The 72,089-nt window shown below is 42.5% G+C and overlaps 2 protein-coding genes and 1 long non-coding RNA gene across 4 annotated transcripts in view; 2 read left to right on the top strand and 1 right to left on the bottom strand.

Moving 5' to 3' along the window:
• Positions 1–13,502: 13,502 nt before the first annotated feature.
• On the bottom strand, positions 13,503–38,000 carry LOC138947668 (homeobox protein MOX-1-like). Its single transcript, XM_070319196.1, has 4 exons — positions 37,493–38,000; positions 33,828–34,828; positions 17,228–17,397; positions 13,503–16,391 (listed from the first exon to the last, which is right to left on the bottom strand). The coding sequence occupies exons 2-4, from the start codon at positions 34,264–34,266 to the stop codon at positions 16,152–16,154; spliced, it is 849 nt and encodes a 282-aa protein (XP_070175297.1). The 5' UTR covers positions 34,267–34,828; positions 37,493–38,000; the 3' UTR covers positions 13,503–16,151.
• On the top strand, positions 35,643–37,052 carry LOC138947667 (uncharacterized). The gene is made up of 2 exons (XR_011449747.1): positions 35,643–36,485; positions 36,992–37,052. It is a non-coding gene; the product is annotated as an uncharacterized lncRNA (long non-coding RNA).
• A 21,425-nt stretch (positions 38,001–59,425) lies between the features above and the next one.
• LOC138947670 (uncharacterized) overlaps positions 59,426–72,089 on the top strand; it is a 15,210-nt gene continuing 2,546 nt past the window's right edge. The window contains exon 1 of one of the 2 annotated variants that reach the window (XM_070319198.1): positions 59,426–60,596. Coding sequence is in view for 1 of the 2 variants with exons in the window: in XM_070319197.1 (XP_070175298.1) it covers positions 67,686–67,712 (27 nt within the window). In the remaining variant the exon portion in view is untranslated. Of the gene's footprint in view, positions 60,597–67,487; positions 67,713–72,089 lie in introns of those variants that run through there. The other variant, XM_070319197.1, reaches the window with a different exon arrangement.

The following is a 72,089-nucleotide window of genomic DNA, read 5'->3' on the forward strand; positions in this document are numbered from 1 at the left end:
TTCACTCCTGTCTCTTCTTGGTCCATCAACGTCACAATAGTGTGAGGTATGAATCCCTTCATTCCTGTCTCGTCTTGGTCCATCGACGTCACAATAGTGTGTGGTATGAATCCCTTCATTCTTGTCTCGTCTTGGTCCATCAACGTCACAATAGTGTGTTGTATGAATCCCTTCACTCCTGTCTCGTCTTGGCCCATCAACATCACAATAGTGTGTTGTATGAATCCATTCATTCCTGTCTCTTCTTGGTCCATCAACGTCACAATAGTGTGTTGTATGAATCCCTTCATTCCTGTCTCGTCTTGGTCCATCAACGTCACAATAGTGTGTTGTATGAATCCCTTCATTCCTGTCTCTTCTTGGTCCATCAACGTCACAATAGTGTGTTGTATGAATCCCTTCATTCCTGTCTCGTCTTGGTCCATCAACGTCGCAATAGTGTGTGGTATGAATCCCTTCACTCCTGTCTCTCTTCTTGGTCCATCAACGTCGCAATAGTGTGAGGTATGAGTCCCTTCATTCCTGTCTCTTCTTGGTCCATCAACGTCGCAATAGTGTGTGGTATGAATCCCTTCATTCCTGTCTCGTCTTGGTCCATCAACGTCACAATAGTGTGTGGTATGAATCCCTTCATTCCTGTCTCTTCTTGGTCCATCAACGTCACAATAGTGTGTGGTATGAATCCCTTCATTCCTGTCTCGTCTTGGTCCATCGACGTCACAATAGTGTGTTGTATGAATCCCTTCATTCCTGTCTCTTCTTGGTCCATCAACGTCACAATAGTGTGAGGTATGAATCCCTTCATTCCTGTCTCGTCTTGGTCCATCAACGTCGCAATGGTGTGTTGTATGAATCCCTTCATTCCTGTCTCTCTTCTTGGTCTATCAACGTCGCAATAGTGTGTTGTATGAATCCCTTTATTCCTGTCTCTTCTTGGTCCATCAACGTCGCAATAGTGTGTGGTATGAATCCCTTCATTCCTGTCTCGTCTTGGTCCATCAACATCGCAATAGTGTGTGGTATGAATCCCTTCATTCCTGTCTCTTCTTGGTCCATCAACGTAACAATAGTGTGTGGTATGAATCCCTTCACCCCTGTCTCGTCTTGGTCCATCAACGTCACAATAGTGTGTGGTATAAATCCCTTCATTTCTGTCTCGTCTTGGTCCATCAACGTCGCAATAGTGTGTGGTACGAATCCCTTCATTCCAGTCTCGTCTTGGTCCATTAACGTCGCAATAGTGTGTGGTATGAATCCCTTCATTCCTGTCTCTCTTCTTGGTCCATCAACGTCACAATAGTGTGTGGTATGAATCCCTTCACTCCTGTCTCATCTTGGTCCATCAACGTCGCAATAGTGTGGTATGAGTCCCTTCATTCCTGTCTCGTCTTGGTCCATCAACGTCGCAATAGTGTGTTGTATGAATCCATTTATTCCTGTCTCGTCTTGGTCCATCAACGTCGCAATGGTGTGTTGTATGAATCCCTTCATTCCTGTCTCGTCTTGGTCCATCAACGTCGCAATAGTGTGTTGTATGAATCCCTTTATTCCTGTCTCTCTTCTTGGTCCATAAACGTCGCAATAGTGTGGTATGAATCCCTTCATTCCTGTCTCGTCTTGGTCCATCAACGTCGCAATAGTGTGGTATGAATCCCTTCATTCCTGTCTCGTCTTGGTCCATCAACGTCGCAATAGTGTGGTATGAATCCCTTCATTCCTGTCTCGTCTTGGTCCATCAACGTCGCAATAGTGTGGTATGAATCCCTTCATTCCTGTCTCGTCTTGGTCCATCAACGTCGCAATAGTGTGTTGTATGAATCCATTTATTCCTGTCTCGTCTTGGTCCATCAACGTCGCAATAGTGTGTTGTATGAATCCATTTATTCCTGTCTCGTCTTGGTCCATCAACGTCGCAATGGTGTGTTGTATGAATCCCTTCATTCCTGTCTCTTCTTGGTCCCTCAACGTCGCAATAGTGTGTTGTATGAATCCCTTCATTCCTGTCTCGTCTTGGTCCATCAACGTCACAACAGTGTGTGGTATGAATCCCTTCACTCCTGTCTCATCTTGGTCCATCAACGTCACAATAGTGTGTTGTATGAATCCCTTCACTCCTGTCTCGTCTTGGCCCATCAACATCACAATAGTGTGTTGTATGAATCCATTCATTCCTGTCTCTTCTTGGTCCATCGACGTCACAATAGTGTGTGGTATGAATCCCTTCATTCTTGTCTCTTCTTGGTCCATCAACGTCGCAATAGTGTGTTGTATGAATCCCTTCATTCCTGTCTCTCTTCTTGGTCTATCAACGTCGCAATAGTGTGTTGTATGAATCCCTTTATTCCTGTCTCTTCTTGGTCCATCAACGTCACAATAGTGTGTGGTATGAATCCCTTCATTCTTGTCTCTTCTTGGTCCATCAACGTCACAATAGTGTGTTGTATGAATCCCTTCATTCCTGTCTCGTCTTGGTCCATCAACGTCACAATAGTGTGTTGTATGAATCCCTTCATTCCTGTCTCTTCTTGGTCCATCAACGTCACAATAGTGTGTTGTATGAATCCCTTCATTCCTGTCTCGTCTTGGTCCATCAACGTCGCAATAGTGTGGTATGAATCCCTTCATTCCTGTCTCTCTTCTTGGTCCATCAACGTCGCAATAGTGTGGTATGAATCCCTTCATTCCTGTCTCTTCTTGGTCCATCAACGTCGCAATAGTGTGGTATGAATCCCTTCATTCCTGTCTCGTCTTGGTCCATCAACGTCGCAATAGTGTGTTGTATGAATCCCTTTATTCCTGTCTCTCTTCTTGGTCCATAAACGTCGCAATAGTGTGGTATGAATCCCTTCATTCCTGTCTCGTCTTGGTCCATCAACGTCGCAATAGTGTGTTGTATGAATCCCTTCATACTTGTCTCGTCTTGGTCCATCAACGTCGCAATATTGTGGTATGAATCCCTTCATTCCTGTCTCGTCTTTGTCCATCAACGTCGCAATAGTGTGTTGTATGAATCCCTTCATTCCTGTCTCGTCTTGGTCCATAAACGTCGCAATAGTGTGGTATGAATCCCTTCATTCCTGTCTCGTCTTGGTCCATCAACGTCGCAATAGTGTGTTGTATGAATCCCTTTATTCCTGTCTCTCTTCTTGGTCCATAAACGTCGCAATAGTGGGATATGAATCCCTTCATTCCTGTCTTTTTTCTTGGTCCATCAACGTCGCAATAGACGATTTTCGGAAATAACTCTGTCTGGTTTGTGTGGGTCCAGAAAGAGTGAATACTCTTGCTATTTTTGAGGCAAACTTTCCCACGTGACATTACAGGCCAGTCACTAGCAAGGGGTCTGTGTACACACGTGTACAAGGCGCACACAAGCTCATGCAGTTTTAAGTTGCTTCTTTGTTGATAAATCCTTTGATAGGTTCTATGCCGTGGACCTGCTGAATTAGTTGCGCTCTTGCTAAAAGAACAACACAAAAACACTTAGGGTCATGTTTATAAAGAGACTTTGATTACTATTTTCAGAAAAATGACTGATGTTTCTAATACTGTATATCCCATCAACGCGACACTTCGTAAGCTCGGTAAGGAAAAAAAATAAAAATTGAATGCCAGTTCACCGCGGGTATAAAGTATAGAGTATATCATGAATTCTGATTAAATACACTTGCCGTTTCTAATCATCTTCTTCTTCTGAAATACAATACAAATGATGATGATGAAAAATAATCAGCAGCAGGCGCAGTAGCAGTCGATTATAAAACGTTGAAATCATGGGTAAAATGACCAGTATATACTTGAAGTACCTCTGAGCTATAATATTTGCTGGAAGTGTGAACGCAGTCCACCGGCTTACTGCTGAAATGCAGCGTTTGTTTGACACCAAAACCCTTCCACACCTTTTTTTCTTCCCGACTGAAAGAATGTTGTACATGTGCATGAGGCACACAGATGACGCAATAGTTTTTTGTGTCAATTAAGTTCATTCTAAAAAATACAGGCTTTGTGAAATATAAGTATTTTCTTCTTTGCATAATCATTATGAAATAAGCTTGTGACTGAGAACTTTGGAAGAGGCAATGTTCGGAAATAAGTGTCGGGTGTGTATGGGTTCAGAAAGAGTAAATATTTGTGCTTTTTCACGGACAAATAAATGCACACGTGCTCCTGTCCACGTGTTTCCGACACACCCCTCGATATATAGTGATTGACCCCTCGATATATAGTGATTGACCCCTCGATATATAGTGATTGACCCCTCGATATATAGTGATTGACCCCTCGATATATAGTGATTGACCCCTCGATATAAAGTGATTGACCCCTCGATATATAGTGATTGACCCCTCGATATATAGTGATTGACCCCTCGATATATAGTGATTGACCCCTCGATATATAGTGATTGACCCCTCGATATATAGTGATTGACCCCCCGATATATAGTGATTGACCCCACGATATATAGTGATTGACCCCTCGATATATAGTGATTGACCCCTCGATATATAGTGATTGACCCCACGATATATAGTGATTGACCCCTCGATATATAGTGATTGACCCCTCGATATATAGTGATTGACCCCTCGATATATAGTGATTGACCCCTCGATATATAGTGATTGACCCCTCCCATGTGTGTCCCCGTAAAAGCAAGGGTATTTATTCTTTCACAACATATTGGTTTAAACAATGTTTTATTAAATCAAACATGGTACAACAATACAACGATAAACAATAGGGACACGAACTCAAGCGAACGCTTATATTACGCGCCCTACGTAGTTACAAATTAACAAAAATATGATGTCGGACAAACATTACTTATAAACTATGGAACTATCTAGGTAAACAGCATAGTTGAAGCAAACCAAAAAGAACAAGAGAAAGCTAGTAGGAGGAAGAGGGGGAGGGTGGAGGTGGGACGAAAGAATGGTAGGTACATATGAAAGATGAAGGTGGTTAGCGCATACAAAAAGAATATACATAGTACACTGTAAACTGTAATCCAGTGGCAAATAAGCAGTAGTTCGCTGAATATATAATTGAAAAATGTATATAGAATACATGGCATGGATATGCGTACTGAGTCAAATTAACAAAAACGACCAGATTTACAGATAAACGATTGGACACTTTCGAAAATAAGCTTGTTGGTGCAAAGAGAAAGGTTTTCGCTACCATTTAACAATATTTCAACATGTCTGTAATGTACAGGTAGTGCATTTATTGTAGATAGGCGAGCGTCTACGTACAGAGGGCACACAACTTATTCAAAGCCGACAGAGTTATTTTGGAATTCGTGTATTGCGATTCTGGTCGAACGTCTGTCGGTCCGTAAATCGATTTACATCCCAGTTCTTCTCCAAATGAAAAAAGGTCATTTAGAAAAATCAACAACAACACAAATCAAAAGTAAGGGAACGAAATCAAGAATAAAATATAAAGAATGATCAATCGATCATTTTTGTGTGTATTCTGTTCTCAGCATTTTAATACATGTATCCTTGAAGGGCAAGTCACAACCTCCACATTCATGCCTTTTATGACCTCGTGTTCGGACCTGAGACGCGTGGGGGGGGGGGGGGGGTGTAGTGTGTGTTGGAGGGGGAGGGTCATTACTGTCCTATAGTATTCGTATGTTTTAGTGAGAGTAAAAGGTATGGTAGCACACTCAAGCCTCCTTCTTCTAGCGCATTATATTATCTTGTTTGGAACGGTGTGGGTGCTGGATATGAAGATGCATGTGTTAGGAATTAAGGCTGGGTGTTGCGCTATGTGTTCCAGCTGTCGCGCTTGTCATGAGCGCTGCTTTTTTTTGACGCAACAGCTCGTAATCAGCGATGACTTGCACAGGTGCGAAGGCGAAAAAAAAAATTGGTTATTTTTCTTCTTCTTTTTACATTTATACTATAGTCAAGGTTTGACTAAAATGTTTTAACATAGACGGGGAATCGAGACGAGGGTGGTGGTGTATGTTTGTGTGTGTGTGTGTGTGTGTGTGTGTGTGTGTGTGTGTGTGTGTGTGTGTGTGTGTGTGTGTGTGTGTGTGTGTGTGTGTGTGTGTGTGTGTGTGTGTGTGTGTGTGTGTGTGTGTAGCGTTTCAGAGAAAACTACTTGACCGATCTTCATAAAACAACGCCGTGTCACCAGAGTTCCAGGCCGCCGCGGTTATCGCGCGCAGTCATTGTTAATTACAGTAAATAGTTAAGAAAAGTTCCAGGCATGAAGAACCGTGAGAAAGACCTCACTTTCACAGAATCCACCGTCAACGAAAGACGTGTTTTATTTTGCTCTGTGCTTCCTGACTAAGGTATGTTGTGGATTATTTCATTTTGTTACTTTTTATCGTTATGCGATTATAAGTGTATGATGTATGAAACAGCGGATATTTTCCTAATGTTATTTTGTAAAAGCATGATGTAATTCTTATACTTGATCTGCAATTTGTGACGCTAGATATTATGGTTCTGCTATCGGAATGTGGATTAAGTATGGCCAATATTTGTTTTGTTTTGAGTCACGTCAGTAGCTAAGCATAGTTAAGAATGATAGTTTTATTGTTAGAAGAACAAAGTAATGCGTTATCTTTCTTGGTGGAGAAAGGCAGGAAAAACTATGTAATGATGCGGCGGAAAGTGTTTGTCCTTTTGTGAGAAATATGTAATGTGTAATATGTACTTGAATGAAAGATTAATACGAGGATCATATTGGTTGTCATGGTTGTAAACTTGAGATCAGAAAAAATGCCATTGAACGATGTACTCGGAAAGTTAGTGATTTATGAAAGAACTAACAGATATATGAGTAAATGAGTCTTTGGGCTCTATGAGGCTTTAATCCTTTTTCGGATAAGTTGTGTCTCATTCTGATGGACAATTACGTTCCATTGTGTGCGAATTGGAATTGATTTAGACTTGTGTTCCTTATGTTTTGGAGCCAATTAATGAAGTCTAATCCATAAGCATATTAACAGAAGATAGCGTATACTCCAAACTGTAAGATTGGCAGTGAGTTCGCTTGTGGTTCTAGTTCATTTGGGCGATGTTCTGATAAAATGTTGTTAACCAGTGGGCAGTGTTTTGATCCGATGACTGTTAATCAAAGTGTGTTGTCAAAATAAGATATTTGTTCTGATGTTCGTTTTGAATGATGTTGGTTATGTTTTCTAGCCGTGTAATTGATTGCATTTGAATGTTTGTTGATTTCAGGATGCACATGCTGGCTAGAGTCCTTTTCTTTTCCTAATTCTTTTCTTTTTCCTTTAGTCCTTTTCCTTTCTTTCCTTATTTCTATATTTTCCTTTTAGTCATTCTTTGTTTAGTCTAGTAACGTGAAAGTTAATGTCAATCCAGTTTTAGAAGAAGAGAATAAACTTCAAAATTACAACCACTGTTTCTTTTACGAGTTTGTGACGGACGAGTCCAACCCCGTTAAACCCAGACTGTGAGAAGGGGTTTACATTTTCATGAGAGTTCCTGAGAATTATATCCCCATACTTTTTTTTTTTTAATAAATGTCTTTGATGACGTCATCACTAGCTTTTTACGGCTTTACTAGCTTGTCACTTTACGCACGCTTATTTCGTGCAGGTGGTCAGCGCTTTCTTGGCGCATGGCCGCGGGGGAAAAAAGCTATAATGTTTTGGTGAGAAAAAAAATGTTTATTTCATTCTGTGAGTTCGACATATTGAATAAATGTAGCAATTTCGCTTCGTGCGACTTGTTTTGGTGGGTGTTTTTTACAGAAAAATGTGTGTTGGAGCTGGTGATGTACAGGGTGACACAAAAAAAACAGAGCTCACTAAAAGTCTTATAACTCCTGAAATTTTATTAAGTTTGAAACAAAAATTCTATGGAATTATGTACAACCTATGTAGCCAACATCTGCAAAGTCTCAATGCTATACAACAAAAAACTCTTTGTTCTACAGCCGCTCAAAGATATGTTCCAGATGCCCGCCCCGGCGCTGCAGGCAGACTTGGATTCGCCTGGCAAAGTTCTCAATGACCCTCCTGCACTCCTCTCTCGGGATGGCTCTGATGGCTGCTGTGATGGCTGCTTTGAGGTCAGGGATGGTCTGGGGGTTGTGCTCATACACCCTGTCCTTGAGGTAACCCCACAGGTAGAAGTCTGGGGGGTTCAGGTCTGGTGAGTGCGGTGACCACTCCGGGTGGCACCTGCGGCTGATGAGTCGGTCCTCGAAGCGCTGCTGCAGCCACTCCAGGGATACATTGGAGGTGTGAGGGGTGGCTCCGTCCTGTTGAAACCACTGGAGGGCTCTGTCAATGCCTCTACGTCGGCCAAGTGCTACCCAGAACTTGCGCAGGACCTGGATGTAGCGCTCCGTGTTCACAGTCAAGGACCGCTCGTCATCGTCCTCAAACCAGAATGGCCCGATAATGCCATGAGTTGAAATGGCCACCCAGGCAGTACACTTGACAGAGTGCAAGGGCCTTTGCAGGCAGTGGTCAGGGGGTGTGCTGCCCCAGAAGATGTTATTCTTAGAGTTAACGTGCCCAGACAGCAGAAAGTGGGCCTCGTCTGAAAACCACATGTTGTCGAGAAAGTCCGGTTCATCGTCAATCCTGTCTGAAAACCACTGGCACATGGTGACTCGCTTCCTCATGTCGTCAGCTGTGAGCTTGTGCTTGATTTGAATCCTGTAGGGATACAGATGGAGATCTGAGATCAAAATTCTTCTTACAGACTCCCGGTTGATGCCAAGCTCTTGACTTCGCCGACGCACAGACTTGCTTGGGCTGTGGACAACAGAGTCTCTGACTGCAGCAACATTGTCTTGTGTCCGTGCTGATTTTGGTCGCCCAGAGTGTGATTGTCTGTTTTTGTCTTTTGCATTGAGGTTATTCACAGCCCCATGGGTTCTGAACTTTTTAACCCATCCGCAGATCACTGAGCTGACAGGAAATTCACGACAATTAAAATGGTCTTTGAATCGCAATTGCGTTTCCCGGAAAGACTTCAGCCGAAAATATGTCTCAACTGCAAATGTCTTTTGCTCTGTAGTCCAAGGCATCTCGAAGCTCACACGTGGTAGACTCTTAGATCAATCCGTCTTCTTAATGAATCTGAAACAAATAACAGAATTACTTGAATATTGCGGAAATTATTCAACTTTTTATGAGCTCTGTTTTTTTTGTGTCACCCTGTATATGACTGCTATAGCATGCAGTGAGTGGGAGTAACCATAGCGTTGACGCGCTATACCGAGTTTCGTACCCAGCAACTTGTTCAATCACATCATCTGACAGGATTTGCTGTTATATACAAAATACACTCTAACGAAGCAGAATATAATGCCGCCTGAAATGACGCAGTTGTGAAGTGATATATCCGAGAAAATCATTCCATCCGGTGGTGTCGTATCATAAAGGAAGCTGGAATCATAATCTGAACTTTGGATTCATTGTATATATCATACGGTTTCGATGCAGTCGTCGTCGTTGTTGTTTTTGTGGTTGTGCCGTTATTTGTCTAAACTGGTTTATTTGTTTCGTTTGTATGTTGTCTTGTTTCGTAATACTGCACCAGATTTAACCAAGCTGCTCTTCTTAAAAGCTTTTCACAATTAAGCGAATAAATACGGTTACCGACAAAAACATAACCAATTAAAGCGCCTGTGAAATGGACCAGTGCCTGTGAAGATGGTGTGAATGGTAGATGAATGGTAGCGGCACACAGCACGTGCAGCAAAGAAAACTGTTTTGTCTGCACAGCCTACCCCACATATGCCTTTTATCTCACACATATGAACACCAATATTCACCAATTCAAGCGCCTCTGAAATTGATCTGTGCCCTTGAAGATGGTGTGAATGCGTTGGAGAATTGGTGAATGGTAGCGGCACATAACACACTAGAATGAATACCCGCTTCGCCGGGTACCCGGCTTCCCCGGAAAGAAGTTGAGCCGAATGATACCCGGCTTCGCCGGGAAGAAGTAGAGCCGAATACCCGGCTTTGCCGGATACCCGGCTTCGCCGGGAAGAAGTAGAGGAATACCCGGCTTCGCCGGGATGAAAGCGTTGTGGACAGTGACCTTCTAAAAATAGTAACGGGAATATCCGGCTTCGCCGGGATGAAAGCGTTGTGGACAGTGACCTTCTAAAAATAGTAACGGGAATATGGATTGACACCACACGAAGGAAGGGAGATAAACGCAAAACACTGGAGAAGATAAGGAAGAGTTACTGGGAATGGATCTGGGAAGATGAACAGAAAAACCAAAATCGGTTCAGCGCTGCGCGCTGAGAGCACGTGTTGAAAATTCTCATCGACCAGGTTGTGTCCGGGGTCTACCTGAATATGCCCACCAAATTTGAAGCAGATCCATCGAGAACTTTGGCCGTGCATCGCGAACACACACACACACACACAGACAGACAGACACACACACGCACACACACACACACACACACACACACACACACACACACACACACACACACACACAGACACAGACACACAGACAGACACAAGTCGTATATATATATAGATACAGCAAAGAGAGCTGTTTTGTCTTCTCAATCCACCACCACCATGCAATATACATGCCTTGTATGCCCTCCAGATGAACACCAATATACACCAATTCAAGCGCCTGTGAAATGGATCTCACCCTGAAAGATGGTGTGAATAGTAGATGAATGGTAGCGGCACACAGCACGTGCAGCAAAGAGAGGTGTTTTGTCTTCACAACCCACCCCCATACATGCCTTTTATGCCCTCCAGATGAACGACAACAGATAAGCCTGCAAGCGCGGCAAGAATGGGTGCTATCTGGGTTTTGACAAACACCGAGTTGTTGAGGGATCGCCTTGTGGCGGGCCTGTAACCCACACCGTCAAGTCTTCCTCCGTCGGCTTCATACATCTGGGCTTGTAATCCTTACACAACTGTGTCAGGACTCTGTTTTTCTGGCCTTAGTGCGAAGTATTTCTTTGTATTGAGATGATGGTGTTTTACAGAAATTTGGAGTGGGGTTGAGGGTTATTATTTTGTGCACATGTGTTTGTATGTGTGTGTTTCTATGGGTATGTGTGTGCGCGCGTGTGTGTGTGTGTGTGTGTGTGTGTGTGTGTGTGTGTGTGCGCGCGCGCGCGTTAGTCTGTGTGTGTGTGTGTGTGTGTGTTAGTGAGTGTGTGTGTGTGTTAGTGAGTTTGTGTGTGTGTGTGGGTGTGTGGGTGTGTGTGTCGGTGTGTGTGTGTGTGTGCATGTGTGTGTGTGTGTGTGTGTGTGTGTGTGTTTGTGTGTGTGTCGTGTGCGCGCGCGCCATCATGTGTGCGAGTTATTGCGTGCTATGTGTGAGTGCGTGCGTGTCTGTCTGCCCGTCTGTTTGCCAGTCTGAGTCTCTGTGTCTGTACTGAGGGTGCACCCTCACAGAACTGTACCGAGGATTAATTGTGATCTAACTTACCTGTCATCACTGTCTTGCGTACAGGTAAAGAAAAAAAAGGCGGTGAGCTCAGTGTGGAGGAGGAGGCTGTTCCGGGAACACAGTCTTCTTGCGGTCCAGAACCCAGCTAAATGACCCTCTGTTAGTTTCAGCCTTCCCTGGCTCTATGGAAGCATGATAACCTGAGCAGATCAACTTCTCAGAGAATTTTTAAGAAGTATTTCCGTAAACCCGATGTCATTTTTTAAACGCAAAATTCCTTAAACTTTTACTTCTTGCATCGAATGCTGCTAGCAGTATAATTATCAAAGTGCTCGCAGCTGTGTGTTCAGTCATCCATATCCGTTGTCCCACCACAAAAGCTTCAAGAGCTGCAGTTCTCGCTTCCCCCCACGACAGGCTGGCATGCAGGGCACGCCTTATGTTCCATTTGGTGGGCTAAGTAACGTGCGTGACATTCCTCAGACAGGCGAGGTGTTGGAGTGACGGGCGTTACGGGGTCACGCTGCATAGTGCTGTCACTTCTCATCTCCAAAACAAGATTATTGGTTTCGCTGAGTAAACGAGGGAAAGGAAGAGAGGAGTACACACACACACAAACACACCGTAGGAGACAATGACAATGTATGGGTTATTTTTCAGAGCTGTGTTCCATTTTGTGACATGCATTTTCAATCCTTTATTTTTATTTTTTTTATTTTTTTTATTTTTTATTTTTTCATTTTCATTACTTTATTGTCCCATCGCTGGGAAATTCGGGTCGCTTCCTCCCAGTGGAAAGCTAGCAGCAACGGAGTCGCGCTACCCAGGTGTCTGCGTGTTTAGGTGTATTCAGCCACCTGCACTTATGGCAGAATGACCAAGGTCTTTTACGTGCCATTGTGTTGACACGGGGGTGGGACATGGCTTCCGTCTCTGGGTCTGCACATAAAGTTGACCCGTGTCCGTCCCGGCCCGAATTCGAACCTGCGACCTTTCGATCACAAGTCCAGTGCTCTACCAACTGAGCTACCGTAACGTGTATTCAATGGCAACTAGAAAGTATTCTCTTTACTTGTTTTCAGTAATACTCCAGTTTGATAATGATACAGACTTGCGACAAGAAACATAGTTTATATATTGGTCTTCTTTTTTTTCATTGTAAGTATTCAAATCCATGTCACAACCTTTGGTTTTCATGTTACGAAGGTGATGTAGGCCTACTTTGAAACCCTTGTAAAATTTACTGAACGCAGAGAAACAAAAAGTGCAAGTATTTCAAATTCTTTCTCTGTCGGCCAAGGATATATATTGCCGCGGAACCAGTATTTAATAATGAAATAAATGTCTCAGTTAAATAAAGAAATATCACCTTCATAACATGGTTTCCATTTGTACACAGCTCTGGAAAATAAACCAAATATGCTGTGGATGAAGTTTCGTTTTGAAGCTTATAGATATCTTACTTCATGTGTAAACGATCATATGAACCAGAGATGGGGTGAGAGGATTGTTCAACCTGGACAGGCACTAAATAGAAACAGTAGGGCTGATTGCTGTGGAGAGTGGCAGTTTAATTACTTAATTGATTTCGCAGATTGGTATATATAGGTGTCAGCTAAATTACAATTCAGCAGAACAGTTTCCGCTCTGCGCAGAAAGCAGCTAAAGACTGTAGATGTTTATAGTGCAGGTGATATATAGGCTGTTCTTATCCCAGCTGAAAGCTCGGGACGGATCTATGGGTATTTTACAAGATGGTCTACGCTAGAAGTAAGGTATCCTTAATGTTTAAATCTTATACACCTAATTCTCAAAATCGTGTAGGGATGTGTGTAAGTCCTCGAGGTCTGAACTGATGAAAGATGCAACTAATCCTCGCGTCATCCAGCGCATGTTCGCATACAACACAATGGTTATGTTCAAACATAAGCAAACAGCTAAACGTTAATATCAGCTATACACAGACCATGTTCACACACACACACACACACACACACACACACACGCACGCGCGCGCGCGCGAACATTCTTAACATAAAATCTCTCATGACAATCATCCAACACATTAGTAATTACCTTGGGGAAAAACACATAAGACAACTGTCGCGTCAGATATTTCTTTATTTCTAGTTAATACTGGCTTTGCCCTCACATTTCCTACCAGGCTTCCCTCTACAGCCAGCTGAACCAAGTATGATACCACACATGTACGAAAAGCAAGAAATAGTGTGACGAGTAGCCTCCCCTCTCTGTTTGAAGTACCTTTTTGACGCACCAACCGCCATTATGAGAGGGGAGATTACTCGCTTACTTTGTTTTGATTATCTCATTTTCGGGAACGTCAAATTTCCTTGTGTTTACGTCTGGCATTTTTGTTCTTCTTATTTCTTGTTTCAATATAGATATTTTTTTAAAGTTTGTGCGGCAAAATAGTATTAAAGCACCTCTCCCTGGGCCACAGTTTGAGCAAGTTCAGTTGTGAACATCATGAAACAAAGTGGAAGGCACACCAACATGAAATGATTTACAAAGAGACAATCAACTGAAACTAAAAGGCACACTCGTAGGTGACAAACCAATCTACAACACTGTGACGTGCCTGTAAGTATAACAAACAAACCCTTTAGTCAATATTGTGAGTATAACACGCCGAAGAGTGCATTGTGTGCATTAGGTAACACCGCGAAAAACAAAGATTAAAGGTGCGTACTGTACAGTCCTTCCTGCATAATACGAATATGTTAGGTTGCCACCGCGCAGATCCTTCCAGGCGTGTACTTGGAATCAGAGCGTCTATCAGCTTGAACCCATACACAAAATCCTGGCTGCTTTCTTCGTAAGGGGGAAATTATTGTTGAGTCAATTTTGTAATTGACAACAGTTTGATGCAGCAAACAATTCCAGTCTACACAGAACGCAGCTAGGCCTACATTCCGCTGTTGGTTCTTGGTATGTGATCAAGTGGGAGGATGCTCTCACTCTGTGTAAAAGCCTGGAGAGATCTGTGCTTGTCGACATGACCGTTTTACACACGAGAAAGGTGGTGCTTGGCAATGCCAAGCGTCTTTAGCAGTCCCTGAGACGCGGAGAAACCCTTGAGCAATTCACTAGCAACTTCACTGCTTTGTGTCATGTCCTCTGGCATTAAAATGCGCACCAAAATTTACAATCAAAGTAGCAACTTCATTACGATGTGTTGTGTCCTTTGGCACAACAATGCACAACCGATGCAGAGATACTCAGAGTAGGAATTTTAGGCTACTTTGTGTCATGTCCTTTGGCATCAATATGCACACCAACATGCATAATCAAAATAGAAACTTCACTATTGTGTTTCCTTTTGCATCAAAATGCACACCCAATTCACACCCAAAAGAGCAACTTCACTACTTTGTGCCATGTTCTTCGGCATCAATATGCACACCAAAAGACATAATCAAAATAACAACTTCACAATGGTGTATCCTCTGGTATTAAAATTCACACCCAAACAAAAAAAGAGGTAAGTGCACTATTAATCAACATCGTAGCATACTCTGACGAAATAATGTTAAAACGACGTTACTGATCGTAAAAATTGTCAATATAATTGCAAACACACACACACACACACACACACACACACACACACACACACACACTACGTAACTGGAAAATTCTCCGCAGTTACTGATCACACACACACACACACACACACACACACACACACACACACACACACACACACACACACACACACACACACCTTTACCCACTCCACGCACACAGCTGCATCCGGTGACAGGAACACTGCAGCAGAAACCCAGGTAGCTAATTACGTCGTCAATCTCGTAATGACAAACTTCACTGATCTCGCTCTTCCTTCCGTTGCACGTGCTGAAATGTGAAGGTCAATGTCGTTACTTCACTGGGTGATGCCTTGACATTGATCTTACCCCCGTGTCTTCCTTCCTACCAGCGTCGTAAGAGTTTCAGGATGTGATGCCGGTTGAACCCAAAAGACCCTGCATCAAGGGGCTTGGGTGCATATTATTAGCTGAGGTGAACAGCCGTCAGAGCTCTTGACATATATGCACAGCTCAGTTGGTGCACACAGATCGATCAATCGCGGACAGTCCGTGAGAGTATCTGATCTGTCCAAAGTGTCACAGACTAAGCACGTGGACTAGTCAACAGACTATTCAAACAAATCGATCCGCACCAGTTGATCAAACCTTGAGGTTTAGAGTCTTTGAATCAGGACGCATCACTCTGCGTAAATGCGTTCGTCAGTGACAATGAGTAGTGGATGCATGCAGTCGTATCTGGACTAGGCGTGTAGGCCAGTCTGTGAACATGCCGACGTGAAGATCCGGATGCACAGATAGAAGACGAGGGTTCGTGATCAGGGGCAGGGCCTGATGATCAGTCCGTCGTCGCAAGTCTTTCGTCCTGAAGACAGTCATGGGCACTATGGTCAAAACTTGAAGGTCATGAATGAAGGCCGAGTCGTGCAACCAGGACTGAAATGATTCAGAACGTGTCGGTCATGATTTGACAGTCAAGCCGTGAAAGTCAGAATAAAAATGGGTCATGACATGTAGGTCGAGGCACAAAGGTCGCGACTCAAATATAAGTCACAGGTGAAGGTCAGGGCAGAAATGGTACACGAGATGAAAATCTGCAATTAATGGTCACGACTCATGTGAAGGTCAAGGCACGAAGATCAGGAAGACGTGTAGGGGTCATGGGGTGAAGGTCACCACGCGAAGGTCAAGACGCGTGCATGGGACTGGAGTGGTCAGAAGGGGAGTCCGGCAGGGCGGTCAGTGACGACGTGTGGTCCGTCATGGAGGGGTGGAAGGGGGCGGCGGGGTCTGCCATGGCGGTGTTGGTGGAGGTGATGGAGTCGCCCATGATGGGCTTCATGACGCCGTCCACCTTGTCCTTGACCAGCTTGGTGCCCTTGACCCGCTTCCACTTCATGCGGCGGTTCTGGAACCACACCTTCACCTGAAATACAGAGTGAATCGTCGTTTTAAGTTCTCTGCACTTTGCGCATAATGATATCACAAATCGAGGAAGTGTTGACCTATTCCAGAGCTAAAAAAAAAAAGAAGGAAAAACAGTTGGAAGTATATGGGAACGAAGAGCCTGGTCGACCAAAAGGCGAACGCGGAAACGGACAGAAGGAGAGACTGCGAGGCAAAAGAGAAAAGAACGTTACATAGTTATGTCACAATAGAATAGATATATATATACAATAGAATGGTGCTATACTGAATGAAAGAGTGTGACATGAAGTTCTTGTACATCATTGTAAAGAGTGTGAATGACGTTTTAGTTTAGATGTCAAGCGCTTAGAGCAAGCCTTTTTAACGAAAGTTTTTGATTTAGCGCTATATAAATGTTCTTATTATTATTATTATTATTATATAATATGATCGTGTCACGGTAACAGATCACATATGGGGGGGGGGAGGGGGGGGACTTTTTTGAAACGTTGGCAGAAGACGCACTTATTGTTGGGATTTTTTCTGACCTCACGAATACATCTCAAGTCTGGCTTGTCCTTTAGAGAAGTCCACGCACAATCTATCCATTTGGAGAAAACAAAATGCATCTGTGATATATATGTAATTAACAAGATAGGTTCAAGCCAGTCATGTTTCGACAAATTGACATCATATCCATCAGTCTGTTGACCTCCAAAGTCTTTGAAAAGACAGCTGGACCAAATCCGCAAGCGTTTTAATCTTATTTGTCTTTTCATTAAATCCACAGACACCGCAGGCCCACAGTTCCCTTGAGAGCGCATTAAAACTAGATCGTCGGTCTGTATGGCTCACCTGTCTCTCCGTGAGGTCGAGGGACACAGCCAGCTCGTAGCGCCGGAGCCGCGTGAGGTAGTTGTGGACGTTGAACTCTTTCTCCAGGTCATTGATCTGCTGTTTGGTGAATGCGGTCCGCTCCTTGCGAGGCTTGACAGACAGGTCCAGCTTGTAGGGGTCCACACCGTCTGTAACACAGAAGAAACCAAGTTTTAGCGTGTGATGGCTGTCGCTACTCTGTGTGTGACAACGTCTGGAGGGATGAAAGTTGAGGATTTTTTCAAGACAGGTGAGGTTAGTTAAAGGTCAATGCCGATTCAGTTGCCCTGCTCTGACTCTCTGATAGGACTTTTCTTACATTTTTGAAGGTCTTAATTTTGTTTGGGGAGTACCACTGCATGAATGAAAGTTTAGAATTGTCGAAAGCGGCAAAAAGGTTGGCCAAAAGTTTAATGTCCAGAGAAAGAGCTAATGGTTACCCTGCAATATTGAAAGTAAATGTAATTGTGCATGGTAAAATGACATCTGGTTTGCAACCATTTTGGAAGCGTCGTTTCTGTCTGTTTATTTGAAGTGGTATAGAGGCTAGCAGAAGATTTACATGTTTTATGTTTGTGAAGTCAGGGTTGCACATTGCTGTCAAGTATACCGACGAGAGTGTTGTTCATGCAAAAACAGCACAAGCGGAAGCGCAGAGTTCACTCGTGTCATTAAGATGTTGTTTTGAATGCTTGATTGCCTTTTTTTTGCGCACAGTTCTAGAAACGCGAACGAGAAGGGATGGGGAGGTGGGAGGGAACTTTTGGCATTGGGGGATGGGGGGGGGTTGACGCGGAGGGGGGGGGGGGGAGTTGCAACAAAAATGTGAGTAGAAACATCAGCTGTTACCCCCTTCCCCAACCTTTACATCCGGACAAGATGGCAATATTTTGTTGAGGGGGGAGATGGAGAGAGAGCGGGGTGCCTATCGCGGTTTGAATAGCGGTGCTTGTTGTTACAGGGGGGAGAAGGAAACGGCGAGGCAAGACTATCAAATTTGTGCAAACACTGCTCTCTGTGTGAAGACCGGAGACCGTGGGCCTGATACAGCAGCTGACACAAACGGCAGAGAGGTGCTGCGTGTTTGCCTCCCTTTGAACACAGGCCTCGCTCTCCCAGCCGCCACCCCGCTAAACGCACCCCTGAGGCTGCGCTAGGGACCCTTTGCTGTCTCTTTGAACGGGCCTTGTCCAGGGACAGGTGGTTGTCCGGCCACAGTCCTGTCTTCCAGTGAGTGTATCAAACTACTAGAGTCGCAGTGTACGTATGGCGGCATTTCGGTGCCAAAAGTAAGATTTCAATAACAACAAATCCACAATGAACGCCTTGAAGGACACTGCTACATTATAAGTTACCAAGATTGCGTCCCTTTGAACGTGTCGTGTCCAGAGACAGGTGGTTGTCCGGCCGGAGTCATGTCCACGATCAAAATGTTTCAAACCGCCATCTATGGGGGCATTTTAGTGCCCGAAGTAAAATGAACAAACACAAATTGCTACATTGGCGGTGAAAGTAGTTGATAATTGTTTTCTGTGGTTTACCAGCCCAAAACATTCAGAATCCAAAAACAAGAATGGTAACTTATTGAAACGTTTAATTTATGACAAAATAAAACGTTAAACTTTAACACGGTATTTTGACTCACTGATTTCAAAAGTGGACACACAAACAAACACCTATGATACAGATGAGGAACTTAGAGATTATATAGGTTACACACTCCGAGTTCTGATTATCTTGCATATTTTCCCGAGGGTCGATTTTCAGGTATTACCGAGCCTTTGGCGAGGTAATACCTGAAAATCTACCCGAGGGACTGAAAATATGCAAGATATTCAGGACGAGTTGTGTAAGCTTTTTATCCCATTACTCCGACGTTTTCATTAAAAACACTAACTTTTTCCACTGAAACCTGCCGGTGCTTGCCAAAAGCCTCCGCAAACGAAATTCATGTCAATGAATTCATGCGCAAAGCCAGTTCCCTTTTGTCTGCATAATGGACGTCGTCATTCGACTTGTATGTGGACATTCAGTCATTCATATTGCTTATAAAAAGGTCTGCTATCTGCTTTTACATTTTGAAAGTCATTTTAAAATATCCCTGTGTATATTTGACATCGGCTTTCGTTATACTCGATTCGGCATACTGGGTTAAATGTTTTACCAGAATTGCGCACGATAACGGCAGCGCAACGAATTCAGTTCGGGCCGTGCTGGTTTGGTCGTTGACCCAAGTCAGTGTTACTGTTAGTCAGTCGGTGATAGAAATTGTGGCTATCATCGCGCTGTTCTGTTTCGGTTTTCACACGTGGGTTACTTACATATATTCAGTCGTCACGTTTGAGGTGAGCCAAAGCTTCAATACTTCGCCTGTTGTAGACGTTAAGCGATAAAGCCTGGAAGTTGTATGTCGGTACTGAGAGCCGGCGCGGTACTTCGCTTTCTACTTTGTCCCGGTCTTGAGTTTGAACACCTAAGGTTGGTTACATCTAACACCTCACATCCTCTTCTCTTTCCATATATATCTTAACTGTATCTCCAACTTCTTTTCGTCTTCTTCTTTTCATTTTAATGCCACTCACTCATTTGTCGCTGAACCCCGCATTGACTGATTCACACAAGCCCGTCTAGCAGACGACAGTTCGAACAGCCTTGAACAGCACGGTTGCAAGCAGATTTAGCTATAAATCGAAGCACTACACTGAAAGCCAAAGCAAATAACCAAATAAGAAAACCCAACGTTTGATTTGACTTCACGGTGACTCTTCTGATAATGTTTTTAGCGTTAGAATGGATCTCAACGGGTTCCCAGCTACGACAACTTTTCCAGAGTTATGCACCGGCATTGAATTGCTCAGGCCTTCGACAGTCGATGTCAGTTTCAGATTGAGTTTTCGAACTACCAGGTGTCTGGGTTGTGTTTTGATTGTGCTCTCTCTCTCTCTGTCTCTGTCTCTGTCTCTCTCTCTCTCTCTCTCTCTCTCTCTCTCTCTCTCTCTCTCTCTCTCTCTCTCCCTACCTCCCTACCTCCTCTCTCTCTCTCCCTACCTCCTCTCCCTCTCTCTCTCTCTCTGTCTCTCTCTCTCCTCTCTCTCCTCCCTCCCTCCCTACCTCCTCTCTCTCTCCCCTCTCTCTCTCTCTCTCTCTCTCACACTCTCTCTCTCTCTCTCTCTCTCTCTCTCTCTCTCTCTCCTCTCTCTCTCTCTCTCTCTCTCTCCTCTCTCTCTCTCTCTCTCTCTCTCTCTCTCTCTCTCTCTCTCGCTCACGGTTCTGTGTTGATGGCTGTCTGTGTCAAAATTAGGGAGTATCGTCCCTTGATCCCACTCGCGATACTCGTTGAACATTTCTTTGACCCATCCTGAACTCAGGTCAAAATGAGTTTGGCTCATTCTCTCCCTGACAAGATGCCTTGAGTTTCCCGATTTTTTTATTTTTTTTTACATATTTAGAGCTTTTTGTAATGTATTATTGATATAAGCAGATTCGCGATCGTCGATAATGATTTTTCATGGTGTTTTGTAATTTTTAAATTACAAAGGAATTGATATGTAAGACAGTTTCAAGCGAGCTATTTTTCGCGGCTGTATTTACTGTGCAAACAACTCTAAATATGGCAAAAGTGTCACGTGATAATCAACCGTTTGGTTTCGGCGCTAACTGGAGCAGACGATTTTTTCTGTAACCAGTTGACAGAGATGAAACCATATATTACGGTCTTCTTCCGGCAGCAGTCCCAAAATTTCGACTTGTTTTGACCTCAGTCGGTAAGATTGTAACATTCTTTTCTACTACTTCTCTGTTAAAGCTGGGTGGGAACAGTTTGATTTTATTCATTGCACAGCTTAATCTTTCTGATTCAATTACTTTTCTTTTATAAATTAGTGATTTAAAAAAAAGGGAGACATTTGTTTCCTTCAGGTGAGATTTTATTCTTCAAAATTAAAATTGATGAACTACTTCCTGCGCGATATCAAATTCGCTGGGAACTTCCTGCGCGATGTCAATTGATATACAGTTCCTAGTTGACCAATGACAACAGCATGTTTTGTCATGTGATTAGTAAAAATGCGATTTTATCTCTTTTATGTCACTCGATTCACGTCAATAATGCAGACACCCGTCATATGCGCGTGTACGCAATGAAAGAAAATGAATGCTTGCTCGAGTGTCTTACCAACTTTTGGGGGCCTTTATCGAGGAACGGAATTGCACTTTTAATAAGCAGTGACCACGGAGATCTAATTTGAATATAATCCAGCTTTAGGTTCATCCCTGTCATTTCCAGTCCCATGATTGATTCAGATATCAAACAGACGGCAAGAGTAGTACTTTCTTTGAGTATATATATATATTTTTTTCAAATTAGCTTTTATGTACTTGCGGATTCCGTTACCAGCGCAGTCTGTGTGATTTTGTTTAATGAGGCCTACTCATGTAAAGTAGAAATCTAAACACACCCGAACCGATCAAAGTTATAAAGAAACAATTGGATTTTCGTAGATTAAAGCGAAATCGAACATTACGTTTAATTCATTTATTTATGTATGTATTTATTTATTCTGTGTTTTTACATTTAGTCAAGTTTTGACTAAATATTTTAACATAGAGGGGGAATCGAGACGAGGGTCGTGGTGTATGTGTGTGTGTGTGTCTGTCTGTCTGTGCGTGTGTGTGTGTAGAGCGATTCAGACCAAACTACTGGACCGATCTTTATGAAATTTTACATGAGAGTTCCTGGGAATGATATCCCCGGACAATTTATTCTTTTTTTTCGATAAATACCTTTGATGATGTCATATCCGGCTTTTTGTAAAAGTTGAGGCGGCACTATCACACCCTCATTTTTTTATCAAATTGATTGAAATTTTGGCCAAGCAATCTTCGACGAAGGTCGGATTTCGGTATTGCATTTCAGCTTGTCGGCTTAAAAAGTAATTAATGACTTTGGTCATTAAAAATCTGAAAATTGTAAAAAAAATATTTTTTTTATAAAACGATCCAAATTTACGTTCATCTTATTCTTCATCATTTTCTGATTCCAAAAACATATAAATATGTTATATTTGAATTAAAAACAAGCTCTGAAAATTAAAAATATAAAAATTATGATCAAAATTAAATGTTCGAAATCAATTTAAAAACACTTTCATCTTATTCCTCGTCGATTCCTGATTCCAAAAACATATAGATATGATATGTTTGAATTAAAAACACGCTCAGAAATTTAAAACGAAGAGAGGTACAGAAAAGCGTGCTATCCTTCTCAGCGCAACTACTACCCCGCTCTTCTTGTCAATTTTATGGTCTTGTTGAAAAATTGCATTGCGTTCAGTTTCATTCTGTGAGTTCGACAGCTTGACTTAATGTTGTATTTTCGCCTTACGCGACTTGTTTTTATTGTGTGTTTTTTATTTGTGCATTCGTGTATGTATTAATGTATGTGTTTATTTCTATACCTACTTACTCATTTATTCCTAAAATAAACTTTTTGGAAAATAATGTGTTTAAACAAACGAAATCAAAGGTAAATTTGTTTTAAATTGCAATTTTGTTGTACTCGTATAACGTTAAAATGCCCTTCGTGGAAAAGATAACCATACAGTTAGAGATTTAGATCTGTCTTACAATATTACATTGCTTTTTTACCATGGCATTATTTGCTCATAAACGTAGTTACCAAATAAACGAAACGAACAGAGGCAACAATATTTTCGAGGAGTACAAATATCGACAGCAACGCCTGGGCAGCACCAAAATTTCATAAAACTATCAGTGAATACATGACATCAAGAAAAATATTAATATCTTTAGAGTACGTGACCCCCCCCCCCCCCCCCCCCCCCCGAAATTTAAAAAAAAACTGCAAGTGCGGAAAAGTTCTTTTCGCGCAAAGCAGCAGGGATGTCCACAATAATTGAGTGGAAAGAAAAGAACGAGCGAGATAGGAAAAGGGAGGCACAAAGTGGCTGAGTTGTTTTGATTTTGCCCCGTTTTTCTACTTATACTTTTGTTTGCTTGTTATATATTGTTAAAGCATCTTCTTTTTCGGCCGAAGGGTTTCGATCAGCTTGGGACTGACTCACTATACGGTGTTCAGTTTTAAAATTTTAGCCGGACCGACTGACTGAATCAATTGACAGATCAATTGACTGAATGTTTTAATATCGCTTACAGCGACTTGTTTATCGTTGTCTGTCAAAGCAATCACACGATCATCAGTGACCACTTGCAGATACAGCCATAGTGGCATCATGAGATAACGAGCATAGTAGCGGCCACAAAGGACTCATTAGATCGTAAGAGGAGAATCAGTGATGATTGCAGCTCCCTATGCCCAGATGTCTAACGTGACTTCACACTTTCCGTGCAAGACGTTTTCTGGCGTTGAATGCAGAGATGCTGTGGCAAGTCTTCACTTTCTGTGACGGAATGCTCTTCGCACACAGCTGACTATCTTGACCATCACTATCCCAGGGCTTCCCGCCTGCCGGCACCGCCCTGACAACAACACCTTGGCTGTCGGAGCCAGCTGATTAGCTGACAGGCTGCTACTGGTCGTCCCGCCAGTAATTATCTCTCCCTCTAGCTCATATATATAAACCCCGCCCATCTCACCCCAGCCCCTGATGTCACGGCGATCCTCATTAACTTGCGGTTGTTCCAGGGTGCTGAGCAGGTAGGCTGGTGGTAGCGGGATTACAGTGGGTGCTCCTGCCCCTCCCCTCGTCCCATTCTCGGCCAGTGGTCACTACACATGCTCACTTCATCAAATTAAACTATGAAGGCACACTGACTGGTTTCAAGTGTCTTCAAAAAAGAAAAGAAAACACACTGATTAACATAACAAAGTTTATCAATCGGCATTGGCTAGTGATATTTGTAGATGTGATACCGGAAAGACATATCCGGAATAGAAATCAGAGATAGTCTTTTTCGCTGTGCTCTATAATGTACGTATTCCTATAATGATTTGCTGCAAAATGTTTCGCGATTATGCTAATTAATCAAATGAATTTAAATCGGCGAGCGGTTTTCTACGTCAACTAACTTTGTCAGAAATCCCGAGACCCATCACCTTTGTTATTTTCACTTTCGGTGCTAGTATTCACTGAATATACCTAGAAGTCTTTGCGAGGAAAATGGGGGTAATTTGGACACCCTAAGAACAAGACGCTGTGGCTGGCCCATAGAAGTCGGTGAGCAAAGACCGCAAGGTTTTCAAGATTGGGGTTAGACCTACACATGTATGCAAGTAAAATAAAGGATCGTATGTGTTTGGTCTTAAAATTTGAGAAAATTTCAAATTTGCCGACTAGTCGGGTATATATTGAACAGAGCAAAGTTCAAATTAGCCGAACTCCTTTTGACATGTATTTAACCCAAGCCGACTTTCATTGCTGCCAGAGCTTTCTCGTGTCTTCTTCAGACCATTTTCCATGACTGAAAGACCAAAGAGTAGAAAGTGCAATTTTCTAACATCAAAACACCTGGATTTGCTAACAGCTGTTTTACGTTTATATTGGACATACCCGAGGGTTAAATCGAGTATTGTTTCAGGCCTATCTTGTTGTTTACTAGAGGAACATGTTAGGATTTTCAATAAAGAAGATCGCAATTCATAAAAATAAAAACAAAGTATTTTGAGTATAAATTGAACAGTGTTGGTTATATCAAACAAGGTGTTCACATTACACGCAATTTCTGAGTTCAAATGACCCGACTTCATACAGATGTAAACTACAGTCCACAATATGACCCGACTTCATACAGATGTAAACTACAGTCCACAATATGACCCGACTTCATACAGATGTAAACTACAGTCCACGATATGACCCGACTTCATACAGATGTAAACTACAGTCCACAATATGACCCGACTTCATACAGATGTAAACTACAGTCCACAATATGACCCGACTTCATACAGATGTAAACTACAGTCCACAATATGACCCGACTTCATACAGATGTAAACTACAGTCCACAATATGACCCGACTTCATACAGATGTAAACTACAGTCCACAATATGACCCGACTTCATACAGATGTAAACTACAGTCCACAATATGACCCGACTTCATACAGATGTAAACTACAGTCCACAATATGACCCGACTTCATACAGATGTAAACTACAGTCCACAATATGACCCGACTTCATACAGATGTAAACTACAGTCCACAATATGACCCGACTTCATACAGATGTAAACTACAGTCCACAATATGACCCGACTTCATACAGATGTAAACTACAGTCCACGATATGACCCGACTTCATACAGATGTAAACTACAGTCCACAATATGACCCGACTTCATACAGATGTAAACTACAGTCCACGATATGACCCGACTTCATACAGATGTAAACTACAGTCCACGATATGACCCGACTTCATACAGATGTAAACTACAGTCCACGATATGACCCGACTTCATACAGATGTAAACTACAGTCCACAAAATGACCCGACTTCATACAAATGTAAACTACAGTCCACGATATGACCCGACTTCATACAGATGTAAACTACAGTCCACGATATGACCCGACTTCATACAGATGTAAACTACAGTCCACGATATGACCCGACTTCATACAGATGTAAACTACAGTCCACAATATGACCCGACTTCATACAGATGTAAACTACAGTCCACAATATGACCCGACTTCATACAGATGTAAACTACAGTCCACAATATGACCCGACTTCATACAGATGTAAACTACAGTCCACAATATGACCCGACTTCATACAGATGTAAACTACAGTCCACGATATGACCCGACTTCATACAGATGTAAACTACAGTCCACGATATGACCCGACTTCATACAGATGTAAACTACAGTCCACGATATGACCCGACTTCATACAGATGTAAACTACAGTCCACAAAATGACCCGACTTCATACAGATGTAAACTACAGTCCACGATATGACCCGACTTCATACAGATGTAAACTACAGTCCACGATATGACCCGACTTCATACAGATGTAAACTACAGTCCACAATATGACCCGACTTCATACAGATGTAAACTACAGTCCACAATATGACCCGACTTCATACAGATGTAAACTACAGTCCACAATATGACCCGACTTCATACAGATGTAAACTACAGTCCACAATATGACCCGACTTCATACAGATGTAAACTACAGTCCACAATATGACCCGACTTCATACAGATGTAAACTACAGTCCACAATATGCACACGGATGCGGAGTCTTTGAATTTTTCACACACAAAGTAAGGAGATGGTTTATGAATCTAAACAGATTAATATTAATTCTTCAAATGTTAAATGTTTTTTGTTGTACGTCTTTAAATAAAATAAAAACTTTCACATTCAGCTAAAATATTCTAAAAAAGCTCACCTGCCACCCGTTATTTGTCGTTGCGCCATGTTTTCTTATGCAAACGTCTTTGACAATCACCAGTAACGTAAAAATACAGTGACGTAAACAATTGTTACACGAACTATCAAAATATTCCCCTTGTTCAATTTACCCCCCCCCCCCCCTTACCCTATGTTCTGGTAACTTAAAGTTAGTACACCTAAAGCGCCATTGTGGACAGTTTTCTGACGATTTGGACCTTTAAAAGTTCAAGGGACATTCGCTGTATTGCAATTTAGAAACACCTGCAATGATGTGCTCAAAACTGCTCCGAAATAGCTGTCAGTCATTTGTAGAGTCCATAAAGTACTGCTCCAAAACAGATAACTTTTACATTTGAATTGTAATTAACATTGGACTAAATTTTAAAAAATGAAATAACGCCTTGTTTGTTTGTTTGTTTGCTTGTTTGTGTTCAAAAACAAGTAGGGCACATATTATCAGCTAATCACGAAGATAAATAATGTGTAGCAAACGAACTGGGGTGTTATTATTTGTGGTTCTTCACATTACTTGCCGCCGACTCAAGTTAGGAGCGTCTTTTTCTTAGATTCCAATAACGGTCATAAATTAGAAGGTTGGTTGCACGTGCCAGGTGCGGTAATCTGGATTACAAGACATGTGGGCTTTTTTAAGTCTTCAAGGGGGTGATTTACACAGACAAAAGGACACACTAGCGTGAAGCCAGCGGCACTATGATGTTATTTCGTGTGAAATTGATATGCTTTAGAGAGGCAAAACACGCTGTACTTTGGGCAAGAAATAGTTCTGGTTTCAAACAAGAATGAATACAATTAATTCCAATGTTACTGACGCTATGTTGATTCACAGACGGGTTAACAATGGTAAATTGATTCACACGTTTACAAAAAAAATGTCTTTCTTTCTCTGTGTCAGTCTGTCCGTCAGTCAGTCAGTCAGTCTGTCTGTCTCAGCGTCTGTCCGTCTGTCTGTCTGTCTATCAGTCTCTCTCTCTCTCTCTCTCTCTCTCTCTCTCTCTCTCTCTCTCTCTCTCTCTCTCCCTCCTCCCCACCCCACTATCTCTGCCTCTCTGTTATTTGCATCTGAGAGAAGAAAAAGTGGTCATTATACCCACATATTCCTCTGCCTTGTAGCAGAAGCTTTGCAGAGTCAGTGTGTAGTTTTTAGAGCCCCGGAATAAGGGTGGGAAGCTATGCTGCGCTGCTAGAGCGAGACCATGACGTCTTTACCTCTCCACACCGCCCCCTGTCCTTCCTCCCCACTCTCCCGAGGGAGAAGTCTGCTAAAATCATCAAGATATTCAAACCTTCCCTAAGCTCTCGTCACTACCCCCCCCCCCCCCCCCCCCCCCATTCCATTTTCCTCTCTTTTTCTTCGCACCTCGCTTCTTACTCCTTCATCGTTTCACCTTTCTCTCTGTTTTTCTGCATCACTGTCTGTCTGTCGGTCTGTCTGTCTAGTCGACTGTCTGTCTGTCTGTCTGTCTGTCTAGTCGTCTGTCTGTCTGTCTGCCTGTCCGTCTCTCTCTCTCTCTCTCTCTCTCTCTCTCTCTCTCTCTCTGCCTGTTTGTCTGTCTGTCTCATGTGTTTGTGTGTGTGTGTGTGTGTGTGTGTGTGTGTGCGTGTGCGTGCGTGCGTGCTGGCGTGAGTGTGTGTGTGTGCGTGCGTGCGTGTGTGCGTGCGTGCGTGCATGCGTGCTCTCTCTCTCTCTCTCTCTCTCTCTCTCTCTCTCTCTCTCTCTCTCTCTCTCTCTCTCTCTAGCTCTCTAGCTCTCTAGCTCTCTAGCTCTCTTTCTCTCACTCTAGCTCTCTTTCTCTCACTCTAGCTCTCTCTCATCCCCTCCCTCTCTTTCTTTCTCTCTGAAAGGGAAGATCGTGGCATGAAATATTCCCTTCAGAGCAAATGCATTTAGCAGTTGTTGCCTCCCACCCTCAGCCTTCCCCCTCCCCCTGGACCCGTGTGCTGCGTTCCTTGCCTCTCTGTCAGTACTACAAGTGACTGAGTCTCAAAGATACGTCCTGCTACTGTATACTCATACTGTAGTCTTCCGCTTTCTCAGAAAACAAAACTAAAACCTGAAAACGGCCTTTGTAGTCTTGAGGATGGCAGTGCTCTTAAAATGTGTTATTGTGGCATTGGAAATATCAGAACAGCAGTGAAATGCATGAGCTTCAGTGATTTATATCGTTATACCATGTACTTCATACTTATGTTCTGTATAGGCTTGAGATCAAGAAATGATGTTATATAACACCTTATTGTAAGTCAAAATACTGGTTCCTCCTAACCCCGGCCCTTCACCCCCGAAAATTAAAATTAAAAAAGCAACATCGTGTAATTCGGTTTGAGTTGGAAATCTCAAAAATGATCTTGGGAGCTTGGAATGTCGGATATGCGACAACAGGCGGAAAAAATCTTACGCCTGATCAAAGTCTACATGGTGACATCATTTAAATTGCTTAGATATATGAACTTCGCATGATTACCAAGACTGCATGTATATAGTTTGACAAGATTCTACGCATGGATGTTCAGGAATTAGAATAATGCAAGAGGATTACTAGCAATGCGAATGGATAGCTTTCCCGTGTATAGCAGCTCCACATGCACGTATGAGCATGTAGCACAGCGAAAAGACACGAAACTGTTTAAAAAGAGGAAGCTGTTCATACGAGAATGTAGAGACAAAACAAGAAAACACATAGGCAACCCCTTCCGAATGAGCGATATCATAGAGAACACAGTACTGTCCTAACGGGACAGCAGGGAGCGTATTCATTATATGGCTTGAGACTTTGATAACAAAGAAAAACAAACTAAACTTCTTGTCTGCCGACTCGCATTTTTGTTTGATTAATTGCCTACGAGGTCGTTCTTTATGCGAATTATTATATTATTCAAGGCGGATTGTTTTGTTATAACTTTGAAAAGTGCAATACCGACTAGATAGAGACATCTTACAACTTTGTAGCTGCAAAATTGAATAAAGACCAATCGTGCGTAATATTTCCCAAAATATTTTCACAGATTAATGATTAAAAAAAAATTAAATCTTACGCAGTCGAAGGAATCTTTAAATCCCATCCACTACGTGACTAGTATGATATGGGTTGACCGCATTTCGCCTTCTAATCACATTCACATAAATCATAAATCTGCGAGACATCATATTACAGATTTTTGTTTCTTACTTTTTTTTTAACCCCGAATGTAACTTTGTTGCTGGAAAAAAAGGGATTACAAGTTCAACATCCCCTAACAACAGCCATTACTTTTGCATGCATGGTCGCGCAGGAAAATCACCGAGGCTTGAACAGAATATTGTTCTCCTGCTGTCATAAAAGAAATTGCAGTAAAAAAAACAATAACGGTGAAATAAATGTGTGCATGCTGTTGCTGACAAAAAACGTGTAAATATACATGTATTATATAAAGGGGTGAAAATAGCAAAATATGACTGAGACATCCAGAAGATTCATCTCCAAGATGAATTCGACTAAATTATTGGTGGGGGAGGGCGGGGGGGGGGGGGGGATAAAAATTAAAATAAAGAAAAGAAAAAAATGTAAAGAAAACACGGCAACAGTAAACTCCTGACGTAAGTTATCCAAAATAGAAGGAACTCTCTCTCTCTCTCTCGTCATTATAAGTGATTATAAATGACTTCAACGTGCAGGACCTGATCGAGTGCTTTTGCCTCCCTCGCTGTCCCGCCCGGACTATGTTACAAATTAATTCGTTAACAAATTGCAGTTTTTGACTCCGTGCAAGAAATTCAGTGAAACATGGTATTTTTTCAAATAGCTAGATGCATGAGGCACGACTGAAGGCCCCCGGTGCACAGGGATGTGAGTAGCCACAAACTTTATTTGTTTTTTTTCCACTGATTTGTTTTGAGAAGAGGAATTCAAGCAAAAACACCATAAGAATAACATTCTTTGTAATAAAAATAAAAATATTCGAGAAAAGAAAGTTTAAAAACAAAACACGTCGTTGTGAAAATCAAAACATTTGTGTACCTCTAAATTCAAAATATTCTTGTATGAGCTTTACTATAATGAGAAAAAAATGTTGTTGCTGCTGCTCTTGTATGAATTACTGTTGTGCTTCACAGTTAAACAAGATCTTTTGCTTCCAGAAAATAAATTACGTTTGTGTTTGGGAGCATTTGAAGCACACTGTCTATCATAAGTTGTTCAAGGTATACATAATTATATGAATGAGCTTCCACTGATAAAATGCTTTCTTGTTTGTCTGTTTGTTTGTTTGTTTGTTTATTTGTTTGATTGTTTCTTTGTTTCTTAGTTTTTTTGTTTGTGTTTCTTGGGTGTTGCTTGTTTGCTTGCTTGCTTGCTTGTGTGTTAGTTTGTTTGTTGATTTGTTTGTTTGTTTGTTGTTTTTGTTTCCTGGGTGTTGTTTGTTTGCTTGCTTGCTTACATGTTTGTTTGTTTGTTTGTTTGTTTGTTTGTTTATCGTTGTTATGTGCTCATTTTAATGTGGCAAATTCAGTCGTCTTCGCGAAGCTCGTTGCACGAAGCTTTGTCACGGAGTTTTCGGTAAAAAGACTTTGAGAAGTCTTCGCCAAGTAAGTTCCGACTCCATTATAAGGAAGGCCTTGAGCCCTCTACATTATAGTTTATGAAAATGTATTGTATTGTGGTAAGATTTTACAATAGTTATTAATTTCAGATGATATGTTGTAAATTTGATTTGATTTATGAAGTCTTATATCGCGCGCGTATCTCCAGACTCGGACTCAAGGCGCAGGGATCTATTTATGCCGTGTGAGATGGATTTTTTTACACAATACATAATAATAATAATAATAATAATAATAATAAATAACTTTTCTATAGCGCGAGTCCCATCAATTGGCTCCAGGCGCTTTACAAATTCATTATAGAATAAACTAGCACAAATCAACAAGCATACAAAGCATACATTTAACTGAGACATAACACCAAGAACCCAAGCACTAAGCAAAACTTAGCGTACAATGTTAAAAGTACACACACACACACACACACACACACACACGCACGCACGCACGCGCACACACAAAGATACCATTGACAAAGAGACCATAAAGCACATACAGGGTAGAGAGTTCCAAAACAGAATAGAGTTGTGGAGAGTCTACTCAGGCTAAGCAAAGGCTTTACGAAACAGGTATGTTTTGAGTTGGGTTTTGAAGGAGGAAAGGCTGCTGGAATCACGGATAGAACTTGGAAGCGAGTTCCAGACGGTCGGAATCTGGTACCTAAAGGTTCTTTCACCAAAGGTCTTGGTCCTGGTTTTGGGGATGCGAAGGAGTTTTTCAGAGGAGGATCTGAGAGAACGGGATGGCTCGTAGATACTGAGGGAATGGGACAAATAGGGGGGAAGTGATTTCTCAAAACAGCGGTACCCTAACAGAGCGAGCTTGTACTCGATTCTATACTTCATAGGAAGCCAGTGAAGGGTGATAAGTAGGGGAGTGACATGGTCTTTCTTAGACTTCTGCAGAATGAGCCTTGCAGCACTGTTCTGGACTCTCTGTAAGCGATCAAGTTCTTCAGTGGGGAGGCCGGCAAGCAATGAGTTGCAGTAGTCAAGTCGACTCAAGTCCTTCTTTCAGTATGTCACATACTTTCCCATTTAATTCCTTGTAAGGTAAGTCCTCGCGGTGTTTGCAATTTTTCAAATAAATATTTTAGTAATTTCACGGTTGCAAAAACAGATTTGTCATTCCATCTGAAGCGCGATGTTCTCACAGAAGAGACGAGCTTCTGTATGTGAACTGAGTCACACGCTAAATGCAACGACATCAATATTCTGTCAGTGCAACCAGTAACTTCCAGACGTGCTGCCCGTGCGCTGACCTGTGGAGCAGTCATTTGTCACAGTCGCTTCTTTTGTGAATGGTCTCAACAACTCTGCCAACTGCTTGTCGGATTGGTTGGTTGGTTGGTTGGTTGGTTGGTTGGTTGGTTGGTTGGTTGGTTGGTTGTTATTATTCTTTGTCGTCTCTTATTCAATGCTATTCGAGACGGATGCAAGCGTGTTTACTTTTTTACTTCACATGCTTAACTTCGTCTATTTACAATCTGAAGCATGTCCATCACTGTAAATAGAAGGTTCTAAAACGTCAACACTTTCACATTTTGTACCGTTACTTCATATCTTGTTAAAAATCTTGATCTCAGTTGAAAAATTAAAAACTATCTTGTTCGGGGGAACATCCCGGAATAAACCCTTTAGAGTTTCTGCACTGTGATGTTTGTCACGAATTTTTGCTTGTCGGATAAACATTGTAACGACCACGCTCTTGCAAGAATTTTATAATTTCAAAACTGTCACATCATATGTACGGATTTTGTCGTTGACTGTCTTTTGTCCAATAATAGGCTTGTCCTGTCAGAGTAATATCATCAAATCAACCCAGAATAAACTTGCAGTAAGAGCACACGCCTGTATGCCTTCCTCATCCCTTTTCCCACCCAATCTATTCCCACACACAGCCTTTTTTCTCTCGAAATCCACGTTTGTCAATAAATTGGCACTTGGGAATACAAACAATTTTTTTTTACTAATTCGGTTTTGCTTCTAACGTGTCTCAAAACTCCACAAGGGCCAAGATACATTTACATATATAATATTGTGTGTTCATGACTAATCAGGTAATCTCAAGCGCATGCCTAGATCGTTGTGTGCCGCCATGGACCTATCAGGACACGTATATAAACTTCAGTAATCATCGACCATGACAGCAGCCACGATAGTAGAGAAAGTAAATACTGAATGACGAGAGAGCAGAGGGTTTTTTTCCTTGAGAACAGGAACACAGTTACACAGCTTCAAAAACAACACATGGCACCGTCTATACAGTTACTGACATAATACTTTGACTGTTTTCGTTCTTTAGTCTGGACAAAAACATTCACAACACAGCTCAATACAAGTAATCTAAACCTTGGTTGTTTGTTGATTGCTTGAATGCTTGCTTGGTTGCTTGCTTGGTTGCAATAGGTTGGTTGCCTGCTTGGTTAGTTGACAGGTTGGTTCTTTGATTGTTCGATTGTGTGCCTGTTTAAATGCTTGGTTGCTGGCATGGTCGCTTTACTCAAACCAAGAAAGTGACTTATCTTGTGTACATACAGTTTACCTTCACAACAGTTTAACTGACATGAAAACTTACCTCTGTTCTCCTTCTTGTCCAGATCAGGCGACATGCGTGTGGAGGAGGGGGAGGGGGATGTGGGGGCACAGAGGGGGGAGTTGTAGCCGCCGTTGTTGACGCTCTCGTAACTCCTTGACAACGACGAGTGATGCGTGGGGTACCCCGCGGAGACGCCCAGGTCCTTGTTGCTATGGGTAACCGGGTAGTAGGCGGAGGAGGAGGACCTGTAGGAGCTCCCGCCCCGATCCATGGGTAGAGACGGGTGGGAGTACATCCCCTGCATTAGGTTCCAGTCTGTCGGGTAGGACGGGTAGCCGCCCATCCCTTGCATGCAGTCCGAGAACGGGGTGGACCTGGGTAGGAATCTACCCATGCCGTAGTTGCAGCCAGGGCCTGCTGACAGCGAGGTCTGCACTGAGGGTCTGCAGCCCCCCGCCCGCTCAAGTCCCTCCATCATCTTTCTGCAAGGTCTGCCGTCACAGGCAACACCACTAGCGTACTGGTGACGTCACTGGGGACGCTGGTCAATGGTGACTTCACTGGTATAGCAGATCAATAATCCCTTCACTTGTATAAAGCAGCTTAGAAATGTCGACACTGACAAAACAGCTGATACCCAGTAGTGATACTCTGTCTGATTTCACTTATCACATAGAAATTAGCTCTGTCTTTAAGTCTCAATCAACACAGCGTATTGATGTCGTCACTGGTGAAGCAGATCTATGACGTCGTGACTGGCAACACAACTCATCGATGTGGTCACTGATGACATCACTGCATGTTAACACAGCTGACTGTGAAACCCTCGGCAGAAGCACAGCTCGTTGATGTTGTCAAAGTAGTAATCTCACTGCCTGGTTTTACTGGCAACACCCCGGCACTGTTGTCATTGGCTGGCTATACACGTCACAACTGTCGTCACGGTCACATACACGTCACTGCTCTACGTCACTGGTAGCGCATCTCATCACTGCCGCCACTGGTAACACTTCTCATCAACATGGTCTCTCACAACAGTACTGAAAACACACCACGCTTGTTATTCGCTACTGACATGTGACGACATGTATAACACCAATGACCATGCACAGACCGTGTGTAACTACAGTGCAAGCCCACCCACCACGCCGCTTTCAAGATCCTCCATTTGATACTCCCTCCCTTTTAAGGCCCACATTTGAAAATGTGTATGCTATGATGAACTTGTTATCAGAGTACACTCTACGGTCTCTGTTGTTATATACTAACTGTTGGCCGTCACATACCACACACATTGTTTAAAACGGTTTTTTTTATTTTTTTATCTTGCATTTATAATTGCAACAGAAACGTTCTAAGGCCTCAATAGAACGCCACAACAGTGGTTTTCTTATCACTCAGACATATGTAAGAGGTTCACATTTATATGTGTACATGATACTGTTTAAATCTTGAGATGTATTTTCATTTATTCCAGTGGTGCAGTCACTTTGCAAAGAGAGTCCCTTAAATACAAATTTTGATTATCCCCCCTGCACTACTCCTTAGTCTACACTTCTGTGTTGAGGATAACTCTGGTGTGACCAGTGTTCTTGTCTTCCCCTGCCCTGAAAATGTCTGTCTTGTGTAGGGATACAAACAATTTATAAGCAATAATGTACTTTTTGTATTAAAACATTTAAAGTTAATATTTTGGAATCTTCTCCTATGTTATTAATGAATAATTACAGTATTTTGAGGCACTGAAAGTAGTTGAGTGTAAGGAACTAGTTTCTTCTGGCTACAGGATAAGACAGTGCTTATCCTGCAGTTCTGCAACTTTTTCCCTCCATTTTCGGCCATTTTTCCCTTTGACTCAGGAGCATGGCTTAGTGATGATGATCTGATATGAATTTGTCCATAAATTATGGCCGCATTGACAGCATTTAAAGGTATGTTTGCGTGCTGTTATTCATTCTAGTAATTATGTATGAAATTGTTGTTTAGGACTGTTTTTAGGATTTTAATAATGTATTTGCCTAGGTTTTCTGGAAGGTCTGCATGCTTGGTAGTTTCCAGACAACAGAAAGTGGACAAAGTTATTTTGTTCACAAACTATGGTCTCTTTTATTCCTATTATGAACAGAAACATTTTCTTTGGAAGGATTGTATTGTTTGGCAAATTATGTGGTGAATTTCGAGTTTACTGAGAATTCTATGGCTGTCTGGAAGAGGAAGATTTCCCGCCATAGAGCTGTGTCTATTTTTAGACTCATAAGTAGACCGGTTTTAGCATTGCCGGGTCAAGGTTGTAAGAGTGTTTCCGGTGTAAACAAAGCAGACGACAACAGATTCAGAAAATGTTCTATTCAATCTTTGTCACTTTTTCTGGTGTGGTTTCTCCTACCTTTGAGTGGAATGCACATATGTGGTGTGTTATTCTTGTGTAATTTGTAGTTTTTCTGATGTTTGATATTATTTTATTGGAAGATTTTCTTGGTTTTGAACTTAGGTTATTTTCTTGTGGTTGTTCGTTTTGCTTCAACCTTAAGAATTGAGTACATGAGAGAATGTTTAAGGAATGCTTGCTGTCCAGCAATGTAGTATGTTTTATGACATTACAATGTATATTTTCAGCTGTACGGTTGTCAATTGCTGTCATGTGGATGTGGATGAGGCCATAGCTGACGAGGCTGGCGTTGCCTAAATTGCCTTGAGGTGTGTTTCAGTCTGACGTTTAGTATGATGTGCACTTTGATGGTAACATGGTTACTTTATTATTGAGTTACATGCCTCTGAACTTAGATCTGTTATTAAACCCGTTTTTATGCTGTACTTGATTGCATTTTCATGCAGTTGTGTAATTTCACTGGTGATGTGTTAGTCATCACCATTGATGATCCATTTTTCCTGTATTCTGATAAGACTACATGCTATTTGTGCATTCATTGTTTACTACTTAGATCTGTTATTAAACCCGTTTTTATGCAGTACTTGATTGCATTTTCATGCAGTTGTGTAATTTCACTGGTGATGTGTTAGTCATCACCATTGATGATCCATTTTTCCTGTATTCTGATAAGACTACATGCTATTTTTGCATTCATTGTTTCGACCATCAACATTGAACGCAGAAGAAGCATTCATTGTTTGACACTTTCTTTGTATAATTATAATGATGGTTACTTGCTGTCATGACTTATTTGCATTGTATTATGTTACAGGTTTTTCGGTTACTGAGGTGTTATCCTGAGTGCATCCTAAATAAACTACTGTGACTTGAAATGGTGTCTTGTGACCCGTTGGATGGATGTTTTCACACATAAATGGCATCACAGGAAATAAAACGCTTAACAAATAACAGGCTTAAAATAAAAATACTACAAAATCAGGCAGTACGTTACAAAGGCTGTAGCTGAAATGTTACCAGGATGTTAATATAGAGACGGCTAAAGAGCGAACTTTTACTTTAATGTGAAAAACTCTACCCAACTCTTCCTTGTGTATGGAGCCGAGATCCTGCTCAGTTGCTGTCACTATAGGTTTGCCACATGCAGCAGCCTTTTATATCCGGTTTAACCAAATCATATCCGGTTCAAATTGTTTGTTTAATCCGGAACACATGAGCAAAAACATTTCGCAGTTAACAACAAACCGTTTCATTCGATATTACATTCCTTGAGAACTGAAATAAAAAACCCAATATTGTTTAGTAAACAACATACCGTCTCACTCCATTTGTGATTCAGTCTTTGATAAAGCTGACGGAAGACGAAGAAGGGTGGCTTGCTGGCAGTAATTACGGTGAACGTCTAGCAGACGAAAGGATGGATAGATGCTCGATCATTTGCAGGTATACCGAGTAACTTGCACTGAAGAACTGTCGCAGGAATGCCTCACCGGTGACGTGATACGCTCACACACACCAGATGACGTTGAGATTAATCGCTGCTACTTTTCTCTCTTCTCGACACAAAACGGTGAGAAGCTAGTTCCTGATTCTCCGTTTGACGCTTATCGTGGTAGTCTTGGCGCTAAGACGTGACAAAGTTAGGAGCCTCGACTAAACGTTACAGGCACCGAGACATTGTCATGTTGATGACCGTGAAATGATGATGGTGAAGTCCGTCATTGGGCAGCTTGGTGGGGATAAACTGACACACGCTGAAGTCTCACAGCAAGGCACTGTACTGATTGTGAGGAGGAGGGGTAGAGCTGCCTGTGATCATGAGGGGCTGGTTGTGACCATAAAGCAGTCACTCACTCACAGCAAGGCGAGAGCGAGAAGCTTACAGCAACTCGGGAGAGCTAAGCAAGGCTTGCCAAACACGCCTGTCAGTCTGGCACGGACGGAGAGAGGGATGGGGGAGGTGGGTGTAAAAGGGGAGAGGTAAAGGGGAGGAGGGGGTGTTGGAGAGGGGGAGAGGAGTGGATCTCTCTCTCTCTCTCTCTCTCTCTCTCTCTCTCTCTCTCTCTCTCTCTCTCTCTCTCTCTCTCTCTCTCTCTCTCCCCTTCTGTCCACCGCTCTCTCTGAGCCCCCTCCCTCTTTCTCTATTTCATGTATGTAGGCCTATATGTATGAACTAACAGTTTGGAAGAATGGGCTTTTCATAAAATATTAATCCTTGGAAAAAATATCTATCATCCAATCTATCATCCATCACTAGCACCCCCCTCCCCCGAAACGCCACCTTTCTCTCTCTCACCCCCCCCCCCCCTCCCCCCGCTCTTCTCTGCCAACCAATAATAGTATCATCTATGTCAGATGTACTTTTAGCAAGGACACATTTGACGACTGTGCGTTTGCCTAAAGTCCGTGTCTGTTATCTAAACAAAAAAGTATTCTCTCTCTCTCTCTCTCTCTCTCTCTCTCTCTCTCTCTCTCTCTCTCTCTCTCTCTCTCTCTCCTCTCTCTCTCTCTCTCTCTCTCTCTCTCTCTCTCTCTCCTGCTCCGCCCCCACCCTCAATCCCCCCACCCCCCAAACAACTGGCTGGTTGCCCCGTGGCGGGGTGCAGTGGGCAAGCAAGAGGTAAGGGAAGGCGGTAGCATGGTGATGAGCGGAGAAAGGCAATTAATGCCAGGGCAATTAGCGGCGCGGTGGAGGCCGGAGCGCTTTAAAGGCGACTCAGCCACTAGCGCCGTCCCTCCCATCACAGCGGGTCCGGAAAGTGATGCCAGAAACACAGCACAGCGCCTTCCTCGATCTTCTCTTATCTCCCCCACCATCACACCGCCATGATGCGCTACACTCGCCCCTGTCACACTCGCCGCCCGTAGACGTCACTCTCACGTCATTTCCCCTCCACGTCACTTTAGCAGACAACGACGGCGGACGGCATCATAGGAGGCTGTGCGGGGAACGCTGACGTCATTTAACAAAAACCTGCGGCGAGCGTGACGTCACTTGGGGTTTCAGTGGCTGCTAACAAGGTAACGGCGGCCATAATTAGTCTTTGGAGTAATCAGAAGTCTCTCAAGCGTATCATCTCCTGGAATCTCTGTCTCGTGTGTCTAGAAGTTATCCGCCGTTGTCAGGACAACAAGTTTCGCGCGGGTTTTATTCTTGTTAACGTTACTACATAGAAGAAGAGAAACAAAGAAAGAAAGCTAAGTCACGATAATTTTCCCAAAATGCAATTGGCAAACCTTTTGTTTGTTTGTTTGTTTGCTTAACGCCCAGCCGACCACGAAGGGCCATATCAGGGCGGTGCTGCTTTGACATATAACGTGCGCCACACACAAGACAGAAGTCGCAGCACAGGCTTCATGTCTCACCCAGTCACATTATTCTGACACCGGACCAACCAGTCCTAGCACTAACCCCATAATGCCAGACGCCAGGCGGAGCAGCCCACTAGATTGCCAATTTTAAAGTCTTAGACCCGGCCGGGGTTCGAACCCACGACCTCCCGATCACAGGGCGGACGCCTTACCACTAGGCCACCGTGCCGGTATTGGCAAACCTGATCATCATTGTTCAGAACAAACACAGAATTAAGACAAAAACGCAAACAAAAAGAAAACGGCCAACACACAAGGAGGAACAAGCAAGATCGGTCCAGTAGTTTGGTCTGAATCGCTCTACACACACACACGCACAGACACACACACATACACCACACCCTCGTCTCGATTCCCCCCTCTACGTTAAAACATTTAGTCAAAACTTGACTAAATATAAAAAGAAGAGAAGAATCGACAAAAAAAATTCTTAGATAAAAAAAGATGGTGATATAATTTGATCTTATGGACATTTTATTTTGTTGACAATAATGCAATTAATAAAAATAATAAAAAATAATATGAGTAAGGGTACATTCTCTCCCCTCCCCCTTTTTTTCAAGATCGGTATTTGCTAGCCTTTTTCTGAAAAGGAAACCCAAACTGGGCTGTGGGTAATATTTCAAAACCTTCACAGAGCTTGTAACTGTATAGAGTTAAAGATAGAAGAGGTATGAAAGTCAGGCACGCCTTTGCGAAACAAAATCCCACAGCATCGACAACAGTTTTCAAACAAAAAAGTAAAACAAGTCGCGTAAGGCGAAATTACTACATTTAGTCAAGCTGTGGAACTCACAGAATGAAACTGAACGTAGTCCGCCGCTAGTGCAAAAGGCAATGAAAGTGACGAGCCTGTTTGGCGCGGTAGCGGTTGCGCTGTGCTTCATAGCACGCTTTACTGTACCTCTCTTCGTTTTAACTTTCTGAGCGTGTTTTTAATCCAAACATATCATATCTAAATGTTTTTGGAATCAGGAACCGACAAGGAATAAGATGAAATAGTTTTTAAATCGATTTCGGAAAATTTAATTTTAATCATAATTTTTATATTTTTAATTTTCAGAGCTTGTTTTTAATCCGAATATAACATATTTATATGTTTTTGGAATCAGAACATGATGAAGAATAAAATAAAAGTAATTTTGGATCGTTTTATAAAAAAAAATTTTAATTACAATTTTCAGATTTTTAATTACCAAAGTCATCAATTAATTTGTACGCCTCCATGCTGAAATGCAATACCGAAGTCCGGCCTTCGTCGAAGATTGCTTGGCCAAAATTTCAATCAATTTGATTGAAAATTGAGGGTGTGACAGTGCCGCCTCAACTTTTACAAAAAGCCGGATATGACGTCATCAAAGACATTTATCGAAAAAAATGAAAAAAACATCTGGGGATATCATACCCAGGAACTCTCATGTAAAATGTCATAAAGATCGGTCCAGTAGTTTACTCTGAATCGCTCTACACACACACACACACACACCCACAGACACACACACACACACACACACACAGACACACACACACACACACACACACACACACACACACACACACACACACACACACACACACACACTAAATGTAAAAATGGGAAAGATGAAAACAGTCATCGAGAATGGATTGGATGGGAATGGGAGTTGTTGAAATAAATGTGAATGCAGGAAACATGACAGTTTGGGGAGGAGGCTTTATTTACAAAAAGAAGGGTCTGAGCGTAATAATGACGTAAAACGGAATAAAGCAAGGATATCAAAGAAACATATGAACATGAAAAATGCAGGTGAGAAAACTTGGCAGGAGAAAACATCAGCGAAAATAAATTGGGAATTAAGGATGCTGGAATGACAATGGGTGAATAGAGACCATCACGGTGTGGATAGGAGAGAAAGGGCATGTGTGAAAACATATAAGAGAATGAACGAAACAGGAATAAAGCTAGGGTACAAGAATAAACAGAAACAAACATAGATATGAACAAAGTGGTTATGGAAAATTGGTAGACTACGACGAAACACAAAAAGTGAAAATGGCAGGGTTTGGAATGAGGGATGCTGAAATGAATATGAGCAGAGGCATGAAAGTTGGGGGTGGGGGGGGGGGAGTCAAAGAGGAGGGGGTGGGGGTGAGGGGCAAGCAGCGGAAAGCCGAGTGGTGGAGGTGTCAGACTTCAGAGGAAAGATCACTTGGCACTGGAACGTTCCGCACACGGTGGAGCTGCAGGAATTTATGGCTTGAAACCCAGATCCGACAGTTGAGTGAAATGGCGTGACGCCTTGCCCTCCCTCCGTCACACCTCTCCTACCCCCACCTCCCTGTCTCTGTCTCTGTCTCTGTCTCTCTCTCCTTCTCTGTCTCTCTGTCTCTGTCTCTGTCTCTCTCTCCTTCTCTGAATCTGATTATAAAAATTTGCAAGTATTACCATTTCAAAAAAGATTAATGTATAATAAAGGTGTTATGATGCATAAAGTGATGTCAGGATATGCACCGGAGACATTACGTGATAATTTTATTTTGAACTATAACAGACTAAAAATCATAACACCGACTCCACGTATTGACCTTTTCAAATCAAGCCTTCTTTATTCAGGTGCGGTCCTATGGAACTCACTGCCTATTTTTCTTAAGCATAAAATAAACACAGACAGCTTCAAAAAAAATTATATGTCGCACATAATGCAACTAAACATGTGCTGAATGGTTCATCAATTCATTTAAAATGTATGTGCATGTTAAACAAAATTATAATAATATGCAGATCTAAATTAAGTTATGTTAAAAATTGACACTTGGAAATTGTACTTAAAATGCAGCATGACAATTTATTTTTAAAATTTTTATTCTGTATATACAGTTATAATGTATTAAGTTTGATGTGATAATTCTTTGATTATATTGTTTTCTGTTCTTGTTGACCCTATATTAGGGCGAGGGCTGGATGTAAAAAAGCAATATTCTTGCTTATCTATTACCCTCGATAATAAAGATTTTGTCTTGTCTTGTCTTGTCTTGTCTCTCTCTCTCTGTCTCTCTCTGGCTCTCTCTCCTTCTCTCTGTCTCTCTCTGGCTCTCTCTCCTTCTCTGTCTCTCTGTCTCTGTCTCTCTCTGACTCTCTCTCCTTCTCTCTGTCTCTCTGTCTCTGTCTCTCTCTGGCTCTCTCTCCTTCTCTCTGTCTCTCTCTGGCTCTTTCTCCTTCTCTCTGTCTCTCTCTCTGGCTCTTTCTCCTTCTCTCTGTCTCTGTCTCTGTCTCTGTCTCTCTCTCTCTCTCTCTCGCTCAAGGACAGATTGTAAGAAAAGGCTTAGCCTTAAATCTTAATCCTTGTTAAATAAAGTTCAATTCAATTCAATTCAATTCAATTCTCTCTCTCTCTCTCTCTCTCTCTCTCTCTCTCTCTCTCTCTCCATATCTCTAAAACACACACACACACACACACACTCAGACACACACACACACACACGCACGCACGCACGCATATACACACACTCTCTCTCTCTCTCTCTCTCTCTCTCTCTCTCTCTCTCTCTCTCTCTCTCTCTCTCTCTCACTCGCTTTTTCCCCCAATGTTTGCCAGTGTTCGCCTACCACGGCTAAAGGATTGATGTCAAAATGCAAAATCGTTGTTATTCTATCATCCTTAACATGTTACACGTTATTTGTACTGTTGACCACAATATGACCTTTTACACAGATCGAGACAGTCAGTGTTCCTCCGAGAACAAGCGAGTGAACAAGGACTGTCGAGATCTGTGTAAAATGTCATATTTTGGTCAACAATACAAATAGCATTGATGTATCGATCGATTCTGGTTAGAATTCCTTTTAGTTTTTACATTTAGTCAAGTTTTGACTAAATGTTTTAACGTAGAGGGGGGAATCGAGACGAGGGTCGTGGTGTATGTGCGTGTGTGTGTGTGTGTGTGTCTGTCTGTCTGTCTGTCTGTGTGTGTGTGTGTGTAGAGCGATTCAGACTAAACTACTGGACCGATCTTTATGAAATTTGACATGAGAGTTCCTGGGTATGATATCCTCAGACGTTTTTTTCATTTTTTTGATAAATGTCTTTGATGACGTCATATCCGGCTTTTCGTGAAAGTTGAGGCGGCACTGTCACGCTCTCATTTTTCAACCAAATTGGTTGAAATTTTGGTCAAGTAATCTCCGACGAAGCCCGGATTTCGGTATTGCATTTCAGCTTGGTGGCTTAACAATTAATTAATGACTTTGGTCATTAAAAATCTGAAAATTGTAAAAAAAATATTTTTTTCATAAAACGATCCAAATTTACGTTCATCTTATTTTCCATCATTTTCTGATTCCAAAAACATATACATATGTTATATTTGGATTAAAAACAAGCTCTGAAAATTAAAAATATAAAAATTATGATCAAAATTAAATTTTCGAAAATCAATTCAAAAACACTTTCATCTTATTCCTTGTCGGTTCCTGATTCCAAAAACATATAGATATGATATGTTTGGATTAAAAACACGCTCAGAAAGTTAAAACGAAGAGAGGTACAGAAAAGCGTGCTATCCTTCTCAGCGCAACTACTACCCCGCTCTTCTTGTCAATTTCACTGCCTTTGCCATGAGCGGTGGACTGACGATGCTACGAGTATACGGTCTTGCTGCGTTGCATTGCGTTCAGTTTCATTCTGTGAGTTCGACAGCTACTTGACTAAATGTTGTATTTTCGCCTTACGCGACTTGTTTACCATTGAACTGACATAAACGTTACATACACTATTTTGCGGTCTCGGCTGGCCGCCAAAATATGAATTTTTGTCGGACTAAGACGCCACATGCCTCAAAGAAGAGAAATCCAGTGTTCAATCAATACATGAAGACATATACACTCTCCCTGTCCAGCCGTCTCCTTCTGCCCGTCTGTCTCTCTTTTTATATTTAGTCAAGTTTTGACTAAATATTTTAACATCGAGGGGGAATCGAAACGAGGGTCGTGGTGTATGTGTGTGTGTATGTGTGTGTGTGTGTGTGTGTGTGCGTGCGTGTATGCGTGCGTGTAGAGCGATTCAGACCAAACTACTGGACCGATCTTTATGAAATTTGACAAAAGAGTTCCTGGGTATGATATCCCCATACGTTTTTTTCATTTTTTTGATAAATGTCTTTGATGACGTCATATCGGGCTTTTCGTGAAAGTTGAGGCGGCACTGTCACGCCCTCATTTTTCAACCAAATTGGTTGAAATTTTGGTCAAGTACTCTTCGACGAAGCCCGGGGTTCGATATTGCATTTCAGCTTGGTGGCTTAAAAATTAATTAATGACTTTGATCATTTAAAATCTGAAAATTGTAAAAAAAAATAAAAATTTATAAAACGATCCAAATTTACGTTTATCTTATTTTCCATCATTTGCTGATTCCAAAAACATATAAATATGTTATATTCGGATTAAAAACAAGCTCTGAAAATTAAATATATAAAAATTATTATCAAAATTTTTTTTTCGAAATCAATTTAAAAACACTTTCATCTTATTCCTTGTCGGTTCCTGGTTCCAAAAATATATAGATATGATATGTTTGGATTAAAAACACGCTCAGAAAGTTAAAACGAAGAGAGGTACAGAAAAGCGTGCTATGCAGCATAGCGTAACCACTACCCCGCTCTTCTTGTCAATTTCACTGCCTATGCCGTGAGCGGTGGACCACGAGTATACGGTCTTGCTGCGTTGCATTGCGTTCAGTTTCATTCTGTGAGTTCGACAGCTACTTGACTAAATATTGTATTTTCGCCTTACGCGACTTGTTTTCTTTTTGCTAGTGAAAATCAAGGGTATAATGTAAAATAGCAAATTCGCAGTTATCCGATCGATCATCCATAAAATCTAAAGAACTCTCTCTACCTCTCCCCCCCCCCCTCCTCCCCCCCACCCCCTCCCTCCCTCCCTCCCTCCCTCCCTCTTCTCTCTCTCTCTCTCCTCTCTCTCTCTCTCTCTTCTCTCTCTCTCTCTCTCTCTCTCTCTCTCTCTCTCTCTCTCTCTCTCTCGCTCTCTGTCTCTCTCTCTCTCCCTTTCTTATGACGGCTTACTAGTGCCAAAACCTAGGGTTACCATTTTCACGTGAAAATTAGTAATTAACAGTGTTAATTACTAATTTTCATTTTTGCCTCGTTTTCGGTCACAGTAGTTGGACTTTAAGAGTCCGCACTGAGAGGCTACAACGTCCGTCAAACATCACTTTCACACAATTTCTGAAACATCTTTTAATAGAAGGCTTTATCGAGCAAGTTATCCGACGTGAAGATGTATGTCAAAGTTTTCTGCAATAGCGCTTTCCTTAAACGTTGTTTTGGGTATCTTAGAAAAGAATAATCGACCCCGAAAACTTTCGAATCGAAGCTGTTTTTAGCAGACGGACTTTTGATCGGCTGTGGTCTCACACTTTCACATATATCTTTCAATATAATTCCTTATTCGACAAGTTGTCGGGCAGACAGCTGTACCTCATATTTATTTCCACTACTACACTCATACATCTGCTTTGTAGTGTATTAGTGAAGGACAATCGATCCGAAAATGTTCGAATCGAGAGAGGAAAAATGGCGTCTGGCCGACCGTGTGCTGAAGGTCCGACCGCCACTAGCAGACGGCTCTGTTCGCGGTCTAGACTCACACACTTTCACAAATATCTTTCGATAGAATTCGTAATTCAACAAAGCAAAGTTAATTACTAAAGCAAAGTTAAAATCAATTCTCTCTCTCTCTCTCTCTCTCTCTCTCTCTCTCTCTCTCTCTCTCTCTCTCTCTCTCTCTCTCTCTCTCTCTCTCTCTCTCTCTCTCTCTCTCTCTCTCTCTCTCTCTCTCTCTTGCTACCAGCTTGTATTTATAATTTCCTGCATAGTATGCATTTGATTTCATGAATAACCACTTTTAACTTTTTAATTTTCTCTCTCTCTCTCTCTCTCTCTCTCTCTCTCTCTCTCTCTCTCTCTCTCTCTCTCTCTCTCTCTCTCTCTCTCTCTCTCTCTCTCTCTCTCTCTCTCTCTTCGTTTGAAGTGACGGAAGAGATACGTCAGTCTATGGGTGAACCGCGTTGAATGAAACATGGGCATTCCCTTCTCCTCATGAACTTGTGCGACCAGCTGCACTTTATAATGTTTCCGATGTTTCCAAGGCCTTGTGTTCTCCTATAATTCTTCACGGCAAGGTGCCTGTAGGCATATGCACAGTAAAATAAGGGTTTGTGGTGGTTTGTTTTGTATTAATATAGAAGTGAAGAAGACCAAGGGACATGCGCTGTGCTATAAAAGACGAATTCTGGAAATAACTGTGTCGGGTTTTTATATTTAGTCAAGTTTTGACTAAATATTTTAACATCGAGGGGGAATCTAAACGAGGGTCGTGGTGTATGTGTGTGCGTGTGTGCGTGCGTGTAGAGCGATTCAGACCAAACTACTGGACCGATCTTTATGAAATTTGACATGAGAGTTCCTGGGTATGATATCCCCGAACGTTTTTTTCATTTTTTTGATAAATGTCTTTGATGACGTCATATCCGGCTTTTCGTAAAAGTTGAGGCGGCACTGTCACGCCCTCATTTTTCAACCAAATTGGTTGACATTTTGGTCAAGTAATCTTCGACAAAGCCCGGACTTCGGTATTGCATTTCAGCTTGGTGGCTTAAAAATTAATTAATGACTTTGGTCATTAAAAATCTGAAAATTGTAAAAAAAAAATGAAAAATTTATAAAACGATCCAAATTTACGTTTATCTTATTCTCCATCATTTGCTGATTCCAAAAACATATAAATATGTTATATTCGGATTAAAAACAAGCTCTGAAAATTAAATATATAAAAATTATTATCAAAATTAAATTGTCCAAATCAATTTAAAAACACATTCATCTTATTCCTTGTCGGTTCCTGATTCCAAAAACATATAGATATGATATGTTTGGATTAAAAACACGCTCAGAAAGTTAAAACAAAGAGAGGTACAGAAAAGCGTGCTATCCTTCTTAGCGCAACTACTACCCCGCTCTTCTTGTCAATTTCACTGCCTTTGCCATGAGCGGTGGACTGACGATGCTACGAGTATACGGTCTTGCTGAAAAATGGCATTGCGTTCAGTTTCATTCTGTGAGTTCGACAGCTACTTGACTAAATATTGTATTTTCGCCTTACGCAACTTGTTATGGGTTGTGGAAGAGAATGATGCTTTCACTTGCTTGTCCTTTCTTTTCCATAGAAACAATGATGCAAGCTACATGTGACATTGTGCAATTGCCTCAGTGTTTCTATGGAAACAAAGGAAAACAACTCTGCGAACACCTATGAAAACTTAATAGAAACATTAGACACACCTGATATATTATGGACTCGATAAATACTCCGTAACTATCCTAATAAACTAAACCAATTAAAAAGCAACTAGAACGCCGAAGCATGGTCAACCATCCATCCAATCACAGGCGCCGGATACACCGACGGTAGATTCAGTTTCAAATTCATCTTCAACCCCTGCAATGTTTTGTTTGTTTGTTTGCTTAACGCCCAGCCGACCACGAAGGGCCATATCAGGGCGGTGCTGCTTTGACATATAACGTGCGCCACACACAAGACAGAAGTCGCAGCACAGGCTTCATGTCTCACCCAGTCACATTATTCTGACACCGGACCAACCAGTCCTAGCACTAACCCCATAATGCTTTGTTGTTGTTCTTTGGCCATTTACGTTCTTCTTCTTCTTGGCGTTCGCAGAGGTTACACAATCAGTCCAGCACTGGTGATAGGCCATTTACGTTGAATGACTTGTAATACATTGACATTGATAGTTTTATTCTTCTTCTTCGTCGTTCGCTAGATAGTTTTATTATAAGAACCTTTTTCCAATTCCTATTAACTCGATGTTCTTCAACTATATTTATACATAAATGCATATTGTAAAGCAGTATGCATTGTTAGAGGATCTTCTAGTAGCAGTGTTTAAATGTCGAAGCTGCTTTTCCCAGTTTTACCTAAGAGACCGACTGTATATTGTGTTATTGTATTTGTCAGACTTGATTGTACCAAGTCTCTACACATGTTGTAATGCGCTTAGAGCCAAATATTTTTGTTTTTTGTAAGGGATAGGCGCAATATAAATACACTTTATTATTATTATTATATTAATGCCAGACGCCAGGCGGAGCAGCCACTAGATTGCCAATTTTAAAGTCTTAGGTATGATCCGGCCGGGGTTCGAACCCACGACCTCCCGATCACGCAGCTTTGTGTAAACAGACATACCATTGCTGGCCATAATTCTTTGGTAGACTGCTATCTGCTTCAAAAGGAAAAGACGCCCATGTACACGCTCGACAATCACCAACGATCTACTGTTGTTTGTGTTGATCTCCACAGTTCTTTGACCCTTTTTATTCTCTTTATTCTCTTTATTTATATAGCGCCTTATCCGAAGTTCAAAGCGCTTTATGCCGTGTGAGATGGAATTTTTTACACAATATATCACGCATTCACATCGACCAGCAAACCTCAAGCCTGTTAGGCGAATGTTCACCTTTCGCGGCCTTTATTCCAAGTCACACGGGTATTTGATGGACATTTTTATCTATGCCTATACAATTTTGCCAGGAAAGACCCTTTTGTCAATCGTGGGATCTTTAACGTGCACTCCCCAATATAGTGTACACGAAGGGACCTCGGTTTTTCGTCTCATCCGAAAGACTAGCACTTGAACCCACCATCTAGGTTAGGAAAGGGGGGAGAAAATAGCGGCCCGACCCAGGGTCGAACACGCAACCTCTCGATTCCGAGCGCAAGTGCGTTACCACTCGGCCACCCAGACCACCTGCCCCCCAGAGGAGTAGAATTAAAGTAAATCATACGGTGATGTCATACACATTTTGCTTTTTTTTAACGCAGACGTCATTTTCAAACTACAGACAAGTTCAAAATACCGTATACACTTATATATGTTTTCATTGCGTCTCAATGTCGAATAATTTCCATGCAAAAGATTTCTTAATTTTTGCCTTTTTTATCCATCAAATACAACAAAATGAGACCTATACGATGCACGCGCGTGTGGCAACGTTCGTACTCAACTCCTATTCTCACTCGCAGATGAACAGATAGCTTGGCATGTGGACGGAGTGACAGACCGAACGATGGAGAGTGAGAGGGAAGGGGCTCCCCATCCTTTCCAAACGAACACAAAACACCCCGCTCTTTCAAACAGACACACACACACACGCACGCATGCACGCACGCACACACGCACACACGCACACACGTACACACACACACACACACACATACACGAAGGGAGGGAAATAATGAGTGTACGGCGTACACTGGGCTAAACATTACAGCAACAAAGCAAAACTCCACCACTCAAATGGTTACTGACTCCATGAATTATGAAGGCGCCCCCACAAAAGCACAGTATGTTTACAAAGGAAGTTGGCTATACTATGGTTGGATATACGGAGATGGGGAACATGTAAACATTGTTAAATCAAATTAGCAGAGTTCACTTATTGACCACGACGAGTATTTGGGTGTAAATGTACTTGGGCGCAACAACGTATGTTGAACATTTCATATGACACTATTTTCACTTTTATTTTGAAAATTACACGCAGGCATGGAACCGCCAATCAAAACAAACGTTTCACAAAATAGAGGAATACCTCGCCAGGAAAGATCCCCTGTGTGTATATGTAGGCGTATGTGCGTGTGTGCGTGTGTGTGTATAGCCAAGTATTCCTATAGACCTTTTCGGTATCTGAGCACCTCTCGCGAGACACGCTCTTTGTTATGCTTTGAACATCGCGAGAACTTCGAACCTTGGCTTGTGCAGCTCGCACGAGATCGCTGTACCGCATGCTTTGCTATGCTCTGAAGTTTGCGAGAGATTACGAGAGCTTGGAATACCGATAGGGTCTATTGTCTTGCCAAAGACTTTGACTGAGTCAGTCAGTGTTGACGGGGAACCAATCTCTGAAACAATAGAGACACTGAGAAAGACCGAGAGACAGACAAAGATTGACAGAAAGACAGACAGACAGGCAGACAAAGGGACAGAGACAGGGACAAAGAGTAAGAGAGACAGAGATAGTCGAACATAGAGAGAAACGAAGTAAAAGTCAGGGAGAGCATGACAAGGGGGCGTGGTTAGCGGAGAGTCTGGCAGGGAAAGCGCTACTTCGCTGCCTACACCGTGATGCTGACCGCTAGCTCCGCCCCCTCCCCCCTCTCGCCTGGAATGTATGGAGTCCCGTGTGTGCCACAAGCACAGCGCGTGTTCTGCATTCCAACCACGCTACTCTGAGTCTAAACTATTCAAAACACATCAATGAGAAGCGCAATAACGTGACTTGATGATTTGTCCCTGACTACTAACTATTTACAACAAATTATGAGTAAAGCCCTTGACGATTGATTCTGAGTTCAAACTATTCACAACAAATTATGAGAGTAAAGTACTTGATGATTTGAGAGTCCAAACTCAGTATTTAAAACAAATCATGAGTAAAGTATTTGATGATTCATCTGAGAGCTGGGGATTTAGGAGGAGAGCCGGGGGAAAAGGGGGAGGGGGTGGAATTACATGTGTTGACTGTCGCGCTTTGGAGTCCAAACTATATTGACAACACATTATGACTCAAAGTACTTGATAAGTTATCTGAGAAGTGGGGATTTAAGGGGGAGGGTCGGAAGAGAGGGGGGGGGGGGAGAGATAAAGATGCGTTGAAATAGCACATCGTACTTTGGAGTCGAAACTATTGACAACGCCATGTGAGTCAAGTACTTGATGATTGTAGTTGACAGGGGAGGGGAAGTGATAGGGAGTTCAAATGTGTTGACATAGCACACCGCGATTTGGATTTCTATATCCGATCTTTCAAACACGTGGCACGTGAAGGTGTTTTTATTGCCTACTAAGCAAGAAGGGAACATTTTGACTTAATGCATAAAACACTAGGATAAGGTGTGAGCATAATAACATGTGTCCGTCCATCTGTGTACAGGGAGAGTGGGACAGGAACAGTTAATAAAATGTTTTGTGGGGTTTTTTAATTCATAAAACCACATTTGTAGACTGATGAAAATATGTTAAGCATTACAAAGCTTGTTCTTAGATTGTCTAGTTAAAGGCACAGTCGTCCGCGTGTAAACGATTCGACTCATCATCTCAGAGCTCGCCAGGCTTTTACATCAGAAAAGATCATCCCTCGACGAGGACACAAAACCACAAATAAACAGCCTGTTCAGAGTGGAATGTTTTTATGAAATAATTTCTAAACAAACACTAGTTGGCAATCTGTGAATTTAATTCATTAATAAAAATAATAAAAATAGAAAATCTTCACTGGAAGTAGTAAGGCTGTTGATGTTCAGTATGTGTCTAAATGGAGGGATGCTTGTGTCCCATGTATACGCCTGCGCAGACCTGAAATGGTGAGCCGAGCTGTTTTCGCGGAAAGGACGGAGCCTTTAGACTTAATCTTCAGCTACTAAAATAATCATATACAAAAAATGCTTGTTATTCTCTCAGGTGCCAGGAGACTGGTTCCGAATACCTCTCACTTACTCTATTACACATGTCGTATACTGTACATTTAGAGCGCTTATTTCCCTTTGTTTATCAGAATACTAACTTGAATTGGCGTCAAACCCGCCAACGTGTAAAATGTTTTTGTCAACTTGTGAACAGACCATACACAGATCCGTGACAGAGAATGAGACTATGATCCCATGCATGAAGCACTGCTTCTTTAATTGATAGAAATGGCACGTGCATCCAGCGTTAGAATAAAACACGACAGCCATGATGCAGAGATGACCACATGTGCAAACACGGAGCACGCTGTAGACCCATCACACAATCAGCCCCCAGCATGTCCCTCGTCATTAAAACTCTCATTAGGTCCGCTGGCTGGACGCAAGGGTCAGAAAATGACCGTTAGCTGGCCCCGTTACGCCACCGCCCCGCACACCGTTTGTTGTTGCAGCGTGCTAATGGCGGCTCCCGGTTGTGGCGAAGTGAGCTAGTGGTGCGGGCAGTCAACAAACTCAAGTCAGGATGCTGCTGTACGCATGCACTCTCTTTGTGTGTGACTGAAGACGAAGCAAGGAGGTGGGTGGATATACCAGTCCGTTCTGAAGGAGCGGTGATCTGTAAATCCAAAAACAAAGAGACTGCCAACGTTCCCAAATTCAGAATCAAAAAACAAGAAAGGTAGGTTGTTGGAACGTTTGTCATTGACAAAACAATACATTCACAAATATATCGACCCAACGGTCTTTTAAGTACACAGACAAACAATAACAAAAACTTATCTGGCTGATTTTTCCTTCCGCCTGCCACGAAGCCGCAAGCGAATGAATTTTTTTGAATTTTTGTTTTATATATAATAAGTTTTCGTCTGTGCACTTAAAAGACCGTTGGGTCGATATATTTGTGAATGTATTGTTTTGTCAATAACAAACGTTCCAACAACCTACCTTTCTTGTTTTTTTATGGTGATCTGTAACGTTTTTGTTCGATCAAAGAAACAAACGTATTCTGGAAATGCCAAATATAAGTAACAAATTGATGTGTACGCTACGTTCATCTCCAGTACTGTTTACACTCTGTACTGAATTGTTCCACTTTTGAATACACTTTCTGTAACCAGGTATGAACACAGTTTGACATAGTACATTACTCAACTTACACAAGGTAGCACATGATTGATACTGAAACATTATTATAAACTTGGCCAAAAAATGTTTGCAACAAATTTCGCACCCAAATTAAAGCAATAATTCCCGTGTCATTTCATTAAAACTGTGTATGCCAGTTAAGGCCGTTCACTTGACTATCAGGATCACTTTTTGGATTAAAGATATCGTTTACAGGGATCAAGTTTAGTTTTCGAAACAACAATATAGTGTGTACCATGTGCTACCTTTTGCTTGTACTGTATCACATTGTGTTCAAAACTATATAAAAATAAAATAGGTGTTCAAAAGCGGAACACTTCAGTATAGAGTGTAGGTCAGAAACACATTGCTTTGTAGGCCACGTCCACTTCCAGTGCTTGAGTTGGTTATTTATTTGTAGTGATGGTTTTCATTCCTCTATCAGGATACTTAGCCTCAAAAGGGCAACAAATTCCATGCAACTTGCACCGTCTCAATCCTCAGCTGCTGCATGATGGTGTATGCATTCGTGTTGTTTTACATAAACATTGGTGTGGATTTTCCAAGAAATGATATTTAGATCCTATTGCATGTTTTTATCTTGTAATGTAAATAAATACGCCACGCATTTTTTTTTGTTTTTGTGCTGTGAACTACGTGGCTGCAGGCTGGGATTTTGAGTGAGTGTGAAAATGTTTCTCATGTCTTGGTTTTAGTCAAAACAAATCGTTTTCCTACATATTTGAGTGTTGTTAACGTGATAATGAAAAGCGAAGCACTAGACTGCTAACGTTCGAAAATCAAGAATCCAAAATCCCAATTAACGATTCTGGGATACAATGTTCCAAACACAGAGACCAGATACTTTGTTGAACGAATTTTGAATTAAGACGATGAAGAGAAGTGATTGTCGTTTTCGGTAATAGCACAGCGGATTTTTTTTTCACCTACAACTTCGAATTATGTCCCTTTCTTTACGAAATGTGCATCAAATGAATATTACAGCAGAATGATGTCGCTATGTGCGCTTTCGACTGCTAGCATTCTGAATGTTTCTTCTGCTTCACATAGCTTAGAGGGACTCAGAAGCGCAATATAGAATGGATTTGTGCTTTCTTCAGCAAGGGGAGAAGATTCTGTCCTGCTGTGCCGTCGGCCGAACCGCAGTTTGTTCCCTTGGCTGCCTCTAACTTTCCGCCCAACCCATGGCGATCTCTAGTAGAGTACGCCATGGTCCAACCCCATCCCCCCATTCCCTCCAGTCTCTTTTCTGCATTTCTCACATCTCGTCCCTTCCCCTCCCACGTCAACAAATAAAAATCCTCGTCAGTGGCACATTCATTTACTCATAGGGCCGGTCGTCTGCGAAGTTGTTGTGTTATCGATGTGTCAGGGTTTGAAGAATGTGTCTGTCGCTTTCAGCAAAACACAAGACACTGTACATAAGCAAAATGTGTATATTTTGCCTGAACTATACCACCTTACCAGATGTAACCTTGTATCTTTTGAGCAGACGCCTTTGGTCGCAAAAGATCTTCCTTGCCTCCATTTTGATTCTCTCTGTCTCATCTGTCTCTGTCTCTGCCCCTCTCGATCGTTCTCTCTTTCCTTCTTTTTTTTTCAGGGGGAGTTGGGGGGGGGGGGGGTGTCCGCCTTTCTTTCTTTCTTCCTGGTATGATGGCCTTCTGTCAAGTTTAGCCTTTCGTGAAAATAATATCTTTCTGTTCATAGTTTTGCAGTTTTAAAAGTTCTTGAACATATCTTTTTCTTTGAAGAAACATTACTTTCACGGACAGGATTTTGTGTACACTCTAAAAAAAGAAACACTTGAATGTTTTGACAAATCTGACAGTCTTGACATTTTTCCCAGACAGTGATACCGGAACTTACACATAAATGAACGTGTGCTTTTTAATTTTTGTTTCTTTATTTCTGTGTTTTAATTTCTCTGTCTGTCTGTCTATTTGTCTTTCTGTCTCTATTTTGTCTCTCTCTCTCTCTCTCTATTTTGTCTCTCTCTCTCTCTCTCTCTCTATTTTGTCTCTCTCTCTCTCTCTCTCTCTCTTTCTCTCTATTTTCTCTCTCTCTCTCTCTATCTCTCTCTCTCTCTCTCTCTCTCTCTCTCTCTCTCTCTCTCTCTCTCTCTCTCTCTCTCTCTCTCTCTCTATTTTCTCTCTCTCTCTCTCTCTCATTTTCTCTTTTGTCTTTTTTTCTCAACTAACAATACCTTGCTTGCAGAAAGATCAAGGGATTTGTGACAATGACAAAAAACACGGTCCGGCACGAGAGGCAAAACCTCTTTACAATTTAGACAAGCACGAATTTAAACAGGAGTAGCACTTCTTTGGCATGGGCGTTCCTATCATTCTTGTGGCTGTGTGCAAGTCGTGCTGGTATGTATGGTTCTGCGATTTACTTTTGTTCGGACTGGTGCAAGCTTCTGCAGGATTTTCAGTAGGTTTTCCAGCTATAAATCAAGTAAAAAAAAGCTTTCTGCATAAATTTTATGTCTTCGTGCGGAGTTATACAATTTGAATTCGCTCCATAGTACTTTAGGCTATATATCGCGAATCACGATGGGTTGAGTTCTTATGTTTGTGTGTGTTGGTTTGTTTTGTTTGGCTATGTGTGTGTGTGCGTGTGCGTGTGTGTGTGTGTGTGTGTCTGTCTGTCTGTCTGTGTGTGTGTGTGTCTATGTGCGTGCGTGCGTGCGTGCGAGTGTGCGTGCGTGTATACATACATGTGTGCAAGCCTCTGTGAGGCTGTGCGTACGCAAAATTATATATATTTGTGTGTGCGTGCATACGTGTGCGTGCGTGTGTGTGTTTGTTCAAGTCGTGCGTGCGTCCATTTGCCTGCGTCCGTGTGTGTGTGTGTGAGCACGCAAGCAACAGTTGACCGCAGTGGAGCCTGTGTGGGTCGAGGGAGCGGACAGCCGGACCGGACAACAATGGTGTGAGTGTTCGCCTTGCTTGGACACGGCGCGGTGTTGGCTGGACGCAACTAGGCATACTCCGCTCTGTCGTCATACTGCGGAGATGGTGCTGGGGGTGGGGGGGTGGTGGGAGGGGAGGAAGGGGCGTGGGGACGGAGGAGGGATGGGGGAGGTAGTGTGTGTGTGTGTGTGTGTGTGTGTGTGTGTGTTTGAATGTCTGTCTCTCTTTCTGTTTATGTGTGCGTGCGCGCGCGTGTGTGTGTATGTGTCTGTCTGTTAGTCTGTTAGTCTGTCTGTCTGTCTGTCTGTCTGTCTGTCTGTCTATTTGTCTGTCTGTCGGTCGGTCGGTCGGTCTGTCTGTATGTCAGTGACTGTCTGTGTCTCTCTGTCTTTTTCTGTCTGTTTGTCCATCAGCCTTTCTGTCTTTCTGTGTGTGTATATCTGTGAAACGCTGTATGCATAACTAAACACATGAGTGTCTTGGTTTGTCGGTTGTTGTTGTTGTTGTTGTTGTTGTTGTTGTTGTTGTTGTTGTTGTTGTTGTTGTTGTTGTTGTTGTTGTTACCGCCTGCCTATTTGTCTGTCGTCGATATGTTTCTGGGCGTGTTTATCCTTTTTTCCCGTTTGCATACTTGTCTGTATGTCTGTGTACACGCACGTCTTACTGCGCTTCTGCATGAGTCCTGTTCGCGTATATATGCTTTGCCTGCGCTGCGTGCGCTGTCAGTTATTATCGACATATGTGCAAAGATATACAGCCGGCTTTACATGAATGTTTGACAAAATCGATATGAGAGGAGTGTGGGACGGCTTCAAATACTTTTGAGCGCAGCAATTTTCCTTTTTGCAGGACGCACCACCTGTACCGAGGCGTATCTGGAGGTATTCGCACTGTTATATATAAGCCCGCTTCATTCAAAAGGTAGATTGATCCGTTAATGCTTCTCTATAGGGTCGAACGCGCGGCTGATCAAACACAAACTGAACTAAACAGCAAAACGGCTATAAAGAACGTTGAAGCCAAGCCGCGGAACCCCTCATTTTTCTCTTGGTTGTACACGAAATAGTGATAGCATTAATTTTACCCCGTTATAGGCATTCCCGCCACTTCTCCATAACTCTGCTGAACCGGTATTACTGTGAAGAGATGTTGCTGTGCCGCAATATCCAATTTATAGAATTACACAAAACAGTTGTAGATACATCTTACGATTTGACAATTACATTTTGACTGACTTTTTTTAGTTGAAAGTTGCTGAATTTGTCACATCCGCCCAGGTGACCTAAACCCAAAACATCTGAGAAAACCAGGGTTTAGAAAGGATATAGTGTGAAATGAGAGTTACATTTACAGAGATAATGCACAGAAATTGTGAAATCACAAGGTCTAAAAAGGGGGGTGCGTCGTTCCTAAATCGGATGGGGGGTTCTAAGGGTCATCGATTGTAAATTCCTCTTCAGATGCACGACAAGTTTTTCTTTTACACGAGACTTCTCACCACAGCGCCAATATGAGTCATGCAGTAGCCATGCATTTACTTGTCAACTTTTCATTTTTCTGTTTTTATTATTGCTTGCAAGAAAGATTGTAGTACTGGGTGGAGTTAGCCCAGAGCTGTCATAAACTGGATGATGAATGTTCATAAGGTGGCTTTACTGCTTCTCTTGTTTTCACCGTAAAGCATTACTGTAGCGCATATGGCAGGCGAACACAGAAGACCGCTAGGTGCAATTTCATGATGGATGTCCGTCAAGTATACAGCCTAGATTTACTGCACAGTTCTTTCCGTGTGAATGATTCGGCGCACCGTCTCAGATGTGACCAGGTGTCTACACGTGATCAGACCAGCCCTCTACACGTGCGTGATCTACACGTGATCAGACCAGCCCTCTACACGTGATCTACACGTGATCAGACCAGCCCTCCACCTCGACACATACCAACACTCAACAGCCTGTGTGTTCTCTGTGCAGATTGGCAACTTTTCAACGAATTAATACATTTTGCCCAAAAATGACATTCAAGAAATTAATTAAGCACGTGACATTCAAAACATTAATTCACGAAAACATTCAAACCCCGCATTCCTATGCAGTCAGAATGTTGATTTTTATAATGTAATAATTTCTTAAAAGCCACCAGTGTCAATCTGTAACATCAATTCATCAGACAAATTCCACTCTGGACATGAAACAGCCATGATGTCGATCTATGGTATTATGTCCTAGGGGATGGTTGGCCTTATCCCATATAAAACCCTGGTAAGATCTGGGATGGTTGGCCTTATCCCATATAAAACCCTGGTAAGATCTGGGATGGTTGGCCTTATCCCATATAAAACCCTGGTAAGGTGTGGGATGGGGAGTCCAACATTTACAGAATCAGCTATTGGTACCTTAACACCACCACCCACCGGCACATGGCCTTGTGGTAAGGCGTCCGCCCCGTGATCGGGAGGTCGTGGGTTCGAACCCCGGCCGGGTCATACCTAAGACTTTAAAATTGGCAATCTAGTGGCTGCTCTGCCTGGCGTCTGGCATTATGGGGTTAGTGCTAGGACTGGTTGGTCCGGTGTCAGAATAATGTGACTGGGTGAGACATGAAGCCTGTGCTGCGACTTCTGTCTTGTGTGTGGCGCACGTTATATGTCAAAGCAGCACCGCCCTGATATGGCCCTTCGTGGTCGGCTGGGCGTTAAGCAAACAAACAAACAAACAAACAAACCTTAACACCAAAATGTTTTTCAGTGTTTTTTGTTTAATTTTAAAGTTTTGATTTAAACAAGATTTTCTCCACATGTGGTAAGGACACGTACGAACTCAAGAAAAACTCATATATTACGTGACCCAGCTAAATGTAAAATTGCACGGATAGTCGGAAGGACTGTGCCTTTAATTGTTTCTTTTGTTTTTATAGCACAGCATATATAACTGTACCAGAGTGGCAAGCTAACATTAATTCTTTGCACACTGCAACACTCAAGTCATACACTCAGTATACTACCTGTCACGAATTAATCACCACAGCTTATACTGTTATAGCAGTAGCAGCAACGACGACGATGTGTTGTGTTGTGCTATGTTATGAACCGCTCACCCACACCAAATAAAACAGGCCCCGCAACTCCGGAGCGGAGCTAAAAATAGCCTGTTGCGACGAAGACGGTGTGCATATCTTGGTGTCGCAGGGTTAGCCCTGGCCAAGCAAGGCGCATTGGTTCTGTAGCTGTGTTGCTGTGTGTCAGACTGTGTTAACGTGTGCCGTTGAATGGCCGAAGGGGGGAAACACGGTGGGACCCACTATCCCAGCCACAGCTCTCCACTTAACGACAGGCCTTGGTTCTGGCACGACCGGGGGCTCTGTTTTTCTCTGATTACCTGACTAACTCGCTCGCTTACCTGGGCGGCTTGATTGTTACCTGGACGCGGGACAGGTATAGTGAGTGATGGTGGTGTTGGTGCAACGGCACGTTTGTGTCGGTGTGTGCAGTGATCAGTGTGGTTAAAGTGTCTCGTTCAGTATATCGATCTTCGGTTCTACCTGGCCTACCCGTTCTGTCCACAACGTTGTAGTTGTTGTCACGTACCGGCCACCCGTCCGTCACGCCTGGCTGGACACGCACTCGGTCATTCCGGACCTTTCCCCCCCACCCGTGTCAACCAAAGACCTAACCATGCGTTTCAAGTCAAGCCACGGTGACTGACTCACACCTGAGCTATCTTACTTACCTGTGTTAGCTTTAGTTTACCTGTGCCAGACATCAGCAGCAGTTGAAGGTATAAAGTGCTGCGCGTGGCTAAAGGACCGCCTTGCATCCCAGTACCCGTGTTACCTGTGCCTACCTGTGTTAACTGTACTTACCTGTGTTATATTTACAACACGTGCAGTAGAGAATACATGTGAGGTTCGTGGTTGCCAGGACTTCTACCCAGTACGTGAATTACCTTTACCCTACCTGTGTTACCTGAATAACGTAAACTACCTTTACCCTACCTGTGCTACCTTTACCTACCTGTGCCTACCTTTTACCTGACCTGTGCCAAGACTGCAAGCACCAGCAGCCGTAGCCAGATGTGGCGTGTGGTTGCATACCGCCCACCTACCTGAGTTACCTTTAACCTACCTGTGTTACCTATTACTATCCTGTGCCTACCGTTGGCCTTACCTGGGCCAAGTGTGCAGCAGTAGCAGTAGCAAGGATACAAGTGTGGCGTGTGGCTACCTACTCCCGCAGTACCCGAGTTACCTTAAACCTACCCGTGGTACTTTTTACCTACCTGCGTTACCTTTACCTACCTTGCCTACCATTGCCTTACCTGTGCCAAGACTGCAAGCAGCAGCAGCAGCAGCAGCCAGGTGTGGCGTGTGGCTGCCTGCTCCCCCAGTACCGGCACGGCTGTGCAGCAGAGACTTGGGAGTGTGTCGAGTAAACAGCCAGTTGTTCGGTAAGTAAATGACACCCCCTATACCTGTCCCCTCCGACGGCCTTTTTGCCAATCTGCATGTTTGTTCTCTGGCAACTTGAACTTTGGCGCACAGACGCCGCTGTTTGCACGGGGCAAAGGAACCGATGGCCGAGCCCCTTAACGGCCAGGGAATTTAGAGCTGTAAGCAAAAGGTTAGAGGAAAACATGGCAGTCTGGGCAGCAAATGGAATGTTTAAATATAACAATGGTTGCTGAGTGCAGCGCGTTACTCACTTTCTTGTCAGAGGTACGTGAAGTGTCAACAGTAGGAAGATGCCGGCGAGACTGGTTGGTGGCTGCTGAGTAATGGCTTGTATGTCTTGAGCGTGTCACATCTCGCTGGAGATGGTCAAAAAAGGTCTTGCTGTTTAGTTTGTCAATGGTGGTAAAGCCAGTCCGTCTGGCTCCCTCTCTCCCCCCGAGAGCTCTGTACATAATGTAAAGACAGGTTGTATCTCAAAGTGCGTTGCCTGAAAAATCTGGGGGTTTCTAAAATAAAGTACCAACATATTCCCGTCGCTGTCTTTCTCTGTCTGTCTTTCTGTCTCAGTCTGTCTCAATATTTCTATGTCTGTCTGTCTGTCTGTCTGTGCCCCTTCTCTCTCTCGCCCCGCTCCACCTTTCTCTCTCTCTCGCCCCGCTCCACCTTTCTCTCTCTCTCGCCCCGCTCCACCTTTCTCTCTCTCTCGCCCCGCTCCACCTTTCTCTCTCTCTCGCCCCGCTCCACCTTTCTCTCTTTTTCTTTCCACCTGGTTTAAACAAGATTTTATTAAAGAAATACAGGGTGGCATGTATATGCGATACAGACATTTGTGACCACACAACAAGCTAAGCTTATATTAAGTGTGGTTATAAATATGTACATCTAGATAGGAAATATTATTTCACGTGATGTCAAGGTCAGAGAATTGCTCATACCCTTATTAGAAATGTAAAACAGACAAGATACATTTTTTACAAAAAAAGAAGAAAAAATATAACAAAAGAATTATCGGGGAGATATGAGTCGGTAAGGTGGGTATACAGGGGAGGGGGTCAGAGAGACGATGACTGTCACAGACTTGCCAATTAAATGTTTCTGCAGCAGCAATAATTTCGTCCAAAGTGTTGTCCAAACTAATTAAGCTGAGGTTAGTCATGTGAATACACAGAAAAACCTTAAGCAAGATTCACTCAAGCTTGACTTTCAGTAAAATCGTTAAGCAACATGACCTACCAATAATCAGATACTGGATCATTAACATGGTGACCACTGGGTAATCAAAATCTATCACTTAACCTTATAAAACTATGTACCTTTTCGAATATTTCCACCTCGCTTCTTATACTCCTTCATTGTTTCGTCTGTCTGTCTGTCTGTCTGTCTGTCTGTTTCTCTCTGTCTCTCTCTGTCTCTGTCTCTCTGTCTCTGTCTCTCTGTCTCTGTCTCTGTCTCTGTCTCTCTGTCTCTCTCTCTCTCTCTCTCTCTCTCTCTCTCTCTCTCTCTCTCTCTCTCTCTCTCTCTCTCTGTTGTTTCATTGCAAACGGTCAACACCCTTACCCCCCCCTCCCCCCATCCCCACCCCACTCCAGTTTGTTCATGATCATCAAAGGATAAGAAGCCGTATATCAGTCATGCCTTCTTCTACTGCCTTTCATGTTTCTCTTCCTTCAACTATTCAGGTTCGTAGGTTATCTGGGGCAACTCCTTATTGACATTACACACCGTCTTCGCAATCGAACAGATGTCACGAACAATGAGCAAAGACAAAACGATGACACAGACAGTCAAACAATCATCAGCATACAATCAAACGCCGCGCATAAAGCTGGAGCTATGACAATCAAGCTGCGCAAAAGTGGGGCAGACAAATGTCGAGGCATTCCCGAGGGCGTACAGGGATCGATGGTTGGTGTATTACTGGTGTACACACGTGTCGCTCCCCCCTGCCCGTGAGTATTGACCATTACCTGGGATCCATAAACACCATGCACAACCACTCCACCCCTGTCTCCACACTGCAAACCAAACAACCTGAACCACAGGCTCGATATTACAGCGCTACCTGCAATGTAAGGCCCCTGTGACAAGAGGACACTTCGTTAACCCTGTCCTTTACCTGGGTCAAGTCGACTACGCGAAGTATGCTTCGCGAAGCTGGCCGCATGCAGGTTTAGTCCTGAGTAAAACGACTGCGCGAAGCTGGCCGCATGCAGGTTTAGTCCTGAGTAAAACGACTGCGCGAAGCTGGCCGCATGCAGGTTTAGTCCTGAGTAAAACGACTGCGCGAAGCTGGCCGCATGCAGGTTTAGTCCTGAGTAAAACGACTGCGCGAAGCTGGCCGCATGCAGGTTTAGTCCTGAGTAAAACGACTGCGCGAAGCTGGCCGCATGCAGGTTTAGTCCTGAGTAAAACGACTGCGCGAAGCTGGCCGCATGCAGGTTTAGTCCTGAGTAAAACGACTGCGCGAAGCTGGCCGCATGCAGGTTTAGTCCTGAGTAAAACGACTGCGCGAAGCTGGCCGCATGCAGGTTTAGTCCTGAGTAAAACGACTGCGCGAAGCTGGCCGCATGCAGGTTTAGTCCTGAGTAAAACGACGTCGCGAAGTCGACTCCGGGCTCAATTTAAGGACCGCAGTTACAGTGGTACCTACGATGAAGGGACACCTACGATGAAGGGACACCTATGGATGCAGTCAAAAATGTCTCTATTTATATTATCGGTGGTGAAATCAAATCAAATCAAACTGACGTTATAATCTGAAGCACGAGAAAACTACAACATTATGAACATTTAAATATAACACATTTTTGTATTGACAAGTACCAAGTATGACAGTAACACCTCATTACATATTCATACATACACAAAGACATACTAGACAAAGGGATGTTGTGTATTGAGAGGTGTTCTTTCATCCAAGAGGCCCTACATCGCAGGTAGCACTGCATAAGGACACACGTCTCCCTTTCGCCCTAGTCTTTGCTTGTTCTCTTACCTAAATTGAAGTATTCCTGCTATGAAGGAGGGCCTGTAACACAGGGAACGTTTTTGCTGGGTAACTCTAATGCAAGAGAGGACGCCTCTGAAAATCTGTTAAATACGTCATAGTTCCCTTGCCACGTGTAGTGTAAGGTGTGTCCGTTTAGAGGACAAATCTGAAGAGAGGACACATTCCCATGTCCCTTGGTCAGTTAACATTAATCATAGTTTTCTTGCAATCAAACGAAGCCATATATATATATAATTATATATTACATGTACAGCTGCTTCGTTTTTCATAATGATAGACCAAAGACAGTAGATATTATAATTCGTGTACGAACAGTTGCTTCGTTTTTCGCAGTGATAGACTAAAGACAGCGGAGAAAGTTTAATCACGGCGCACTTGGCTGCTGATCGATTAAATTTTTATCACCCTGGACTCAAAGTGTAGGCGTTATTGTCCCACCGGAAATGTAAAAAGTCGTGGAATTGATTTTTTCGCGGCCATGATGTCCGTAGAAATTAAGTATGTACAGCGCCTGTTGTTAAACATTATGTAGCATTTACAGTGGTACCTGCGATGAAAGGACACCCTTGGGACCAGCCAAAAGTGTCCCTAGATTGCAGGTGGCCTGTCACGACAGGTATATTTTGGCAGAGATAATAGACACATAGACAACAGAAGGTGTCCTTTTAAGGGAGTTGTCCGCTCATCAGAGGGGATATACATCGCAGGTACCACTGTAGTGGCGAAAAGAGCAGCCCAGTGTGAAAGGACGGAGCCATGAAAAGGTTCTTTTGAGTCGAGCCTGGGACACACGCGTACACACAAAGCCAGATATTCATCATATTATTGTCCTCAGGGCAATGACTGATAATGTGAGATGTTCAGGGTAGATAATGTGAGATGTTCAGGATAGATAATTAAACTTTTTCAGGGTAGATTTTCTATGGTCGTTGACATGAATGGCCGAATGGGGCGATAAAATCAACACGCGCACACAGTTCACAGTGGCTATGACTGTCATCTGGCTGAACTTGTGCGTTTTTTAAGTGAACATAATCTCTGGGACGAAAATGTGTATCAATCAACTTGGGCAAACCCATTAACCTTACCTCTACTAAACATTTAGCTTTAAAATTCCTTACTGTAATTTACAAACACCGCATACCTGTTACCCGCTGACTATGCTCGTTCGCTCTTTGCGATCAACCTAGGTATGCTGTTGAAAACCAGAGTTATTTAGGAGGGTGTAGCTTGGCGCTAACCCTCCAGTCTACCTCAGCTTTAATTGCCGTGTTTTCTGTCGCGTCTGGCAGTGTGTGGGTGCAGTGTCCGAATACGAAGGTCTAATTGAAATCAACATACTACAAATAAGGAAAAACACATTCAGGAAACTCTTGGTTTCAGACACTTGAAATGTTAACAGACACAAAATAACTCTCTCTTCGCATGCCTTGTCATTGTCAGTCGCGCTTTTTTACGCACCCACGCACGCACACACACACCCACACACACACACACACACACACACACAAACACGCACACACACACACACCAGGGCCGGACTACCGGGGGTGTTATGGGGGTTGCGCAACCCCCCCCCCCCCCCCCCTAGCCTAAACATGTACCTCACTTATTTAAAACATTTTTTATTATTGTTTATTTTATGCCGTTTCATGCAAGGAGCGACCATTTTGCTATCTCAGAATATGACTTACCCATCAGCTTCAGGGGGCTTCGCCCCCTGACCCCCACTGGCAACCCCCCCCCCCTCCTCTTAGCCTAGTCCGGCCCTGCACACTAACGCACACATACTCACACACACACACACACACACACAATCACATTTTAAATTGCCTCGGCGTAGATAGTAGTCAATCAGGTCACGTCTTGAGAGACACATTTTCAACTCAAAATACACCAATACTCTACGTGCCACGGAGAGCCATCACTGGATGATAATACGTTGGTTCGTGCTACGTTGTAAAGCAGCTCGTTACACGAATGGAAACGTAGCTGTAAATTAAAGATGTGCAAACGACAGCGCTGAGTGGACTTGTCTAAAGTAAATACACTTCATACAGACCCAGAGTGCATAGCACCCGAATATAAAGGTGAAGAATACAGTCAAACATACCTCGTGTACCTTGTATACCTTTTACCCACCCTTTTTTAGGCCCCGAATGCATCGGATTCGTTGATATCAGTAGCTCAAGAATGCCGCACTCCGTCAAACCTCTTGTATCTCCCCCCCCCCCCCCCCTTCCTCCCCTCCCCCCCTAACACTTCAAACAGTCCGGCCTTCTTCAGGCTTCGAGTGCATAGGACTTGTGGATTGAGAGATGTAGAATACTGTCGAGTTTACCTTTGTGTATCTTATGACACCCCCTCCAGGTATTACTAACATAGTCATAGGACTCGAGTTGTGGATATAAAGTCAAGCGTACGGCCGGTTTCCGTGTAACCATCACCCCAACCCAGCCCTCCCCTTCCAGCAGTGAGTACAAGGATTCGTGCAATACAGCCTATGGTACCTGATGGAACAACCTGGACAGGTCTGTGGTAGTGTACGATATTAAAAAAAAACAAGTCGCGAAAAGCGAAATTACTACATTTAGTCAAGCTGTGGAACTCACAGAATGAAACTGAACGTAGTCCACCGCTAGTGCAAAAGGCAGTGAAAGTGACGAGCCTGTTTGGCGCGGTAGCCGTTGCGCTGTGCTTCATAGCACGCTTTACTGTACCTCTCTTCGTTTTAAGTTTCTGAGCGTGTTTTTAATCCAAACATATCATATCTATATGTTTTTTGGAATCAGGAACCGACAAGGAATAAGATGAAATTGTTTTTAAATCGATTTCGGAAATTTAATTTTGATCATAATTTTTATATTTTTAATTTTCAGAGCTTGTTTTTAATCCAAATATAATATATTTATATGTTTTTGGAATCAGAAAATGATAAAGAATAAGATGAACGTAAATTTGGATCGTTTTAAAAAACAAATTTTTGTTTACAATTTTTAGATTTTTAATGACCAAAGTCATTAATTAATTTTTAAGCCACCAAGCTGAAATGCAATACCGAAGTCCGACCTTTGTCGAAGATTGCTTGGCCAAAATTTCAATCAATTTGATTGAAAAATGAGGGTGTGACAGTGCCGCCTCAACTTTTACAAAAAGCCGGATATGACGTCATCAAAGACATTTATCGGAAAAAAGAAAAAAAATTCCGGGGATATCATTCCCAGGAACTCTCATGTAAAATTTCATAAAGATTGGTCCAGTAGTTTAGTCTGAATCGCTCTACACACACACACGCACAGACAGACACACACACACACACACACATACACCACACCCTCGTCTCGATTCCCCCCTCTACGTTAAAACATTTAGTCAAAACTTGACTAAATGTAAAAAGATATCTTTGACTATCGGGATTTCAGATGATTTTATGTGAGCTTGTTCCTATGCCAAAGTCAAGCATACATCGTGCAATAGGCTGACCACAAACCTACCCCAGCCAAACCCCTCCCCACCTTATCCTTGAACGGCGGTCTGTTGCCGGTAAGTGTGTGTGTGTGTGTAGGGGGGTGTCTACACACACACACACACACACACACAACCACAACCACACACACACGCAAACACATATATACTCACCCCCCCCCCCCGACCCCACCCCCACACCACCACAACCACCCCCCCCCCCCCACACACACACACACACACACACACAAGCAAAATGTGGTTTGTAGCCCACACAAGGACAGACGGAGGAAGGGTCTGAACTGTGTATACACCCACTCAAAAGCGCGTCATAGCTCTAGCCATAAAAAGAGGGTAGGACAAAGAGATATTATGGCAACATTTATCCCTCTATCTACGGCGGTGAATATTTGATGCGTCATAATATCGCCTGTTTGTACCGTACAAAACCGCCTACCTTCCACACCTTTATACGCCGCATTCTAACTGGGTCACATACTCCACCTTTTGAATACCTCTTCTGCCTATACTACAAAACTCCTAGTCTCTCATGAAAATGTTCAGTGTTGAAGTAAAGTGTCAATGACATAGGTTGACGTGAAGTGTGCCAATGCGTGATACAGATTTTCGTAATATCGTAAGTTTTCTTATTCTTCTTCGTATAAATAACGTACGTTTTATTATTCACATAATTATCAATATTACAATTATAAGTATAAAAACAATTTTACAAGCCTACGGTTTATAGCCTAGTGGTGTGTTCAAAATAGAATAACATCTAGTGATAATTCCGTGTCTGATATCTCAACCGATCACTTTCACAATCGGTAACATTATATGTTTCAAACTAAGTTAGTTTCTTTGTTGTTGTTGTTGTTGTTGTTGTTGTTGTTGTTGTTGTTGTTGTTGTTGTTGTTGTTGTTGTTGTTGTTGTTGTTGTTTTTGTTGTTGTTGCTGCTGTTGCTGTTCTTGTTGTTCTTGTTGTTCTTGTTGTTCTTGTTCTTGTTTTTGTATTGCTGGAAGTTGTGATATTGCAGTAGGGACATTTAGGCTTAAGCAGATTTCTTGTGAACGACTAAAATGTAAATTTGACAGCAGCAACGTTTGGAAAGGCCGGAGTCTAGCTTGTTACCCTTTGACGATAAGTTTCCTTGCATTACATATAATAATCAATTACTGTCAAGTGTAGTATTGTTAATTTTCTTTCGATGTCTCTGCTCCGTTTTCACCTCATACACACACACACCAACACACACACACACACACACACACACACACACACACACACACACCTACACACCTACACACACATACAGACACACACGCACACGCACACACACACATACACACACAGATAATTGATCACACCGCAGGGCAGTATGGCCAATCAATACAGAGCCATTAAGACAGGTTGCCGCACGTGTCCGTTTCTATCCATACAGCACGTGCTACAAACAGCGACACCAAAACAGGTTTCTCTGGAAGGCTATTATCGTAATCTTGCCCTCCAGCGGTGTTGTTGCGAAGAGAACAGAGAACAGGCATCACATTTATTTTTGTGGTCTTGGCTGAATACACCTGTCTATAACCTTCCGCACAGCTTGCACGACATAGGGCCTACACAGCGACGCCAAAACAGGTTTCACTGGCAACATAAACAGTATGTGTGTGTGTCACTGATGTTGTAATCTTTTTTCCACATTCTACTACTGTGTGACTTCAAGGACAAGTGAAACGATATTAATTGTCATTTCTGTGGTCAGTTTTCGTATCCTTGCGATTATGTTATATTGTGTGTTTACGCAAGGAGCAGAGAGTTCGTGGATAGTTCTATTTTTAAAAGGCTGTTGTTTGACCTCTTTGTTCTACTGTTGTCTTATTCATTGCAAGGGGAAACAAACGGATGTGATAGCCATTATTTCAACCCGTCTCTGATTTTTATTTGTGTGATTCCACAGCACACAGTAACATAAAAACTGGGTTTTCTGGCAGTGTAGTCTACCTGATGTCTGGTGATCATGCTGCGTTGTGGTGTTAGTGCAGGAAGAACAGAGCACATGTATTTCATCAATAAAACCTGGTACTTTTTACATTTAGTCAAGTTTTGACTAAATGTTTTAACGTAGAGGGGGGAATCGAGACGAGGGTCGTGGTGTATGTGCGTGCGTATGTGTGTGTGTCTGTCTGTCTGTCTGTGTGTGTGTGTAGAGCGATTCAGACTAAACTACTGGACCGATCTTTATGAAATTTGACATGAGAGTTCCTGGGTATGAAATCCCCGAACATTTTTTCATTTTTTTGATAAATGTCTTTGATGACGTCATATCCGGCTTTTCGTGAAAGTTGAGGCGGCACTGTCACGCCCTCATTTTTCAACCAAATTGGTTGAAATTTTGGTCAAGTAATCTTCGACGAAGCCCGGACTTCGGTATTGCATTTCAGCTTGGTGGCTTAAAAATTAATTAATGACTTTGGTCATTAAAAATCTGAAAATTGTAAAAAAAAATAAAAATTTATAAAACGATCCAAATTTACGTTCATCTTATTTTCCATCATTTTCTGATTCCAAAAACATATAAATATGTTATGTTTGGATTAAAAACAAGCTCTGAAAATTAAATATATAAAAATTATTATCAAAATTAAATTGTCGAAATCAATTTAAAAACACTTTCATCTTATTCCTTGTCGGTTCCTGATTCCAAAAACATATAGATATGATATGTTTGGATTAAAAACACGCTCAGAAAGTTAAAACAAAGAGAGGTACAGAAAAGCGAGCTATCCTTCTTAGCGCAACTACTACCCCGCTCTTCTTGTCAATTTCACTGCCTTTGCCATGAGCGGTGGACTGACGATGCTACGAGTATACGGTCTTGCTGAAAAATGGCATTGCGTTCAGTTTCATTCTGTGAGTTCGACAGCTACTTGACTAAATGTTGTATTTTCGCCTTACGCGACTTGTTTACTTTATGGTTGTAGCTGCACAAGTATTGCGACACGAAAACAGGTTTCTCTCAAATAACTGCCGTTTAGCTTTTACTGTTATGTTATATGAAGTCTCATATCGCGCGCATATCTCCAGACTCGGACTCAAGGCGCAGGGATCTATTTATGCCGTGTGAGATGGAATTTTTTTTACACAATACATCACGCATTCACATCCACCAGCAGATCGCAGCCATTTCGGCGCATATCCCACTTTTCACGGCCTATTATTCCAAGTCACACGGGTATTTTGGTGGACATTTTTTTTATCTATGCCTATACAATTTTGCCAGGAAAGACGTCAATCGTGGGATCTTTAACGTGCACACCCCAATGTAGTGTACACGAAGGGACCTCGGTTTTTCTTCTCATCCGAAAGACTAGCACTTGAACCCACCACCTAGGTTACTGCTGTGCTGTTGCAAAGAGAACGGTGGTCATTATTCAACCTGGTACTAGTGTGCTGTGTCACTGGTTCTACAACACATCCAGTGCAACGAAAACAGGTTTCTCTGGCACTATGACGGCAGTCTTTCTTCCTTGGGTGTTGTTGAAAGTAGTATAATTATGTAATAGTCAATTCTGTGTAACAATAACAGTAGGGTTGCTTGATTATGATCTATTAAAACTTTGGTCTTTGTCGTGTTTTCGTCGTATGGGACGGTCACAGATACATTCATACTGGTAGAAATAAAGGAGACACAGGCAGCAACGAGGGATGGCGTGGTTTATTCCACCATGATTCTTTCCCACACACAAAAACAGCAACGCAATACGTCGCGGATCTCGCACATTGACAATAGAATATACATTTGAGTGACGTCACAACATTGCAGTCTTATTTCAAGGTGGACCTAGAAGTAGAACGTGCACTGACATTTATTTCGATGTCACATTGCAAAGAAAACTCGTCATGATTGCAATCTCTTACTGACAGGCGGGGTGGTGGAGAACAACATGTAGAACGTGATGAAAATAGTAAAGAGGGTTCCAGCATCTAGCGGATCTGATAGAGATTATGACATGGAAGGTAAGACGGGATGAGCTAGGGAAGGAAGATATGCTTCCCATTTTGAATCATGTCTATGTATGCTACAGTGGAAAAGGTTTCTTTTCAGCTAGGTCGTTGACATGAGAGGGGGGAGGGGGGGGGGCTTCTGGGTGTAAAGGACGATTGTTCCTAGAGCTACTTTTGGTCATTTTCCCCTAAATGTTAAGTTTCTTCACATGCTTGGTCTGCTCTTACCGACCGTGCCGCAAGAAATCTCATTTGAGTGATAAGTAAATACCACACACTTGGAGAGGACAGCTGAGAGTGTATTATTTGTTGTGATGCTTGTCACTGAAGCTGCTTTGTACAGACTTGGGAGTTTGTTGGCACAGTAGAACCTCTTCTCTGAGGACGTTTTGATTTAATATCATTCTTTTCAGTTATTGTGCGATTGCATCTTCTTATTTACTTACGTTTTACGAATAATAAGATCTGAAATGTCCAGCCTCTAAATAAGATCACAAATGTCCAGGGTTTCTGACGTTTTGAAGCAGGAGAACTTGTGTATTCAGTTGGCGACAACATCCACCCCCTTAGCGTGTCATTGGTAAGGGGAGCCCACGTTTGACAAACTGTGCGATTAATCCTGTGTCCACAGCCTCGCCTCGTCGTGTGTAGACACAGGCCCTAGATCCGAGTGCATCACTCTGTTAGCATGCACAGCACGTTACGTAAGTGCATCGTCGCTTTGACTTCACCGTGGATTGACTTCACCGTGGGTCGTTATTCTTGCTATGACACTGCAAGGTTCTAATTTCAACACCTTCCGTTTGCTGTTGGGAGCTGAGGGGGATGAAAATGATGGTCTCAGATTATGAAAAGTATATGGATTATATGGATTATATTCAGAATGTGAGCAAACAAAACCGTTAGAATGTATATGTTAGTGTGTGTGTGTGTGTGTGTGTGTGTGTGTGCGTGTGTGTGTGTGTGTGTGTGTGTGTGTGTGTGTGTGTGTGTGTGTGTGTGTGATGG

Source organism: Littorina saxatilis, linkage group LG14, assembly GCF_037325665.1.
Source record: "Littorina saxatilis isolate snail1 linkage group LG14, US_GU_Lsax_2.0, whole genome shotgun sequence".
In the NCBI taxonomy this organism is placed as follows: Eukaryota; Metazoa; Mollusca; class Gastropoda; order Littorinimorpha; family Littorinidae; genus Littorina; species Littorina saxatilis.

What these genes read in the sequence shown, in the direction of transcription:
- LOC138947668 (XM_070319196.1), bottom strand. Translation starts at nt 34,266, where the DNA reads ATGATGGAGGGACTTGAGCGGGCGGGGGGCTGCAGACCCTCAGTGCAG. An exon ending in GGACAAGAAGGAGAACAGAG is followed by an intron (nt 17,398 to 33,827) that starts GTAAGTTTTCAT and finishes TCTGTGTTACAG; the next exon opens with ACGGTGTGGACCCCTACAAG. An exon ending in TCGACCTCACGGAGAGACAG is followed by an intron (nt 16,392 to 17,227) that starts GTGAGCCATACA and finishes TCTGTATTTCAG; the next exon opens with GTGAAGGTGTGGTTCCAGAA.